The 72,089-nt window shown below is 34.3% G+C and overlaps 1 long non-coding RNA gene across 2 annotated transcripts; it reads right to left on the minus strand.

The window, feature by feature from the left end:
- Nucleotides 1-20,012: 20,012 nt before the first annotated feature.
- Nucleotides 20,013-49,083, minus strand: LOC121027608 (uncharacterized). 2 transcript variants are annotated; one of them, XR_005788843.1, is made up of 3 exons: nucleotides 49,023-49,083; nucleotides 45,521-45,607; nucleotides 20,013-20,074 (listed from the first exon to the last, which is right to left on the minus strand). It is a non-coding gene; the product is annotated as an uncharacterized LOC121027608 (long non-coding RNA). The 2 variants fall into 2 exon arrangements; XR_005788831.1 differs by lacking the exon at nucleotides 49,023-49,083 and adding an exon at nucleotides 48,770-48,986.
- Nucleotides 49,084-72,089: the final 23,006 nt, after the last annotated feature.

Below are 72,089 nucleotides of genomic sequence, written 5' to 3' on the forward strand. Positions count from 1 at the left end.
CTGTAAATCTCATCACAATCCCCCAATCTGATTCTATTTCCGTGTTTTGTGACCCCTATTCTTCCCAGGTTATACTGCTCTAGGCTATGCCTTATTGATTACTGACCATGTCAGACATTCTACTGTCCGAGGGACTTGGCTCTTCTTAGAATAATTTTCTTTCAGTTAGTTGAATTATTCACATTTTCTATTTTATTAAGTCTTTACTCACATGTCACCTCAAGAATGCTTTCCCTGACATCTTGTTTAAGTATTAGCTTATTCCTGGGGTGCCTGGGTGGCTCAGTTGGTTGAGCGCCCCACTTCAGCTCAGGTCACAATGTCACGATTCGTCGGTTCAAGCCCCGTGTTGGGCTCTGTGCTGATGGCTCGGAGCCTGGAGCCTGCCTCAGATTCTGTCTTCCTCTCTCTCTGCCTCTCCACCGTTTGTGCTCTGACTCTCTCTCTCAAAAATAAATAAACATTTAAAAACATTTTTAAAAACATTAGCTTATTCCTAAGCCCTTCTTTTCCTTTGTCACTGTTCTGTTTTATTTATAACGCTAATCGCTATCTCAATTATACATTATGCATTTTCCTGATTATTGATATCCTGTGCTAAAGTATAACCTCCATGAGGTCTAGAAATATGCTTTGTTCACTTTTATGCTTGACATATACATAGTGATCACTAAAATTTGTTGAATGGAAGAACATTTTACATGCTCAGAATGCATTTATTGGAAAATTATTTTCCCATTATTTTTTTGCTCTTGAATAAAAAGCAATCAGTTTATATAGAAAGAAATAGATGACTGGTTAACAATGACAACAAAAAAAAGTAGGAATGTAACCTTCACGTTAATGTATTTTTAATTAGAATTGAGAAATAAATGTAATAAATGTAAGTGAACTTACACCTTTCCAAAGATGATAACATTTTTTGCAAGTGAACAACATTGTTTTTAATTGTCAAGCATTTCATAATTATAAACAACTGAGATCCATCACGGACAATTAACAAACTTTATTATTTTCATGGCTATATATTTTTAACTGTTGCAAAATATATACAGTTTTGTTTCTATAATTTTTCAAAAAAAAAAAAAAAAAGCAATCCTATTCAGCCTGTCAGAGAACTCTAAAGAAAATGGGTTTAGAAAATTTTGATATGAACAATATGTAATTTCTATTGTCACAATATGGAATTTTAAAAAGTGAAATTAACTTATAAGGGAAAGAAAAGAATTAATGCATTAAAATTCAGATTAAAATGAAACAACATTGGAGGTAAATTAAACAACTCAGGCAAGTGTTCAAAGCTTCATTATTCACTGTATAAAGAATATCTACAAATAAAATGTTAATTTAATTTTGTTCTTCTTAGTCATCAGTGTTCAAAAAGTGTTTAAAGGCAATGCTATTTTAAGAAAATAAGCCAACTCACATATTTGTGACCTCTCGCTCTATGAACAAAATACGACGAAGTATAAAGTAGAAACTATGTCCAATTATCTTGATGTACACAGGGAACGTGTTCATTTGATGTGAAGTTGTTAATGCTTATTCCTCTTTACTGATGAGGAATACATTTGTTGTTGTTGGACATATTTTTTTGCCTAAATAGTCCAGATAATAGTCTCCAAAACTCTAATCTTACTCACGGCTTATTATTACTCATTTTCTTATTACTTATTACTGTAATCTCTTATTTCTTATTACTGTATTTTCTTATATCTTGAGATATCTTCCTTACCAAAATGTTTTTGCTTATGAGAAGATTTTGTATGAAACTTCAGTGTACATACATATAATTATGAGATGTAAAGATATTTTCCCTTCTAAGAGCCCAACGTGGGCTCCAACTCACAAACCGCGAGATCATGACCTGAGCTGAAGTGGGATGCCCAACCGACTGAGCACCCAGGTGACTCTAATTGTCCATTTTCTATTTGGCCTTGCTAAATTTCCTGAATTTGAATTTCTGAAATTATTTTGCATGTTTTACTATACATTCTTCTTTATTAGGGCACATTTGAGTGAATTTTTGTCCCTTGATTAAGAATCTGCCCATGAAAACTTGTGATTGTTGTTAGGTTGTAATTTACCTTAAACTTTGCTTTATTCCCATTGCCTAGCATAGTGCCAGGTAATTAGTACATGTTTTTAAAATTTTTTTTAATGTTTGTATTTATTTTTGAGACAGAGAGAGACAGAGCATGAGCAGGGGAGGGGCAGAGAGAGAGGGAGACACAGAATCCTAAGCAGGCTCCAGGCTCTGTCAGCACAGAGCCTGACGCTGGGCTTGAACTCACGGACTGTGAGATCATGACCTGAGCTGAAGTCGGACACTCAACTGACTGAGCCACCCAGGCGCCCCATAGTAGATGTTAATAAACACTTTTGAACCAATACATGAACAAATGGATTAATGGTGTAGCACACGTTGGTTACACATTTGTGCTAAAAGCAATTTACGCACCTCACAACATTCACTAGCTTTGGTTTTCTGCCTGATACTGAAGATCCTCCAGAAGCTGCTGAAACTAACCACATCCTTATGAATTCAGGGAAAGGTTTGAACCTTTATTGGAGGGAGTTTCCTTTGGCTCTGTTGCCATCTTGTAGTAAGGTTTAAAAGGCTTGCATCGGTTTAAGGCTTGCATTGGCTCTGTTGCCATCTTGTAGTAAGGTTTAAAAGGCTTGTATCTTGCATCGGTTTAAAAGGCTTACCTGCTCAACTCTCAAGAGTTTTTTACCCAGTTTTTCCCTATCCCTCATTCCTCTTGAGAACAAGTTTTAACACCTTGTGACCAGCCTTGTACATCAAGCTTTTTGGCTTCTACCCTGGAGTTGCCTTGTTGGTGCTGAAAGAAGAAAGGTAAAGGCAGACTCACGGCACGCATTCATTCACCTGGCCACCTTTGGTTTTCTGTAGAAGGCCTCCACTATCGTATTCAGCTGTCATTTGGAAGCAGTGGAGACAGCAACTCCTAGAAATGCAGAGGGTTTGATGACTGAGTGGAATATCTCTGAGCAGTGATGGATTGGAGGAATGGATAACTTCTTCTCTTTGTCCCAACAACTTAATACTATTTCAAGAAACAAGGATAATACCACCTCTCTGCAGACCTCCAGTGAAACCAAATACTCTTGTTAACAAAGCTATGCACTATGTTTACCCTTTCCCAGACTCAATTTTTTCATCCTTCCCTGCTTCCCCCAAGGTTATACCACCCAAGAAAGTGCTAACATATATGATTTTTGGCTCAGGCTTTGTTTTCTAAGGATACCGGAAAAACTATATTACAAATGATATCGCATTTGTGAACCCTAATGTATAGGCTTTGAGTGATGATGAGTGTAGGTTCATCAACTGTAACAAATGCATCACACTGATGGTGGATGTTGATTTGGGGGAGGCTCTGTGAGTGGGGGTAGGTACACATTGGAACTGTCGCCTTCACCTCAGTTTTGCTCTAACCAAAACCTACACAAAAAATAAATTCTATTTGAAAACTTCACATCACTAAGGTGGTAAATTGAATGGATAGTCACTCTCCATTATTTGCTGCCACTCCATGAGCATTAGATATCTTCTTCACCTTTTTGAATTTAGGAAAGTCCGTATGATTTGTTTTCATAACTGAAATATGAGTAAAAACAAAATACACAATTTCAGGGAGAAGCTGTGAGAGCTAGAGCATCCTCTAGCTTGTTCTCCTTCATTTCTGCATGAAAACAGGCAATGCTTCAGATGAACGTTGCTTTGTCAGTTTGGAACTGAAACCAAATACCCCAGAGATCAGAACCAGGGCCAAACTGCGATGAATCACTAAAATGAGAAGGAAATAGACCTTTGTTTTATCAGTCCGTGTGATTTTAGACGTATAACCTAGCTTCTATTGGTGGAAAATAACACCAGAAGTCTGATTTGTCTTCACATAAACCCTTACTAAGGCATGTGTAATTGGCTTTGGAGCTGGGTAGGAGGTAATGAGGCAGCAATTATGGAAGGTTAGAAGGAATACAATTTAAGTTATAACATGGTTAAACATGTGAAAAAAATGATGTCCTATATACTTTGGAAGGTAAACAGTATATCTAATAAGTGTGTAACTTAAAGTGAAGTATAGGAAACTAACAATATGAAAGCAATCAAAGTAGCGTGTGTTTGTTAGATGAGGCCTCCTCCCCCATAAAAATTGGCTATTTTGCGAGGAAGAACAAACACATCAGAAACAGTGAAAATGTGAAAAAAAATCTTGCAAGAGGAGAAGAGGTAACTAATTTTCTGTCCCAATCAGTAAAAAATAAAATTGAGACATTCACAGACCATCTGAGGCCTATTCAACTCAGTCTTATAGCAAAAATAAAATCAAAGCCTTGGCCATAGTACCCATGGTTAAAATGCCAAAAAAAAAAAAAAAAAAAATTAAGGTGGTACCTCTAAGTACTTACACTTAAAAAATGCTTTAGGAAAACTTGCCTCTCCTTGCTGCTTACTCTCAAATTACCTGAATGTAATTTAAGAGACAGAGGCAGGTCTTTAAAAGAATTGTGAATATGAATTCTGGCACATCAAGCTGATTGAAAGTTAAGTAATTTTAAAAGGTAGCACATGTTTAACATTGTAATGTGAAAACAGCTATCACCTTGGCCTTAAAGAGACTGATTTCTAAAAGATGTTTTGGGCCCCAAACTCTCTATGACAAGAACAGGGGAAATAGCTGTTTCACCACCAAGGGCAACAAATTATACAGTGCTTTCTTCAGATGTAACCAAGATAGAAAATGAGAAAAGGAAACAGCTTACAGAGGATAAAAATAAAAATCACAGAGAAGAAATAAGTAGAGGAAACTATTCTAGGTAGTGAAATCAGGGTCTAATCAAGAAGCATTTCCTAGTCCCAGGGTTGAGTTGCTTTTTCAAATCTGGACAGCAGAATTTCAGAATTTCTATGAGTAAAGGAATACTGCATACCTCCCCTTCTTCTCTTTTCTGAATGAATTGTTTACTGTGATTATCTCATCCCTGTCTTCCTTTTGTTTATTGAACACATGGGATGGGATAAATAGCTTTTCTTTTAATTCACAGAATTATAGATCAACATAGCACTTTCAAACCTGAAGAAACTACTGCGAACTATCCATGTATCTTTCTTTTAGACCAAAGCAGGGGCTGGAAGTAAGCCTGATTGCAGGGGATTAGGATGTGGAAGTGATAACCTGCCTGTAGGAGGGGGAAGGAACCAAATATATATATGGTGACCAAAAATGTGCACTTTCATAAACTGTGTATTCTTCACAAATATCTGATCCTCCTTCCTATTGGAATATCATATATCTATAACATGTTAAACTCAGATTATTGATGGAAGTAACATGTCACTTCCAATCAGAAGTTTTAAGCTTTAGCACATACTATTCCATATTCTCTGTCTGTCTGTCTCTCTCTCTCTCTCTTCTCCTGCCTCTGTGATTGTGGGAACATTCATTGTTTTCTTAGCATACAGTTTTCTTAGCCTCCATACATAAGTGCCCTAGATGAACAGAGGTCCATGTGTTGACATGTAGCATAAGTGAAAAATATACTTTACTATTTGAAATCTTTGAGATTTTTATGTTGTTTGTTTTTACAACACAATTTAGCCAATCCTAACTGTTATTCCATCCATCCCCTTCCCTTGTGTGCCTTATTAAAAATAATAAAAGCCAATTTAATTGAACAAACACCCCACAGAGGATGTCATTAAACTCTGGTCAGGGGTAGATCTTATTAAAAGCCAAACATAAGGATCTTACTACTCTCATCAATGATTGTTTTTTTCTTGGGCATTTGACAACATTCTGGTTAATGAGTTGTTAGGGAAATTGGCTCGTGTTTCTGAGAAAAGTTTCCTCTGAAAAATGAGATACATATAATCTAGACCTTTGTTTGGCTTTCTTCTAGGTACTTTCTTTACTAAACAGGATGCTCAAAACTGCAACAGTCATCTTGCAAACATGAGCAAAACTAGTGAAAATTCAAAGTCCACACTGATGAATATGTTAGAGCACAATATGGAAGGATATTGGGTCCTTTGTAATGTTATTGACTCATTGTATTTATTCACCAACTCAAGAACTGTTCCACCATAAGCCTTATTGTCGTGAATTAAATCTAGGAACCACCAAATTAATGGTAAGTAATAACAACATATTTTGAAACTACCAAGTACTTAAGATTTCTAATTATAAATTTCATGAATTCAGAGGTTCTTAGTTTAAAATAAATCTGATATTTTTAAAAACTACAGGAAAAAATTTTGATATTTAACAATTACAACAACCTGGATGGGCTCTAGTGTGTTAATTTAAACTTATGTATTTCAGTAGCTCTTTGACCATATAAATGTTAAAGAATATTAAATATTAAGAATCTTTAGTTAATTGCCCCATTGACCCATCTGCAAAGCCATAAAGTCCTACAGGTCCTTCCCATGTCATATCTTGCCACCCAGGTTTCTGCTTCCCTTTCTGACTCTAAGAATTCATGTGATTAGATTGGGTCCATTTAAGAAATCCAGGATAATCTCCTTATAGTTAAGGTTTTTAATTCAGCTGGTTATCAAACCTAACTCCATATGCAACCTTTATTTCCTTGTGGATATGTAAATGAGATAGGTAGGTGTAACATATTCACAGGTATTAAGATTAGAACATGGACTTCTTTGGAGAGTTATTATTTTGCCTAATAGAAAACACAAAACATTTAATTTGGGTAACTATAGAACACAGCATTTTGATTATTTCTACTTAGTGTAATATATTCTAAAAACACATACCTAGAAATAAACCTTAATTTTCATTCTTTCTTCATATTATTATTAGTGATGATGCTACTATTATACTCAAACTATTTTACACATATATTTTATGCATGTGAATGCATTATATATATATGACAAATAAGCAATTATTTTGTGTTGTAAACTACAAAGACTTTTGTAGGAAAGAAAACTATAAAAATCAAGAAGTTACATTACAAACACTGTAATGTTAGAATTAATTGAAATACTCATGATTTTATAATATTAATAATAAAAATTCATAAATATGAATACATATAAACTGCTGCTTGGTCTACTAAAAAGCAATTAAGCAATAACAAATCCAAGTAGCAATGATTACCCTAATTCTTTTATTGTAATTATTAAATATCATTGTCCATTAAAAAGCAAATATATAAGAATAAACCAGATCTCCTGAGAGGAATTGCAGATTCCAAGTCAGGTACAGGAGACATACAATAGGAGCCTAAGATATTTTCTTGTACCAGAAAATTTTAAAAGCCATTAGAAATAATTTGGTTTTCTCGGAAAGACAAAGGAAATGATACAAAGAGGATGCCATCGAATCTCAAAAAGGAAATTGTTTCTCTGATTGAACTAAAAATCATTTAATATATTTACAAAAATAAGTCCTTAATGTTATAATGGAGAAACAGATAATAAAAAGGTGATCATCTTTTGATGTAGTTAGTCGTCTGTGAAAATTAACTAGAAATGTACCCCATGTTTTCTGTGTAAAATGTATTCCAGGAAAGTTTCTGTTTCTTTCTTCTGCATGTCGCTGTCCAGTTTTCCCAGCACCATTTGCAGAAGAGACTGTCTTTTTTTTTTCATTGAACAGTCTTTTCTGCTTTGTCAAAAATTAGTTGACCATACTTTTGTGGGTCCGTTTGTGGGTTCTTTATTCTGTTCCATTGATACATGTCTGTTTTTATGCCAGTACCATACTGTCTTGATGATTCGGCTTTGTAATACAGCTTAAAAGTCTGGAATTGTGGTGTCGCCAGCTTTTTTTTTTTTTTTTTAAATAATTAATTAATTAATTTTTATTGTTAACATTACTTTGGCCATTCGGGGTCCTTTCTGGTTCCATACAGATTTTAGAATTGTTTATCTCTGTGAAGAATACTGGTGTTATTTTGATACAGATTGCATTGAATGTGTATATTGCTTTGCATAGTAGACATTTTAACAATATTTTTTCTTTCAGTCCATGAGCCTGGAATGTTTTGTCATTTATCTGTGTCTTCTTCAATTTCTTTCATAACTTTTCTATAGTTTTCAGTGAGGAGATCTTTTACCTCTTTGGTTAGTTTTTTTTTTTTTTTTTTTTTTTAAGTTATTTATTTTGAGAGAGAGAGAGAGAAAGAATCCCAAGCAGTTTCTGCACCATCAGTGCAGAGCCTGATGTGGGGCTTGAATCCACGTACTGTGAGATCATGGTCTAAGTCAAAGTCTAATGCTTAACTGACTGAACTACCTGCATGCTCCTGGTTAGGATGATTCCTAAGTATCTAATGGTTTTTAGTGTAATTATAAATGGGATATATTCCTTGATTTCTTTTCCTTCTGCTTCATTGTTGGTATATACAAATGCAACTGATTTCTGTACATTAATTTTATATCTTGCATCTTTGCTGAATTCATGTATTAGTTCTAGAAGTTTTTTGGTGGAGTCTTTCAGGTTTTCCACGCAGAGTATGAGGGCATCTACAAAGAGTGAGAGTCTGCCTTCTTCCTTGTCAATTTGTATGGCTTTTATTCCTCTTTGTTTTCTGATTGCTGATACTAGTACTTCCAGTACTGTATTGAACAATAGTGGTAAGAGTGGACATCCTTGTTGTGTTCCTGACCTTAGGGGGAAAGGTCTCAATTTTTTCCCATTGAGGATGATATTAGCTGTGGATCTTTCATATGTGGCCTTTATGATGTTGAGGTATGTTCCTTCTATCCCTAATTTCTTGAGGGTTACACCATATACAAAAATAAATTCAAAAGAGATGAAAGACCTAAATGTAAGACAGGAAACATTCAAAATCCTAGAAGAGAACATAGGCAGTAATTTCTTTGACATCATCAAGCTTCTTACTAGATACATATCCCAAGACAAGGGAAACAAAAGCAAAAATGAACTACTGGGATTTCATCAAGTTAAAAAGCATCTGCACAGTGAAGGAAACAATCAACAAAACTAAAAGGCAACCAATGGAATGGGAGAATATATTTGCAAATGACATATTGGATAAAGGGTTAGTATCCCAGATCTATAAAGAACTTATAAAATCAGCACCCCTAAACCAAATAATCTACTGAAGAAATAGGCAGAAGACATGAATAGACACTTTTCCCAAGAAGACTTCCAGATGGCCAACAGACACATGAAAATAACTCAACATCACTCATCATTAGAGAAAAAAAAAAATCAAACCATGATGAGAAACCACCTCACACCTGTCAGAATGGCTAAAATAAACAACACAAGAAACAACAGGTGTCGGTGAGGATGCGGAGAAAGAGGAACACTTTTGCACTGTTGGTGGGAATGCAAATTGGTGCAGCCACTCTGGAAAATGGTATGGAGGTTCCTCAAAAAATTAAAAATAGAACTACCTTATGAGCCAACAATTGCAGTACTAAGTACTTATCCAATACAAAAGTACTGACTTGAAGGGACACATGCACCCCAATGTTTATAGAAGCCTATCAACAATAGACAAATTATGGAAAGAGCCCAAATATCCATTGACTGATGGATTGATAAAGAATATGTGGTGCATATATATTTAGATCCAATGGAGTATTACTCAGCGATCAAAAGGAATGAAATCTTACGATGTGGAACAATATGGATGGAACTAGAGTGTATTATGCTAAACAAAATGAGTTAATCAGAGAAAGACAAATACCATATGATTTCACCCATGTGGAATTTAAGAACTACAAGAGATAAACACAGGGGAAAAGAAGGAAATTAAAATTAAAACAGAGAGGGAGGCAAAGGATTAGAGACTCTTAAATATGGAAAACAAACTGAGGGTTGCTTGAGGGAGGTGGTTGGGGGGGTGGGCTAAAGGGATGATGGGCATTAAGGAGGACAATTGTTGCAATGAACAGTGGGTATTATATGTAAGTGATGAATCACTAGGTTCTACTTAAATTGATATTACATAGTATGTTAACTAACTTGAATTTAAATAACTAAATTAAAAAAATAAAACATATTTCAAAGTAAATATAGAGTCATGTTGTTCATAAGAGAAAAAATCTTCATTACAGAATAATTTTAATTAGTAATTGTGCAAAGAAATACTGTATTAGAAAAATCATCAGTTTTAATCCTCTAAATAATTTGATTCAAGACAAGATTAAACCATTAAATATAAAATCGTTGAAAGAATGCAGGCATGAGACTGACATCCCCTGAACCACTCATTAGTAACAATAAATATTCCGATGTGCCCCTGGATGTGACTCAGTATGAAAATCACAGAACCATTATGAAAATTCTGGGCAAAAATAAAACACAATTAAATCTCATTAAGCTTGTGGAGTTACTATCTTGCTTACTGGCAATCAAAAGCAGGAAAGAACCAGTTAAGTGAAAGCACAAGTCAAGAAAGAAGGATCCAGAAAGAGAGATATTTAATAGGAAAAATGATCCAGTTTCTTCAGTTAATAGCATTGTACAGAATAGAGTAGTTTTGTTCGTAAGAGATTTAAGAGACATAAAAAGTAAAAAAAATACATAAATATGAACTAGATATAAGATATTAAGAAATTATTATTAATTTTGGTATGTCAGTGACATTGTGCTTAGGAGTAGCAAATATCCAAGTTGTTCAAAGATGCATACTGAAGTGCCTTGGAATGAAATGACATAATGTCTAGGTTTGATTTGAAATATGGGGCAAAGAGATGAAGTGAGTCTATGAGTAAGTATATGAAAATATATAAGCATGATATGAATTCATGATTCTAAAAGATTTGAGAATGTGTGTAATAATTTCCTAGAAGAATTCAACTTTCCAAATGAGATAGACAAATAAATACAAAACCCATATGTTCTACAACAATCAATGTTATTTCCCACAGAGAAAACAACAAGCTTAGTCCATTTTCCTGGATTGTTCTATAAAACATTCAATGAACATATAACTTTGCTTTTATAAAATCTTCTACAGAAAAGAATGAGATAGAATACTGAATACTGCCTACTTTTTTAAAATTATGCTAGCAAAACTTTGAAAGCAAACAAAGCAAGACAAATATGAGAAGTGAAACCTATGGTCAGCCTCACTTCAAATGTATATACAAAAATTATAAATATGTGCAAATATTTGTAAACAGAATCTGACAATGCATGAAAGAACGTTAAAATCATTAGCATGTAAATTTTCAGGCTCTTTATTTTAAAAAAATCTATGCTAAGTTGCTACCACACACTATGCATGAAACTTCAACTACATTGTGTTAGACTTTACTGTGAGTGGAAAAAGCTTAAATATGATAAAATCATTATAATGTAACTTTGTAATAGTTTGTGATAATTATAGGACTGATTAATATAACATCTCATATTAACTTAGCATAGAAAGTACTTGTTAATCAAGATAGAAAAGCAAAAAACATAGGGGAAAATATTAATATATCCTATCTACATTTAAATTACAGCCTTCTGGTCATCGAAGGATACCAGACAGATAATGAAAAGTTTAGCTCAAGGTTTGTGAGCTCAAGCGTTGCATTGGGTTCCGTGCTGACAGCAGTGGAGCGTGCTCGGGATTCTCTCCCTCCCTCTCTCTACCCCTCTCCTGCTATTTCTCGCTCTCTCTCTCTCAAAATAAATAAATAAACATTTAAAAAAATGCTTAAATTCACCAATGTTCATGGAAACATAAATTAAATCATCATTTGCTATTCATCAAGTTAATACAAATTAAAAGTTTTGATAATATCAAAAGAGCATATGCAACAACTAAAATGCTTATACAAAATTGGCAGGTATGTACATTTTGAGAACTGCTTTGGGAAACACCTAAAATTATCTAGATTAGCAAAATATATGCAGATCCTAAAAAATTTACACCAAAGTTTATGTCTATAGAAACTTTTCTACATGACACAAGGAGACATGTAAAAAAAAGATATGGTAAGAGCTCCAGTGTTTTTAATTCTAAAAACCTGGAAATAGCACATCTTCCCACAAGAAAATTAATTAAATAAATTGTGATAAATTTATAAAATTGATTAGTATATGGCAGTAGAAGTCAGGTGTTAATTGATGAGTTTCCCAAGACAGTGATCAAAATGGGAAGATTTAAGTTTGTGAAATCTGTGAATAATTGAAAGGGAGGGGCAAGTTTATAGTAATTTGACGGGTTAAACTATGTCATATAAGTTATTTTCATTTAGTTTGTTTACTTATTTTTAATTTTTAATTTATTTTTTGAGAGAGAGAGAAAGTGTAAGTGTGGGGGTGGGGGCAGAGCAGAGGGAGAGAGAGAATCTCAGGCAGGCTCCAAGCCCAACCCGGAGCCTGATGTAGGGCTCAATCCTGGTATCATGAGATCATGACCTCAGCAGAAATCAAGAGTCAGTTGCATAACCGGCTAAGCCACTCAGTTGCTCCTATTTAGCTTATTTTTATTCATATATCTACTTATTAAAATACATTCTGGAACATATAAGTTAAAGAAAATACAGTGAAAGCATTTCTAGAAAGTGAATACTGTATGAGGCAGAATGTCATCATCTCAAGAACTTGACTGTTCCTTGAGTATTTATTCAAGAGTTCAGTTGTTTTCATGTTCAAACACTTAAAAAAAAAGATTAATAACATGAAATAGTTTGAATGGAATCATCTTTTGTATCTATGTAAGTTTTCTCTTTCTGTTAAACACAACTGAACATTTTAAAGTATCTTCCTTATTGTATAGTGGGGTGTTGTATTGGCATAGTCCAGACCCCAATTCTAAACTGCTTACCTCACACATACTTGTCAGTTCCAATGTTTGTACTGTATTGGCGTATCAAATTGTTGGGGTTTGGGCTGGGTGGGAAGGAATTGGACTTTGGACAGGGATCTGCTCACTGTAGCATAAACCCATAGAACCTTCAGCAAGATTCTGTCTTGCTGATTAGTAAACTGGAAGGTACTCTGATGGGAGTGAGTTGTGTTCTTTCTCACTGCCTTTCTTTTTTTTTTTTTTAAGTGTATTTATTTATTTTTGAGAGAGAAAGAGTGGGTACGTTTGGGGGAAGGGCAGAGAGAGAGAGGGAGAAAAAGAGAATCTGTGTCAGCACAGTGTCATTCAGAGCTCAAACTCAGGAGAGTTGAGCCTAAATCAAGGGTCTGGCACTTAGCCAACTAAGCCACCCAGGTGCCCCCCCCCCCACTGCCTTTTTAATAGCAGAACAAGGTGCCTTTTTCAGCCAAAATTTTAAATAAAAGTTTATTTCTTTGATTTTCACAACACAGAATTTAATTGTATACGTCAGGGTTCAACTAGAGAAGAAGAACCGGTAGGAAAGATGTATTAAGAAATTTGTTGCATGGAAATGGCTTTCATTATTGGGGTGATGGCTAGGCAAGTCTGAAATCCAGAGAGTCGTAGTATGGAAGGAGTTGTAAACAATAGTAAATAAATGAACGAATATGACTATGTTCTAATACACTTTACTTATGAGCACTGAAAGTAGAATTTCATGTAATTTTTACATGCTATGAAGTATTGACCTTCTGACTTTTTTTTTTATTTAAAAACATAAGAAACCACTAAGCCCCTGGGTCATACCAAAACATGTGATGTGTCAGATTTGGCCTATGAGTTAGTTTGCTGTCCCAAGAGTTCTCAAACGTGATGGTCTCAGTTTTCACTTACACTTTTAAAAATTGTCAAAAACCTCAGAGGATGTTGTTTATGTGGCTTAGCATCTATTGATGCTTTAATATTAATATTAAAACAGAAAAGAATTAAAATATTTAATCATTAATTTAACTTGCAATAATAAACCCCTTACACGTTGATATATTTTTAAATAAAAACCTAACTTTATTTTCTGAAACAACAAAAAACAATGGGAATGGTGTAGTCTATATTTTTGCAAATTTCTTTGATCCTAGTTTAATAGAAGAGAGCTGGCTTATCTTACCTGCTTCTGCACTCTGTTGCACTATCACATTTCAGGTAACCTCCATAAAGCTCAACTGTACACTCATGAGAGAAAAGAGTCAAAAAGGTGAATAATGTCTTAACATTATTGTGAAAATAGCTTTGACCTTGTTGCTGCACACAGTATATGTTAGACTGCCTTGCTAAAACAAAGCAGCAAGTGTTAATATTGAAAACTGGTCTTGCCATGTTAACATTTGCCTTTCATTCTTCCTGCACGTTATGTTACTCAGGACCCATATTTTCTGACAAAACAACACTTTAACACTGACTGCCGGTCAAGGTAGCCCCTTTCCCATTTCTGGCCACATTCACCACCATGATTTTTCAGATAATGTTCTGTGCTCCACCTTTCATACCTTCTACTTTATTGAGAAATAGATTACATGTAATAGAATATTTCTAATTTTCTTCCCTTTGTGTTCCTACATCCTCAGAATTTCTGTGATTAACCATATTTTCACTTCTCCTCCTCATTTTGAGAAATATGAAGAGGTTTCCTCATTTCCAAGGACAATCTTTCAGGTTTCCATGAAGTTCATATTGTGTCATCTATTTCTCTTCAAATTTATCTTTTTTGCCCCCCCATCACTGGTTTTTAAACATTTGTAAGCTAATTTCCTAATATATATTTTTTACTACCAGACCTAAAAACAAAACAAAACAAATAACATGCATTTCTTTAATATAATATCTTCCCTAGTAGCTTCTTTTTTTAATATTCATTTATTTTTAAGACAGAGTGAGAGCATGCGAGCAAGAAAGGGGCAGAGAAAGGGAGACACAGTATCTGAAACTCTGAGCTGTCTGCACAGAACCCAACACGGGGCTGGAGCCCATGAACTGCAAGATCATGACCTGAGCTGAAGTCAGACACTCAACCGACTGAGCTACCCAGGTGTCCCTCCTGGTAGCTTATTTTCTAAATATTGATTAATATCTCTCAACCAGTGTATCAAAAATCACAAAAGATTGCCTACTGTATTCACTCATCTTTTAAGACAGTAGATATTTAGAGACTGTCAATTATGTAGTGGGCAATTTCTAGCTGAAGATAAAGTATCAATAAACTGTAATTCTGCTCTTCATACATCTGAGGCCTAGTTGAGACAAAGTAGGTAATATTAATTCATTCGGGGAGGTTCACCTATAGAGACATTGAAAATATGTATGAATTTGACTTCTAACTCCTTCCCCTTTGGCTTTCCCAAATGAGGTGTCCAGATTTTTCTTCTGTTGCTAGTGCAGTGTTTTCTCTGTTTTCTGTTGCCTCTAAACAGATATCCCTTCAGGCTTCCCCAGAATTTGCTTTTCTTTCTCTTTTTCACTTCTGCTGCAAATTGACCTAAATGGATTTGGATTTGTAACAGTGTCCAGTTTTTCAATAAATAACAATAGACCCCAATAAACAGAATTAGGTGGAAATTGAAAGAACCTTCATTTACTTTACTTACAAATAGTGAGGATGGTGTAACAGAAGTGAATTTCAGATTAAAATCTTCCAAATGTATAAAATGCAAACACTCCTTACAACAAGTAAGGGTTGCAAGGAAGAAAAATGCAAGTATACATCTGTTTTCCCAGTTGGGAAAGATACCCACTCTCAGGCATGCAAATGTACTATATAAATTCTTAAGTGCATATAAAGATAAACCCGGGCTTTTGGTTGGGTCAAAAAATGAGTCCTTGATGAGTGGAAGAGATAGGAGAGCAGAGCTCTAGACTCAAGAGAATAGTACTGCTTTGAGGATGGCAGGATGCTGGGCAGGCCAAAATCTTTATAATATAGCCATACATACTTACATGAATTGAATGCCGTTCATTTCACCAACTGCAAATTTGATCTATAATCCTTTATGTTAATTAATGACTCCGGTAGAGTTTTGTAATCTTTAAATTATTTATGTAGCTATTTCTGTAATATGGATTGTTATTTAGATTATTTAATACAGTAACTAGGAACTCAGAGGGCTCAGAATGTGAGCAGCGGATTAGGCTATTTCAAATGTTAACTCTCTTTTAAATTTCAAGATCCCAATGTCTCTTAAATCTGGTTTTACATTTCATGTAAATTATATCATTTAATGCTTTACTCATGAGATAGTGGCTAAGAGTGCAGGCCTTGGAATCCAGCATATTGAGTTGAATCCAAACTCATTTAGATCTTTTTGTGTTAAAAATATCTTAAAGTTCATTTATTATTAAGATAGTTATTTATATGATTATAGAAGATAGCCACTAAACAGTATCTCTTATGAGCTATATATTTTAACTGGATGGATATAAACATTAAAATTCCACATTAATATTGTAACATTATTTTAAATTAATACAAATATTAATTATAGAAGTAATACTATACTGACATTACTTCTGTGTAAACAAACAAAATGTTTTAATTCTGACTAATGAAAATTACTTTTTAATTGTTTTGGTTTGAGAATAGTAAACCCTGAGCCACATTTTAATAAAGCACAAATAATTTTGACATTGAATTTGTGTATTTTTCACAAAAACAGTGTATTTATAGTTAACCAATTGCAAGTTCACAACAATTTTAGGGGATGATTATCTTTTATGTAACTATAGGGAACAGCTTCTATTTAGAAAGGAGAAAATATAATTTAATGAAAGGGATTTTGCTCTGGTATATATAAAACTTACCTGACCTTCTATCTCATTTATAACCTTATGTTAACTTTCATGAGGCAGTTAAGCTTTTGATCTGTGAAGAAAATACATCATGTTATAAACAGAAATATTACGTGGTGATCCAAAAAAGCAACTGACCTATGAAAGCTATATTTCCTTTTCATATGAAAATCTAGGGCTTATGGGAAGAATTAGAACGCAATATGTCTTGCTCTCCCAAAAGTACTGTATGCTATTCATTTTGATATGAATAATAAACCTTTTCGTAGTTTCAAACAATGCCTTTTGGGATATATTCTATGATGCTTATGTAAAATATCTTGCAGATGCTTTATTCCTTTAACATTTGCAAAATTTGTGTTTCATCCCCTTGAGTCCTCTGTTTTGTTTAAGGCCGGATAGGGTAAATGTTGGTGCAAACTCATTAGCATCAAAAAATACCAAGTTAATCAGAGAGTAATTCAAAAGCAAATACACATGGTCGTGTTATAGAGTTACTTAGGTTTTACTTTAATACTCAATAGATGAAAAACATATTCTGCAAGTTATGTGTTCAAATTGGTTTTCCCAACTCTGTTTAGAAATGTATAATTCTTTTATTTTTTTAAATAATTATCATATTTAATTTTTTGACATATTTCCAGCAACTTTCACTTAATTTGAAAGCGTTCTCTAGTTTCTGTTTTATAGGAAAAGAATGTATTTTACTGAAGTGCTTGAAATACAAGGAACTATTAACACATATGTATTTTCATTATGTCAATTTGATTAATATCAGCTTGATACAATGAGAAGAATAAAGCAATATTTTCACATAAATATGAATGTTAGAAAAGCATCCCCATTGATTTTTTGCATGCTGTAAGTGTGTTTTATTTGGCACTAAAAACGAACACAAATTTCTAATTTTACATTTCACCAAGAAACATTGCCATTAAAAAACAAGCTAAAATATGTGACTGTATTCAGTGTCTTTAAAACCGGTTCTTCTCACTTGATCTGCAGATATATCGTTATGAGAATTAGACACTTGAGCTTTTTGAGTAACACTATTGTTGTGTGGAATGAATGGCGAGGAATCATGGAGTCCTGAATTCTGAATTTGAATACTGGTTCTGTCATTGTAAGCTGCATAAAGTTCAGATATCATCAATATCCTTAAGCCTCAGGGACCTCATCTAAGAAAAAGCAGGTCAGGTCTACTTGAATGAATTGTTTTCATGTTTAATTATAAAAGTTTAGATAATGTAGTTAATATATTACTCAGTAAATAAGTACTTAGTATTGTTAGACAGTAGCAATAATATAAATTACTTGTTTACACTCTTTAGCTTTTATAGAAAAATCAGCAAATAATATCCAGAAAGTTTGAAAGAAAATAAAAAGTGATTATTCTGGTAGGGCTGGTAACATATATTTCTATTTTTTTTTATCTGCATATACTAAGTTGTAAATATGGCATATATACCATTTGTAGACTGTTTCAATTTTTAATTTATATATAGTCATTTCTCCATTCTTGTACATAGCTGTATTCTTCATAGTCCCATACTATCTACTCAGATGAGATCATATTCAAGTTGTATGATTCGAAAGGAGTGTTTGGTATGTAGGTGTTGAATACCATTCATCTTGAAAACACACACACATATATATACACACAAATAAAGTAAGCAAAGATATATAAAAAACAGGACTGAGAAAATCCATCAAAAGAAACCTGAGTATAGTCTCACACAATATGAAAACTTCCTGTTAGATATACTGAAATTATACTTATTGAGAAGAAAGTTATGACATATTACAAATGCAGGCATACAATAAAAACTTACAACTCCCTAACTCAGAGGGGCAAGAGTTAAAGAAAAAGCTAGAACATTGGAGAAACACAACTACCTCATTTGGAAGTCCTTGTAATGTGATGGAGTCATAGATTTCAAAACTGACCTGTCACTTGGCATCTTATGCCCAAGTAGAGACACAATGGGTGGAAAAAGCCTGTTGCCAGAAAGCCACATTGACCTGAACTGTCCCTAATACTTTGGACTTACTTTCAGTTGATAGAGCACCTTGCTGAGTTGGAAGAAGTTTCCAATGACCTGGCTGGATCTTCACATATTGTTGCATATCTCTGTAAAGTAACAGAAAGAACACCAGCATTGAGGCTAGACAAAGTCACATTATGGACTATGCCTAAATGAATTTAGAGATACAGTCCTTAACACAGTAGATTCAACAAATACAGAAAAGTAATCAAACAGAAAGGAAGTTCCATCAAGTCAACTCCCCATATCAATTTCTATCCTGAATCATAGAAATGTTAATATTTGCATCATTTAGCATTTCAGCTGAAAATGTGAGTTTATTTCTTACAGATTGATAATAGGAAGAAGCAATAAGACACATGCATAATTTATGTAAATTATGCAACCAAGAAAAATTTCTCCATTCAATGACAAACACAAGGAAACAATATGGTTGCTATGAAAATGGAATATATATACATATATATATATATGTATGTATACAAATATATACAAAATATATTAAGTGGAATATATAAATTTAAAGTTTGTTAATTTTGAGAGAGAGAGAATGTGCATATGCATGTTCACATAGTGGGAGAAGAACAGAGAGAGAGAGGGAAAGAGAGAATCCCAAGTAGGCTCCACACTGTGAGCCCACAGCCTGAAGTGGGCTCAATCTCACCAACCATGAGATCCTGACCTGAGCAGAAATCAAGAGTTGGAAGCTCAACTGACTGAGCCCCCAGGTGCCCCTACACTATATTTTGAAGGAAGACTTTTTTACATTGATTCAAAGAATATCATCACGTGTGTCTTCAGTTAGAAAATTTGAGATTATTAAATTTTAGAATTATCAAATACATTTTATAATTTTTGACATAATTTCTTAATAATTTAGAAGATTTGAACTAAATATATGTATGTAAATACACAAGTGTTTGTCACATATTTATATTTGATCCAGGTTCCCAGAAGGCCTTCTGAAACCAAGAGTAAGTAATCTCAGCTAACTTTTCATATGCATGATATGATTAACTGTATTCATACGCAGTGTTTGATTTAACAAACATTTTTTGTGCAGTTAATGTACAGTTCAAGATGGCTCCTGAGTTTTCCAGAGTATAAGTTCAGAAGTGAGAAGGATAAATCTTTGCACAAAGAAAAGAATTTGACTCTAATATATATGGAGATATTCTTGCAAAGATGATGTATTCCACACCTCCTCTTAATCCACCCACATGAAACATTCAAAATTAGCATCTTTAGTAAGTGTATTAGTTTCCTAGGTCTGTCATAACAAAGTATCATTAACCGGGTGGCTTAAAAGACAAAGGAAATTTATTCTCTCACCATTTGGGAGATTTAGAAGTCCAAAATCAAGATGTTGGCATGGTTTGTTTGTTCTGAGGTCTCTGAGGGAACAAAAACAATATCATATTTAACTGTGCCTAATGAATATGGATACATTCAACTATTAGAAAAATGGTATCAATCTGGGCAGTGTAAAACAAAAACCTAAAGTTTAAAAATGAATATTATTTACATGTGCTTCAATTAGAAAGAAGATTATTAATTTGCCATCATAGGCAAAATTACCAAGACATAACAGTACCATTTTGCAGATTCTACATGTTGCTTACTTAAAATCCTATGAAAGAAACATAATTTTCATTATAATAATGTAGACTGAGTTTGACATTGAACATTTTTGTTTCAGAAATCAAAAAATATTTATTTCATGGTGTTTCTAGAATTTTCTGTATATTGGCAAACATTATCTCGCAAGAAATTGCTTTCAACAGCTTTGTAAATTCTCTCTGTAAATATTCTTAAGATCACATGCTATGGAAATTTTTTATTTTAGAGTAATTGTTCATATCAATTGAAATTTAAACATTTAACTATATTTTAACTAGAGAAATTTAGAGATATTCAAATGAAACATTATAAAAATTTATATTTATAAAGGAAAGGCATACCAAATATCTACTTGACTTTACTGATTACATTTTATTGTTGAGTGTACTTGATAACTTTATTGACAAAACTTAAAACTTTAATAGGTACTACAAGTAATGATTGAGCTACTAAAACCTCTGTTAGAGTAAGTTGGTCTGAAAAACATTATGCCGGAGTTCAAAATTATTGATACTTGCCAGTTACCAAAATGGAGTAATCATAAAGTTGGTAAAAATGCATATGGACTTCAACCTCATGGCATCTAGTGGACACCAACCAATACAAAATGAAGCAAACAAATCAAACAGTATTTCCACTCAAGATTTAACCTTTTCCTGTTAACTTAAATTCATAATCACATTGGCTGTCAGGACTAGGTAGCTTATTGATTACATGTGATTCACAGCTCTCTTTCAACACAAAGTATACAAAAGATCACATTTTAATGTAGTTATGAGTAACTTTTAAAAAAGATAGTGCCCTAAGTTCATCATTTATAGGTACTAATTTATGTTGAAAGTATTTTACCTTTTCTCATGGCTATTGGACAATTTCAGTTTTCTTCCTCTTTTTGGAACAATTGGGATAAATTGGGCACTGTTTAAAAAACCAACCAGGGGCGCCTGGGTGGCGCAGTCGGTTAAGCATCCGACTTCAGCCAGGTCACGATCTCGCGGTCCGTGAGTTCGAGCCCCGCGTCGGGCTCTGGGCTGATGGCTCAGAGCCTGGAGCCTGTTTCCGATTCTGTGTCTCCCTCTCTCTCTGCCCCTCCCCCATTCATGCTCTGTCTCTCTCTGTCCCAAAAATAAATAAACGTAAAAAACCAACCATTTTATTATTACATGTGAATACTTTATTATCATGGAGTTGTACACAGCTTTGTTTAATTATTATCACTCTCCTATGTGTTTTCAACTCCTTTACCATCTCTATTTTTGTACATTATTCCTATCTCCAACTTACCTTTTATAATTAACGTTGAGTATTCTACTATTTTACCCCTTTTTTGAAAAGGCAGCTCCTAGATTTATGTCTTTATTTTTGTGTATGGTGTGAGAAAATGGTCCAGTTTCATTCTTCTGCATGTTGCTGTCCAGTTTTTTCAACACCATTTGTTGATGAAACTGTTCCCACCCCACGAATATTCTTTCCTGCTTTGTCAAAGATTAGTTGACCATATAGTCATGGGTCCATTTCTGTGTTTTTTTATTCTGTTCCATTGATCTCTGTGTTTGTTTTTGGGCCAGTACCATTCTGTCTTGATGACTACAGCTTTCTAATATAGCTTGAAGCCTGGTCTTAATTATCTTCAAACTCATTAATTTCTTCCTTTGTCATTATTTTTTATTCCTTCTAGTTACCTTTCTTCTGTATTGCTATAATTTTTCGTATTTCATGAGTTAAATGGTGATTCCCATTTTTTCTCCATTAAGAGTGAAAGTATGTAAATACTACATTATTTCTGATTACCCCTCTTGCCCATAGCCAGTTTCAGTTCATGTACAATTCATACTATATGGGACAATATTGTAATTCGGGAAACATGATTTGTTTAAGTTGTATTATATAACAGTAAAAGTTGAATAATAGAGAGCATTGACTGTTTACACTGGCCTAAATATATAAGTATCTTGCACATATAGACAATTATAATATTAAGGTATCCCCATGAGGAAGTTACTGTTCTAAACTTATTTTATTGGTGACATAACTAAGGCATAGACATATCACATCTTGCTCAAAGTCACCAGTTATGCAAGAGCAAACCAAAATTTATATCCAGTGAGATAGTAAGTCTTATGTGTCAACGTGGCTAGGCTAGGGTGCCCAGTTGTTTGGTCCAACACTAATCTAGATGTCCCTGTGAAGCTACTCTGTAGATGTTATTAATGTTTGTAGTCAGTTTGACATAATTAAAGGTGATTATCCTCAATAAAGTAGATGGGTGTCATTCAGTCAGTTGAAGTCCTTAAGAACAAAAACAGGTTACAAAATGAAGAAGCAATTCTGCATCAAGACTCTTAGCAATCCTGCCTGAGGGGCGCCTGGGTGGCGCAGTCGGTTAAGCGTCCGACTTCAGCCAGGTCACGATCTCGCGGTCCGTGAGTTCGAGCCCCGCGTCGGGCTCTGGGCTGATGGCTCAGAGCCTAGAGCCTGTTTCCGATTCTGTGTCTCCCTCTCTCTCTGCCCCTCGCCCGTTCATGCTCTGTCTCTCTCTGTCCCAAAAATAAATAAACGTTGGGAAAAAAAAATTAAAAAAAAAAAAAAAAGAAATCCTGCCTGAGTTTTTGCTCTGCTGGCCTGTCCTACAAACTGACCAGCTTCCACAGCTGCATGAGCAAATTGGGCAAAATAAATATTTCTGTCTCTCTCTGCCCCTCTTTCTCTCTCAATCTCTCTCTCTCCCCCCCTCTTCCTTTGTCTCCCTGTCTCCCTCCCTCCTTCCCTCTATGCTATCATCTATCACAATCTATCTATCATCTATCTATCTATCTATCTATCTATCATCTATCTATCTATCATCTATAATCCATCATATGTTATTTTACTCTGGACATAACTCACTGATAACTAACATTTTCCTTCAGGTTCCTCAATTGCCTTTTTAAGAAAGTTTTGTCATTTATATTACTTAACTAGCAAAATAGCTAATGCCTTGATGCTAGGTAGCAAGATATCACATGTTGCACTCCACAGTCACTCCCAAATGTACACACTTCTTATCTTTTCACTCAACATGAAGACAGAAATCAATTTGGGATTTCATTTAAAAACTGATATGTTTCCGGGGCGCCTGGGTGGCGCAGTCGGTAAAGCGTCCAACTTCAGCCAGGTCACGATCTCGCGGTCCGGGAGTTCGAGCCCCGCGTCAGGCTCTGGGCTGATGGCTCGGAGCCTGGAGCCTGTTTCCGATTCTGTGTCTCCCTCTCTCTCTCTGCCCCTCCCCCGTTCATGCTCTGTCTCTCTCTGTCCCAAAAATAAATAAAAAATGTTGAAAAAAAATTTAAAAAAAATTCTAAAAAAAAAAAAACTGATGTTTCCTGTGTTACCCCATGATTTTGAAAGAGAGGCTCTGCTGCTTTTTATACATATTACTTTTTGATTTGTCAGGTTTGTTGAAAAATCTTAGTCAAGTTCTGTATGTATCCCTGATTCATATACTAAGATAAGAAGCAATAGATAACCCACCCTTCCTCACAGTCCATAGAATACCACCTGTCTAGGCCAGATATCTCTATAAACTCTACTTGGGGGAAAAACATGACAGAAGTCTCACTGTTTAAATCATATACATTTTTAGTTTGTCTCTTAATTGACCTCTGTGGGAAATTTGACATATATGACCATTGTTTCCTTATTGAAATTTTCTTCTCTTGATATCCATGAGCCAATCAGGCCAGACTGTATTATTAGTTTTTTAAGACCTTCCTCTGTCCATCTCTAAAATGATTATGTGCTTTCTTCTCTATCAGGAGAATTTTATGTATAAACACAGCTTCATATATTTCTTATATCCTAATATTATATCCTAATATCTCCAAGCAAAATTGAAATACTTGCCTCAACATATATGACTTGTCGGCTTATACAATGTCCAACTCTATATAATCTGCAGAACTGAACAGCTCAGTCATGAATATAACTTATTACTCATTTTTCAAAGGATTCAGAGCCACTTTAAGCTATGTAAAAAAAGTAATTCATCATGTTCCCCCCGATCTTTAGTCCATTTCAATCTTTCTCTCTCTCTCTCTCTCTTTCTCTCTCTCTCATTTCCATATCTCAGCAACTATCTATTGTCTACACAATTTGTTAAGCCAGAAGTCTGGGAGAGAGAAAAATCCAAGAGGAAAACTCATCTTCCTTCTCTTTTTTTTCTTTTACCCACTGAATCACAATATCTTATCCATTTTACATCCTAAATATTTGTCACTGATTTGATTTCTCTGTATCCATTGTTTTTATTATAGACTAAACATTTATCATGTTATGATTGGGACCTTGCAAATCTTTTGTCCAAATCTTTTGTCAGTTTCACACTCTTTAATCATTCCTGTCTATTATGTCTTCTCTTCCACTGCCCCAAGTGATTATTCTAACTTAATTACGTTAACCCTCAACTTAAAATCATCTACTACTAGCTCCTCAGTAACTAAAAATTGACATTTAAACTCAAGATAAAATCTAAACTCAAAAAGTTACAAAATACCATCTAAACTTTTCTTATGATCTGATTCCTCACTCCCATCTTTGGTCTTAAACCCAAATGATACTATAAATCATGGTTTACATTAGTTTCTTATTGTTGCCCTTACAACTCACCACAGATTTGGTTTCTTAAAACAATATAAACAATTATGTCACAGTTCTTATAGGTCGGAAAACCAGATTGGCACAGCTATCTCCTCTGCTCTAGGTTTCAGAGATTTCAATCAAGGGGTCAGCCAGCTGGCTTCTTATCAGAAGACTCTAGAAAGAATCTCCTTCTGAGGTCATTCAAGTCATTGGCGGAATAAAGTCCCCTGTGTTTGTGGGATGGAGGTCTCCATTTCCTTGCTGACTGTCAGAGTCTGTCCTTTGATCCTGGAGGCTGTCACTGGTTCTTGCATGTTGATACCTACATTTCAGAGCCTGCAACAGTGTATTAAATCCTTCTCACCCATGGAACCTCTTTGACTTCACTTTCTACTACTTCGGTCTGACTTCTTGCATCTTTTTCTTTTAATTTTAGCTGGATAAAGTTATCCAATTTTAATGACTCATGTGATTCCATTGGACTCTTAAGGTCTTTAGCCTTAATTACATCTTCAAAATCCCTTTTCTGTTGGCATAACATGTTCACAGCGATTAGGTCATGGGTCATCCAGCGATTAGGTCATAGACATTTATGGGTATCATTATTCTGCTTGCAACGTTACTGTTCCTTCACGTTTGTGTTCCTACTCTTGCATCTTTCTGGACTATACCTACCTGTTGATATGTCTGGAAGATGATTATATACCCCTCACATCTCAGCCTAAAGGCTGCCACTTCTGACAAAATAGGCCTGTTGAGATGAACCTTCTACAATGCTACTGTTGTGCATTATCTTCTGTCATAATTATGGTAATTAACTTATTTTACTGCATTTGTGCATATCTCTATGCTTACTAGACTATAAAACTTGTGAAGATAGGGCGAATCACCATAGGAAGTTTACTATCAAAATGTGGGGAAAAAATGAGAGAATGAAGTGTTAGTTTGATACATATATGAGCAAATCTGTTTTTATAGTTTTCATGATTCTTGTTGAAAGCTATTATACATTTTAAGTGAGATGTGTTAGAATTTTGTGCCTAAATTTTTGATAGTCGAATAAGGCAAAACATATGTATCTAGTGCCATGTGCTGCAGAGAAGCTTATTGAGGGAACACTTACAAACAGGGAAGAAGCAGTGGCAAATCTTGCTCCAAATCTCACTATTACACAGCTTAAATGGCCAATGCTTTGATAGACATACCCCTCCCGCATCCAGGAATGCTCTACATATTTATAAGGTCAGGGGACAAGAATATCTGTGTGAGCAGGTAATGATAGAAACCCCTAGAGGTGGAATGCTTGTTAGAAAAGAAGAAACCTCTGGAGCTTTGTGCCTGCTGAAACGCTGGTCTTCCCTTTAGCTAACTTGAATCCTCTGAATCAACATTCAGCTCAGCTATCAGAGGAAGAAAACCAGCCTCAAGGGCTATCCAAACTGATCACCTTTTGTTTCTAAAAGGCAATAATGTATACTGGAATTACATTACTATGACTTTAGGGTTTTTTAAATCAGACAGACATTTGTTGGAATGCCAGATACGCCATTTATAAGTTATATATATAGACAAAGGTTGCATATAGCAAGTACGATATACATATATATTTATACATACTATATATAATTATATGAAATATATATTTATATTTGTGTATATATTTGTATATTAATATAAATATTTATATTTATATTTATATATTTATATTTATTTATATATTATCATTATATTAGATACATATATATATACATACATATAAGACAATGATTGCATCTAGCAAGTTTGAATAACATACATTGTAAACCTTTGTATTCATTAATGAGTAACTTTTCAAGCCTCTCCATTTTTTAAAAATTTACTTTAAAAATAGAGTCCTCATGATTTCTTCAAATCACAAAAAACAGATAGAATTCTGTTTATTATTTTATATCATGATGAATGAAAGTTAACCAGGAACCACATTTTGCCTGATGGGAATTAAATTGTAATTAAAAAACAAAGGGTTTGTGATCATTTACTTCACTTGCTCACCATTTGAAAACTTGATTTACATAGAATTCTTGACATTCTTATCTTTTTAATGTGCTAGGAAATTATTACTATTTAGCCTCTTTCCTATAATGGAACACTTTGGAGTGTAAAACCAATTTAGCTGCCAGTGGAAATAAGTGGACAAGAAATTAGTTGATAGGTCTAGGAGAGAAAGCTCCCCTAATTTAGAAACTAAAAGGATAAGTAATTGTAATTTTGGAAGCTCTTATTTTAGTTATGATGAAAATTGACAAGAGAGTGGTATTTCTGATCACTTTATTATAGTAATATAGAGGTCTAAAACCTAGGACAGTTTAGTAGTTTAATTCATCCACTTAAAGGAAAAAAAAAAAAAAACTTACAGAGAGTGAACAAAATTATATTTGGATGTGAACAGGTTTAATGTAATGGTCTTGGGTTTTCAAGAGAATAAAAAATATTAGAGAAATGTCTACTACCCTTATCAAGGTCCAGAATATATGCATTTCATGTTTTTTAAAATATTTATAAAAATGGTTGGGTAAACATTGCTGAAGGCTAATGTGTTATCAAGGCCAAGATTATCTGATGATCAATATGAGATAAAAGCTGTCATCATGATGGGCTGTGAGTGCTAAAAAATTCAGTAACCCAAAGCCATTCAGGAAGCAATTAAAAAAAAAAAATAGGAAAAAAACACATTATAATGGTAATTTGGGGAAAAAAATATACAGAAATGTTTTCTCCCGTTTATGTTGTTCTAATTTGTTGTCTGACTTATAAACATTAACTAATAAAATATGCTATAATGTAAATAACTTTTATATTAAACATTGTATTTAAAAATGAGTAATTTCAAAACTATTATGAAATAGAAGTCAGATGATATGCTGTAAATGTGTTTACAATATATCAAATATATTTTTATAAAATATAAGGAATAAATCCATGTGTGCCCAGATGTTTAACCTTTTTAATTCACTGAAACTTGAATTTAAGATATCAATTGCCTTGTATAAAAAAATGTGTCATTATTTAGACAGAATTATGTACTCTAAATATGGAGAAGATATACATTTAAAAAATGTCAGCCTCTATTAAAAGCTATATTAACTGATAAAGGAACTTGTGCCTGTAGGAAAATTTACAAACTTGCTCTAGGATTTAGCTATGAATTTAAAAATTGTAAGATATATATAGAGATAGACAATAAAATTTTACATATACCTTTTTATTCAATCAACAAAACAACTTAAAGCTTAAATGTTAGTGGTAATTTTAAATTCTTGTGATAAAGAAGAGAAACTCTGTATTAAAAAAAATTCTAGGGGCACCTGGGTGTCTCAGTCGGTTGAGCGTCCGACTTCGGCTCAGGGCTCAGGTCATAATCTATCATTTTGTGGGTTCGAGCCCCGCATCAGTCTCTGTGCTGACCGCTTGCTCAGAGCCTGGAGGCTGCTGCAGATTTTGTGTCTCCTTCTCTCTCTGCCCCTCCCCCGCTCACGCTTTGTCTCACCCTGTTTCTCAAAAATAAATAAATGTAAAAAGAAATTTAAAAAAAATTCTGAAGAATTCCACTTCTTTGTAAGAAAATTTGTGAAGAATTTTCTTAAGTGGGCATGGCACAACAATTGACTTATATATTTATTCTAACAGCTGTGAGGAATTTTTTGTTTAATAGTTTAGAATCTGTAATGTCATCAGACGAGGTGAGGCTTTGCTTTTTTTTTTTTTCCCCCCCTAATCTATTTTTTTAAATTGCATCTGAATGGCTTTGGATTCTTGAAGATCTTTAGCAAAAATATGTAACTCTTCTTACATGTTTGGTAACTACCATCTGTGGTTACCAACTGTAAATTATGGTTTCCAAGAATGTTTCCCTTCTCTATTTGTTAAACTATATTCTCTTAAAGATACCATGCAAGATATTATTTGTTTGATAAGTAATTACTTATTCCTCAGAAATAAATTAGTCTTACTCCTCTCTTTTATATTTTGTATACTACTTTTATTGTATTTATATGTCCCACCCAGGCTTGTCCTACACTTAGATATTCAGTAGTTATTTAATTGAATGAAATTTCAGGGCTCCCAAAATAGATATTTCTTCTTGAAACTGGGGGTAAAAATCAGCACATAATTCTTGTTCTTACCATAAATGTTATTTAGAAATTATTTTTACAAACTATTTATCTATACATTGGTCTTATATTATTTGATCATAGGTTTACCTGGTGAATTAGGTTATTTGGTTATAAATTGATTTCATCATATGCTATAAATCAAGAATTACATATATCCGTGACCAGGTACAAATTATACCTTGAGTGTATAGCTTTGAACGTTGTTAAGTGCTAAATGAATAAATTAATTACAACCATTTCCACTATCTAATATAAATCATGGTATAATCTAGCTTTGGGCTTTCTTCTTGTGCTTGCTAAACTCTTACTCTAACCTCCTGAGCCTGCCTATCTTTTCACAGAAATTTACTCCTGGTAGGAACTCTAATATCCCCTGTATCTCTTTGTACTCATTTTTTTTGGTTTTTGATGGCAAGGCTTTCTCATTCTGGTATAAGGTTTTACTAATGAATTACCTAATCTTATAAAAGAAATAATAGCACAATAGCAGTATAACAATACTAAACCTCATTAAGATAATACTGATTTATCAACTATATATTATTCAATGTAACTTCTTGTGTCCTGTGATATAAAAATGACAAATTAATATTTTATGTCAATTTGGAAAAGGAAAAATAAATATAGTGCATACAGAAAACAACTGTATAACAACAGAGCATAAACTAAAAGGTAAGTAAAATAGTGTACAAGCCTTGAATTTCAAACAAGATGATCAAACTTTTTAGATTCTGTTAACTGCTCTAAATGTACATTTTTTACTAACCTTGCCTTTGATTTCAGCTTTACAGTCTAAAAAAAAAAAAAAAAAAAAAAAAGGGCACAATTGCCAAGATGTATTTGCTGGTTTTACAGTAAGAGCTTTAAAACTAAAGCTTGTTCATTTTATCAAATTACATTTATTCAGTACAAGAAACTTAAACAAAAAAGTGATGACAGAAACTTCTAAATCAGGTTTAGTTTCAAAATTCTGGTTTATGAATCAATACAATTTTGTAGAATTTAAATATTTCTATAACTTAATACTGGCACCACCTGCCACTATCTTATGTTAGAGTTTTATCATTTTGAAAAAAATATGGTAAATAACAAATGCTCCCTGAAACCTTCTTTCTCTTTTAGGTATAAGCTTCAGTTCATAACAATTTACCTTTCTTTGTAAGCATTAGAAACAGAAAAAAAAAAAAAAATGATAAATCCTAGATGCATATCTTTCTCACAAACTTTATAAAATGTCCATTCAATTTTAATTTAATGCTCTTCAATTAGTAAAATTAAGTAAAGTCTGTCCTCACTGATGAATGATTTCATAATGCCAATATTGAAATATAAAAGTAGGCATAAATTTCTGATATCCATTGGGTCTTCTGCAACCTTAGTCTATTTTGCTTTATCATTTATAATTTTAATTTTAGATTTTGAACCAATATTTTTTTAGTAAAATGACTATTTCCCCCCAAGATAATATTGTATATTCTGATATAGTGCTATTATCAAAATGATCCAATTTTCTATAAATAAAACAACATTGTTCTAAGGGTGTGTGTTGTGTACTGTTATTCATCATTACATCTGTATTTGTTCTTCAAAACTTGCCTTTTCTGTTTCTTACTTAGGGAAGAATTTTAAGGGTTTATTTTTCATGCTCATACCATGTGTTTTTGAAGACAAAATAATGCAAATTTGTTCTCCATTTGGCTTATGTAATTTAATTCTTCTTCTACCTTTCCAAATTAATTGTGTTCTGTTAATCTGAGCTTTGCTTATGTCTGCATTCTGATATGACCTTTTAATTTGTCTTAATAAGACTGATATTACTGTCTTCGTCATAAAAAGATAGTGGCCTTTGCCACAGATGACTTAAAAATGTATTCACAAATCACTTTAAGTGTATTCATCGTTCAGAATTCTAACATAAGCAATTTTTATCATCTTCTTAAAAATAGTGAATAGGACATTTTAATCCTCTGAAAATGATTCTCTTATTTGCCCCTATTATCTACTTTAAAGACAATTTTGAGTGTCCACCTGAAAATTCACTTTTTAGAAGATTTCTGAATTGAACCCTAAAGGAATCTTTTCTCTGCAATTACCCTTGTTTATCATTCATTTGATTTTATTTAACACATTATCTGACAACAAGAGAAGATCCATGACCTTAATCTTACTGATCCTCCTTTATCCATTAGGCAAATGCCTAATTTAACAAATGAGTCTTCTGCTTGCCCTAAAACCAGAAAACTCATTTTTCCTCAAACTAATCAATGAAACTGGTTTAGAGAATAAGATTTTTTTTTTTGAGGGGAAGGACCATTAAAAACAAAAAACAAAACAACAACAACAACAACAACAACATTACTTCAGGGCCATGTTTAAACATGAAAAACACATTTTAAAACTATGAATCTAGAGCATATAAATATTTTAAATGATATTAGAGTATCAGTAAATCAGCACCTGCCATTGGAATTTCTATACTTATTTGCTCAAATTTTATTTTTGTTATTTGAAGATTGAAAAAGCAGTAGATACTATAGATACCTACAACCATGTCTGAGATATACATTTTCCATAGAGACATCTTAAATTAATGTTACATAAAATCACCTTGATGTTACATGTATGATGTATGCTTGACAAATCTTCTTTGTGCCTACTTTTTCAAATTTAAAGCCCAAAGAAATTTTACCCTGATTATATCCTGAATCAGAAGCACATATAAATTTTTCTGAATATGATCTAACTAAGCACTGACTTCAGTGGCTTACAAAAAAACACACAGCCTTTTTTACAGAGATTTAAATTCAAAAGGCCACAACAACAAATCATTGAAACACCATGCAAAAGATTTTACCTTGGATGTCATTCACACAGGAAGATGATTAAGTCATGATCCCACTTCTTATGAAATTTATCGTTTTGTTAGAGATTGTAAGAATATATATTAATTAACATTAAATAACTACAATTAGAGTTCCAGTTGAGAATGAAAGACAAGTTTCCTAGAACTTCTAGAAGTTCATAGACTAAAATAACACCTTCTAATAATTTATGTATATCTTCTCTACTCTTTCAATAACCATTTCTAATTCTCATTCTTTCCAACAAGGTCTTATGTTCATTAGGTATTTTGGTTGCTCAACTAATACAGGTGGGAGGGGCATTTATCTTACTGATACATATTGAATAATGGAAAACAAGAATTTCTCTCCCACGACTAAACTTCACTGAGTACTGAACACAGACCTTCTGGGAAGAGGAAAAATAGGAATACACTGATTCTTATGAAGATTGGAACTGGAAACTTATTCATGATCCAAAACACCTCCATTAAGTAGGTTATTATTTTAACTATATACCTTCCTGTTAAACATAATAACATTAAGAAGAATCTTACAATATACTATAACAGCAACAAATAGTCATTCATGTATTTCTACTACAGAACTTCATTTTTATGAAGATTTCTCTCTCCATTTCCACTCCCTCACCCTGCCCCACAAATCAAAGCAAAATAAGTACAACAAAAAGCTGCTCACCTTCCCTTGAGTTTTGTGTTGACAGGGTAAGAAACCTGGATTGATCTCTTTCTTCCCACTGAAGTTTTCATGTCCTTGGTAGGCAAGGATCTTGTGACACAGCACTAAATCAGTCATTTACCAACCTATGGATTGGCTGGTCAAGTCACTTCTGATAACCCACTGAGTATGATGAAGGGCCTATGTGGTAGAGACAATCTTAGGGCTATGGACAGAATGAATTTACAAGAGGGTTTGAATCAATGTCTGCCACCCACCAGCGCCCAGGCTTTGCAATATTATGGTACAGTCTGTCTCTGTGAATGGCAATGTCGTTCACCTTCAAGATTCCATCTAATAATTGGCAGAAATGGTTCCTAAAACTAGCATCTTGATCTCCTTGAGGTAGTACTCTTTATGTATATCCAAAAGCTGGGTTTCAGTGCTCCCATAATACACTATTTATAAGTGTTTTGAAAGTTGATTTTTTTCTAATCATTCCCTCACACTTATATCTTCCAACAGACTGCTTCCTTGAAGGAGTTAATTTTATAATATATGTACACCTCTATGTATATTTTGCATATTTAAATCTCCAATACTTAGCCCAGGTCTGCAGTTGCTTTTTAAATGTTCGGTAAATGACTTAAAATTTAATTTTTAAGGGGGAAATTTTTTTTAAATAACTTGTTCAAATAAGTATTTTATAGACTTATTTTATAATTATAGAGGTTTATTCCTACATAAACAACTTCCCCACTACTTGAAACATAACATATATTCCATGTGTACTTTTAAGCCAATGTACTGAGAATGGCAACATCTGTAGACAAGATAATTTATCAAGTAACTTGGAAATGGCATGGTAAAAATGACTTAAATATTTTCTTTTATGGCTTCTTATATTGAGAGGCCTGTGCACTGACACTGTGTAAGTTTAACAGAGAGAATATTTCTCCCAGTTTAAATGTCAGACATACTGACTTTCCATAAGGAATAAAATTATATTTTATTCTTATGCATTATTTCTAATATTTGTGCAAATATTTATAAAATGTACTGTCTCTTAATTTGGATGAAAAATATTAAAGATTTATGTACACATTGTTTATCCATTTGTTGTGCTGCAATTTTACTTTAATAAATTGAAAAAAATTAATCTCCTGATGAGAACTGATATTGATACATAGGGCCTTAGTTGTTTTGTAACTAAAGACTATAACCTCGAACTTGATATATTAAATTTTCCTTTGGAAAACAGTTATTTTTCTAAGACACGTGATGCTATTTCTATTTTCTCACCAAGAGGTTTCAATTTTAGTGATTTTGTGTATTCATGTAACTTTTCCAAACAGATCACAAGTTCTTTGAACTCAGAGTCTATATATTTATTATAATCCCTTTCATGCCAACTCTTCTCTCTATTCTGTATTCAATACACAATAAGCATACAATAAATGATTGTTATTCACAAAACTTTTCATCTGGACACCACTAAGATGGGGAGAAATATATTCTTATAAGATTTTCAGAAAAAAAAAAACTGAATCCTCAAATAGTTGGTGACACTCTGTTTTATATACCTTTAAAAAGGTCAACAAAAATAATATTTTAAGAAATGTTTTTAGGTAGTGTATAAGTTTATAAACTAAATATTTTTCTAATGTATGTTATTTAAAGATTAATCATGAAGGGAAATGTGTAGTTAAAACACTTGCGATAGTAGCATCAAATAAATCATTTTGAACAGAGCCGGAGAATATTGATCGAGAGAAACTTAAGCCAAGTGCTTCTGTTTTCCTGTGTATTTTCACCAAGTAGCGAGTGGAAATAAGACTGGTTTAGGCATGTGTCAATGGGTATGTTGCTGGGAAGTTAGTTGTTGACTATGTAAGTTTAGTATTACTTATGTATTAACAAGAATGCAGAGTTTTGTGTTTTTTTTTTCAATACCTCTTTTCCATTGTTCAGTCTTCTCTACTCTGTGACTAGGGCTTCTTTATTGCTAACTCTCTCTTTTGTTCTTACCTTACACTTTCTCACACTGTCTCATTTTGATGGTATTATTGTCTTACTTTATTTAAAACAAACAAGAGTATTACGCTGACTTTACATCATGTCCTCCATAAAACTGCATGTGGCAGACCCTAGAAAGATGAATGTGAAGGCCCTTTGCTTGTGAATGGGGCATAAAGGTAAAATTTGAACAGAGCCCCAGGGACTAGCATGATGATTTGAGTGGAACAGGTGGCCATGATCTTCTTCCTGTATGTAATTGGTAAAAACAAACAAACAAACAAACAAACACACCTTAAAGTGACAAAATCCAGCAGCATCGGAAGTATTATGAAAAGAAGGAGGAAGTGTGTTGTCATAAGGATTATTTCCTCATTAAAAAATAAATAAATAAATAACAAAGATATTCAGTTGAACACCGAACTATAACCTAAGAATGTATTGGTTCACTAGCCACTGGCCCAATAAAATCCTTAAGAACACAGACACTTAAGAATATTGACTGCACATCTTCAGAAGTCTCTGTATATTTATTTGATAAAGACTATAGAAATTATGAGACCCTGGTGGGCTTGAAAATGACTCCTAATTGAAATGGACCAGTGTGGGCCAATCCAGCCCTATGCTTAGTATGCTTATTATGGTTAATATTTTACTGATTATCACTATGCTTCATGCAAAGCAAGACAAATTATATGTTGGGCTGCATTTGATGGCAGCCTTGAGGCATAGATCACTCTTCAGGTGAGAAAATACTAATGGTGAGACTAGAGAATTAGCAATAATACTTATTTAGAACAAGAAATAATTAATTCATGACAATATTATATATTATTTTTCTTAGCATTTTAATCAATTATTGTAAGAGAATTCATTAACTTAAAAAAGATTACTCATTAATAATAATTAACATTAAACATATACACCTTGAATTTGGGCACTAAAATTAGGCTTCTCATTATTTATGTTGAGAACTCAGTGAGATCTGAAGTGTAGTTCATGACTAATAAACTAAGAGAAACTCCTCTGTTGGCTCAGAGCTAAACCTAAGTCTTAGAGTTGTTTTATTACTTATGCTTTTCTATATTGAAATACTTGAAGATAAAAATTTGAAATACATTATTTTGAACTGATGCACACATGCTATTTATGCATATGTATATATTTCTATCCACTTTATATCTGCACATAAATGTAAAAAATAAAATATATCAGTACTCTACCAATTTCCACTCAGCAAATTACTGGAGAAAAATACTGGCAAGTTTTCTTCTCTCGTCCACCTAAGAATGAAAAAACATAAAACTATTTCATTCTGTTGTCAATGTGATAAACATTTAATGTATCAACCAAGGGAGGAACTTCTTTTTTCCCCCTGAATTGGGAGTGGGGAGGCCAGGCCAACGAGGCGGTGTGGGAAGAACGATAGTATAGACAACTTTAAGTATTAATGTGCTCCAAAAAGTACTTCTTTGAAAACTGGAAGTCACTACCGTTTAATCTTCACCAACTCTAAGCTGTGTGATTCTATGAAGATATTTTTGAGAAAAATAAAACTACCTCTGCATATATCCTGTTAAAACTTCATTACTTTTCAATAATTTTCCCTTCCGTTTTCAGTAAAAAAGCTCAGTAGCATTTCTAATACATTCACACTACTGGACAGCAATAGACTGGCAAGGATATGTTTGTTAGTTTTTTAATTTTGCAATAGATAGCCATAGTGACTTTTCTTCCACCTATGAACAGTATAGTAGCTATTAGTCATAAACGGCTATTAGCTATGATCATAAGCTGCTACTCATGTGGCGAGAAGTAATTGCTTTACCTATGATTGAACATAATGATTCAGGAAGCTTAGCTATTTTATTTTTTTACAGTCCCAAAATATCACTCCTCTTACATCTTACAAAATTATACTAATTTTTTCACATGAGAAGAGCGACTACTCTTAATGGAAATCTTACAATTAAAGCTTTTTTTTTTAGAAGACACATTTGAGAAAGTTTAATCTTAAATAAATGTAAAGAAAAATCATTGATACTGAATAATCAAGTATGAGTATTTTAAAATTTGAAAGAGCATCAATAGAAAAACATGAGACTAATTAACTAATGAATTAAACTATTGAGTATGTATATTTCAGTTATTAGTCTACTAGTCATTATCTGTTTAATCACAAGGGCAACCTGTGCACACACAATCTGATAATCTCAAATGTACAAGATAAAATTCATCTTTTAATTTTTGCATTCCTGAAAGGCAAACAACACTATGTTGGGTTATAGCCCCACAATAGCTGGTACACATAATATGACTGCTAAATATTTGTTAAATATTTGAGTTAACATTTTAAATTTTATGCCTGTGGCAAAGTATGTCATAATTAATTATCTGAATCAAAGAAACCACCAACAGTTAGCAAATATCCAGCTTTGTTCTGGGTATACAAATATTCATAAACCCTTATGAAACAGAAATAAAACAGTTTGAGGATAGAAAACAATGATTAAGAGAATAAATAGGGAATATGTGTTGTGGGAACAAAGTCTAAAAAATAGTAAAACTGTAGGAAAATGAGATCAATGAATAGATACATGATATCTATTAGTTTAACTATGCTGTCAGTTATGAGCTGTTTATCATAGTAAACATTAAGACTGTTAATAAACTTGAAAATGACATGTGACTTCACAAAGGCCACTGGGAAAAACTCTCTAGAGCCAAAACATTTCAGGGAAAGAATAAAATGAAGAACTCCTAAACCCACTGACCTAATGGTCTGTGTCTAGTAAGCACAAGTGACCAAACTCTAAAGACCTTAAGCATAACTCGAATAACAATAGCACTGTATAAACACTGGCGGAATAAGGTTTACAAGAATGTGGCATTAATAGCAATGCTAAGCCATTTGCACAAGGCTTTTATATAATTGTAAGAACTGCTATGATAATAATTAGTTTCTCAGGAATTGTCGGTTTCAATTTTGAGTCATATCAATATTTCATATTAAATGTTAAAATTAGTTTGTCAACCAGACAACTATAACATAAGCCTTACTTTTGCATAGTAGAATATCCTTAGTAAAATCATTGGTTAAGTCTGTATTACTCATTTTGTTTGTTTGTATTCTTACCCCACTAGTTTTTTGTGTGTAATTTTATGCCTGAAGAAAATAAGATGGGATAATGTTCAATATAAGTTCAATATAAGTTCAATATAACTTCAATATAAGTGATAACATTTTTTATGCATTTTCCAATCATTATGTTGGACCCACAGTTTAAATGCATGTTTGAATTAGACTTTAGTGACTCAATTAACATAGAAAGAGTTGACTGGTTAGATACACCTGTCATGAGATTCCAAATGTGAAAATCAATTTGCAAAATATAAATCCCTTTTTTCAACAAGTACAGACTAGGTTCGTATTTCTGTTGAGTTCTCATTTCACTCTCTGAAAACTTATCTTTATCTGGGTGTCTGGGTGGCTCAGTCTGTTGAGCATCCGACTTGACTTTTGCACAGGTCATGATCACAGGGTAGTGGGATCGAGTCCCATGTTGGGTTTTGCACTGAGAGAAGAGTGTACTGGGAACTCTCTTTCTCTCTCTCTGCCCATCTCCCCCACTCGTGGGCTCTTTCTCTCTCTCTCTCTCTCTCCCTCTCAAATAAATAAATAAATGAATAAAGAGAAAAAGAAATTTTATCTTTCATCATAAAGGATAGTAAATATGCATCTTGTCAAGAGAAAAATACTAACTTTGATTAGATTTAGATTTTTTTTATTTCATTAATTTATAAAATATTTAAATATATATATTTATTTTCTTTGGATATTAATAAAAGTAATCATAAAGATAAAATGTTTATATATACACATACAAATAAGTGTTTATATATGATCATATATATTAAAAGTGTGATAGAATATAAAATATGGGTGCCTGGGTGACTCAGTTGCTTAAGCATCTGACTGTTGGTTTCATCTCCTGTCATGATCTCACAGCTTGGGGGGGTGGGCATTGAATTCAGCACTGACAGTGTGGAGCCTGCTTGTGATTCTTTCTCTCCCTCTCTCTGACTCTCCCCTGTTCACTCTGTCTCTCAAAATAAACAGATAAACTTAAAAAAAAAATTTTTTAAAGGATACAAATTTAACAAGTTTATATAAACTGTTTACTTCTTTAAATTAATTGATGTTCTAGGGGCGCCTGGTGGCTCAGTCGGTTAAGCGTCCAACTTCGGCTCAGGTCATGATCTCGCCATCCGTGAGTTCGAACCCCATGTCGGGCTCTGTGCTGACCGCTCAGAGCCTGGATCCTGTTTCAGATTCTGTGTCTCCCTCTCTCTCTGACCCTCCCCCGTTCATGCTCTGTCTCTCTCTGTCTCAAAAATAAATAAATGTTAAAAAATAAAAAAATGAAAAAATTAATTGAGATTCTAATAAATTATTAATATAGTCATGCCCATAGTTCCTTAATTGCTCAAATATTTTATTTTCTACATTTTATTTTATTTAAAAAAATGTTTCATGTTCATTTATTTTTGACAGAGAGAGAGAGACAGAGCATGAGCGGGGAGGGGCATAGGCAAAGGGAGACACAGAAACCAAAGGAGGCTCTAGGCTCCGAGCTCAGCACAGAGCCCGATGAGGGGCTTCAAGTCATGAACCTCCAGATCATGACCTGAGCTGAAGTCAGATGCTTAACCAACTGAGCCACCCAGGCACCCCTATTTTTTAAATTTTTAATGTTTATTTATTTTTGAGAGAGAGAGAGAGGGAGAGTGTCAGTGGGGGAGGGGCAGAGAGAGAAGGAGATACAGAATATGAACCAGGTCCAGACTCTGAGCTGTCAGCACAGAGCCCGATGCGAGGTTTGAACCCACAAACCATGAGATCATGACCTGTGCCGAGGCCAGATGCTTAACCAACTGAGCCACCCAGGTGCTGCAATATTTTAATGCTAATTAAAAATAAGTAAGTGAAATTACAGAGTAATATTAATTTCAGTTTCTGGTTTTTACATTTGAGCAATAGAAAAAATTAAAACAAATTTACATATTGAATTTTTTGATTAATTTTAATTATATCCCCAAGTTCATCATAGAGTCCAGTTCCTACAAACAAATATTTTGAGAGTGTGTTTTCATACTATTATTGCCACAATATCACTTCCTTATATTCAGTGTAAATTATAATACTATAAAAATTATGAAGCCACATAATAAACTAACACTATCATGGCTAATATTTTTGATACTCATTTTCTTAAATTGTTACATTTGTTAATTAGAATAGTTTTTACAAACCCTGCAGCAATCACTTTCCCCCAATAGGGTATTGAAGGAAGGAAATGTTTTAATTTTTTTTTTTTACATTTATTATTTTTGAGAGAGAGAGAATAAGCAGAGGAGGGGCAGAGAAAGAATGAGACACAGAATCCAAAGCAGGCTTAAAGCTCCGAGCTATCATCACAGAGCCTGATGTGGGCTTGAACTCACAAACTGTGAGACCAGGACCTGAGCTGAAGTCAGACGCTCAACCAACTGAGCCACCCAGGTGCCCCCTTTTTTTTTTATTTATTATTTTTTTAACATTTACTTGCTGTTGAGAGACAGAGACAAAGCATGAGCAGGAAAGGGGCAGAGAGAGAGGGAGATACAGAATCTGAAGCAGGCTCCAGGCTCTGAGCTGTCAGCACATAATCCGATGCAGGGCTTGAACCCACAGGCTATGAGATCATGACCTAAGTCTAAGTTGGACACTTAACCGACTGAGCCACTTAGGCATCCCTTAAAGAAGAAATATTTTAAAAATCAGCTAATCTAATGTTACCTGACAGTTTATCTAAACAGTTAGATCTCTTTATTAGTTTAAAATTCATTTTGAAACACTTAAAAACAGGAAGCTGTTTAGATTGTATGATTAGATGCCATATAGACCATTGTGTTTGTATTAAATGCCAACATAAGAAATTTTAAATGATTAAGGGGTGCCTGGGTGGCTCAGTCAGTTAAGCGACTGACTTTGGCTCAGGTCATGACCTCATGGTTCATGATTTTGAGCCCTGCACAGGGCTCTGCACTGACAGTTCGGAACCTGCGAGGGATTCTCTCTCTCCCTCTCTTTCTCTCCCCTCTCTTGCCGGCACTCTCTTTCTCTCTCAGAATAAATAAATAAACTTAAAAAAATAAATTTTATTTATTTTATTTTTTTGTTGTTTACTTATTTTTGAGAGAGACCCAGAGTGAGTGGGGGAGGGGCAGAGAGAGAGAGAGAGGGAGACCCAGAATCCAAAGCAGGCTCTAGGCTCTGAGCTGACAGCACAGAGCCCAACGCAGGGCTCGAACGCATGAACCTCGAGATCATGATCTGAGCCAAAGTCGACAACTGACTGAGCCACTCAGGCGCCCACCCCCGCCCCCCGCCTTTAAAAAAAAAAAAAATTAAATAATTAATTATTTCAGCTTGACTATAGGTCACAAATACAAAAAAAAATAAATTAAAGGTGCTTCATGTTAGGGAAAGTAAATGGAAAATATACATTTTGTAAGACATGCTTATTAAATATAGTTTTTTGTACACGTAGTACAGTCGATTCATTTTAGTGATTCCTTTTAATTGATGATGTCACCAATTATTTGTGAAAAAAATATGTATCTCGAACTTCGCAACAGGATTTTACCCGTGTGTCGTCGGTTTACTGTAGACAATTTTGCCAATAATTCCAAGTCTGAGAACAGTTAAATAGAGCTAAGTCCCTGATACCCTATTTTGAGAGTTAGGATACCTATGCAGAATAGGCGACAAAATTATAAAAGAAATTCTGCCTGATTTAGTGAACACCAGCCATTAGCTTTTCAAACGACCTTGGTTGAAAAAATAAGGAGAAGGAGATCCTTTGGAATCCTTCTGTGTCGTGCACGTGTTAGGGAGAAGGCCAGGGAGGCGCTTCCTTCGTACGAGGGTCTGCTGGCAGGACACCCAGGGCTACTGAAGGCTGGGTAGCATCAGCAATAATGTGGGGAGCTGAAGCAGAGTCAGCCTGAGGTGACAGAAGAGCAGGGCACAGGGCTCAACTGGGGGCAAACTCCAAATCCAAACAAAAGCTCGGGTTGAGGAGGAGGGAGCAAGTTTGTCTTCTGTAGGCCAGATGTAGGCAATGCAAGAGAGAGCTTTCCTGGAGCTGCCTTGACAGACTGGACTGGGAACTGGCTGAGAGCAAAGCTGGGGAGAAGGCCGGGTGCTGCCCAGAGCTGAGACCGGCGGCTGCAGAGGGAAACAAGTCCACTGCCTGGGAAATTCATTCGTGAAATTATTGTGTAATCATTATGTGATATGGAATAATGAAAATTAAAAAAATAACAGCACAATAAGCGATATTTATTATTATAGTTTGTTTAGATAAAGCAATAGGTTATGTTTTCTCATTTCTAAAATTTCTGCATATAAAATCCAAAAGTAAAACACAAATCTGGACGTTAACTAACGTCTGAGCATTTATACACTCATTTTATTAATGGGTAGTAAAACAACAAGAAGATTTTCAACAAAACACGTATCTTTGTCCTAATTTTATATGTGTTGGGAACTTATAGCCACAGATACATGATGAAATGCAATTGTATGAATGTTTGCTTCATGAATTTAACTAACCTAGCACTTAGTTAATACTTTTAAAAATACATTCCAACGAACTAATAACTCTAGAGAACATAGATATTACTATGTATTTGACTCATTCACCCTTGAATGAACTAACCAATTTAACAGCCTAGAGACAGTTGACCTTCAGCAACTATAAGAAAAAAAAAATTAAAAAACCCTATGTAACTGCTAATGATTTTATTGTCACTAAATTTAATCCACTTATGGCAATGCCCTTTCCACTGTCACAGGCTTCATAGTTTCTTTCATCAAGCTGAATAAATTTTTGTTAACATTATGCTTAATGTACAGCTCTTTAGTTTTGTTTGTTTTGTTTTGGTTTTGGTTTTGGTTTTTAACGATGGGCTGAAGCATGGTTTCATGCATTGGGGATTTAAAATTTGAGCATTTTCTAATTTAGTTTGTATTGCAAAATTATTTCCTGAATTTCATCTTTCGTAGGCCAAACTGCACTGAAGCTTTTATAGATAATTTTCTTTGATCAATACATTAGAGCTTAAAAAATGTTATTCTTGTACATGTCATAAGCATTCTATCACAACTTTTGCATGGACAAATTGAGTTACCTATAATTGTATAATTTATTTCGTTTTATTATATCATAACAATATATTTCAAGGATATTTTTTTCAAAGTGAGATATCTTCAGAATATAAAAGAGAGTTAAGGGGAAAATATTACCACTGAGATAATAAAAACCATTTTATAATTCAGAGTTGAAATATACTGTAAAAGTGTATGATTATTTTGCCTTCAAAATCTTCACTAAACTTTTCTTACCGAGTAGATCGTCACTTTACATATGAGACTTCTTGTATTGTTTCCAAACTTTAGTCCATTTTCTTGGAGGAAAAAAAAACAAACAAACAAAAGATGTTTTGAAAAACCTGTCAGAGTGCGGCTAATTAATTTAATTATAACAAAAATGGCATTAGCTTGATAAAAAATTATTTAAAACTTACTCTTTATTTTATATCGGAAATACGAGAAATTTCTTTAAATGTTTATCTATTTTTGAGAGAGAGAGAGAGAGAGAGAGAAAGTGAGACCGTGAGAGGAGGTAGGGGCAGAGAGAGAGGGAGACACAGAATCCAAAGCAGGTTCCAGGCTCTGAGCTGTCAGCAAAGAGCCTGACATGTCGCTCGAACCCATGAACTGCGCGTTCATGATCATGACCTGAGCCTAATTCAGATGCTTAACCGACTGAGCCACCTAGGTACCCCAGATATATGACAAATTTTGATATGGTTATTGCATTGCTTTATATCCATTCCACATTGTTTAATAAACATACAGAGTCAAAATATTTGCTTAGAAAATTAAAATAAATCTTTACTGGTATAAAATACTGTTCTATTAATGATAATAATCATCATGAATTACTACTATATGTAGGCTAGTAACTTAGGCTTAGGGTATATGGTTTTAATGTTGATTCTACTTTTTTTTTTTCTTTTTTCATCTTATTATTCTTTTAATGTTTATTTATTCTTGAGAGAGAGAGAGAGAGAGAGAGAGAGAGAGAGAGAGAGTTGGGGAGGGGCAGAGAGAGAGGGAGACACAGAATCCAAAGCAGGCTCCAGGCTCTGAGTTGCCAGCACATAATCCGATGCAGGGCTCAAACCCACAAGCTGTGACATCATGACCCGAGATGAAGTCAGAAGCTTAACTGAATGAGCCACCCAGACGTCCCTGTTCTTTTTCTTGTTTTAAGGTTGGGTTTTTTTAAAGTTTTTCTTATTTATTTATTTTGAGAGAGACAGAGAGAGTATGAGAACATGAGTGGGGGTGGAGCAGAGGGACAACGAGAGAGTAAAACCCCTGCAGGTTCCACACTGTCAGCACAGAGCCCAAAGCCCCACCGTGGGGTTTGATCTCATTATGGTGAGGTCATGACCTGAGCTGAAATCAAGAGTCAGATGCTTAACCAACTGAGCCATCCAGGAGGCTCTCGATTCCCATAATTCCCATAACTAGTATAATTATTTATCTGAACCCATGGAATGTATAACACTAAGAGTGAATCTTAATGGGTGATACTGATGAATCAATATAGATTCATTAACAATGAACCACTCTGTACCACTCTGGTGGGGAATGTTACTAGTCAGGGGAGGCTTGGCATGTGTGAGACAAGTCTCCGTATGGGGACTTATCCAGGGAAGTCTCTGTGCCTTTTGCTGAATTTTGCTGTGAATCTGAAACTCTTCCAAATATGAAAGTCTACTTTTAAAAATCTGGCATAAATATAGTTTAATGCAGTATAAGTATGAAATGAAGTTAGGCATATGACATAATTATTTTAAGTTGTACATAAAAAGTATAATATCCTGATGTAAACATATACAGGAAGTGGACACCTTCAGATTCCAGTAGATTCATTGTTTTTATATAAGCCATAGATTTACTTTCAGTATTGGTATATTACCGAAAAGTAGAAGCAAAATGAGGTCTGCATTTTGACTTAAAAACAAAATCTTCTTAATGCACTCAACATAGTGTTTTCCAAAGAATGTTGTCGCATATGCTCAACACTCATTATATATTCAAGTACAGCCGAGGTTATTCAGTCAGCATAACAACATCTTGTCGGCAACCTTGCTGATCTGTATAAAAGCCAATAAATACTGAATGTAGTGGTATTATCTGAGAAGAGCAATCTTGCCAGGACACAGAGGGATCGTTCCTATCTTCCTTCAAGTGCTTTCATGAAATATTTATGGTTCAGATATACCAGAAGTGGATTTCAGTTTAATATCTACTCTCAACTGTAGCTGTGTTGAAGCATGCATTAGTCTTTCCGTGTGGATTTTGAAAATATGTCAGCTGGTAATAATAAATCAAGACATACAACTATTAATTATTCGTAGTAAATGGGAAAAACAAACACTGACACAAATAGTTCTAATTAAATAATTAATAATATATATGTCAAGTGCATTTTTATATTACTTTACATTACTTAAAACGAGAACCCCCTGATCGCCATACCACAGTGGACTCAGTAACAGAGTGATCACAGATCTTGGTTAAGTAATGCAACCAAAATGTAGACACAGATAGAAAAACAGATAAAACCTTCATGAAATGTGAAGTTTATCTTTACAAAAAAAAAGTACTTACAAGATAAACTGAACCAGACAACTCTGAAACCTCTTATATGAAACTAAGGGGAAAAAAATCTGTTCATGAATTATCATTTTAATAAACCAATTAGTTCTAAACTAAAATAAATAAAAATACCTTATAATTTGGTGCTCCATATTTATAGAGTCGAATACACTTTTTAATCTCCCATAGAAACTCTTGAGACGTGTTCTAATAACAAATCTAAAACAAAAGATCATAGTTTATATTTATGAATAGGTCATTTTCTCTCCATTACATCCATGATTAAATTTTGATATTCCATTACCTTCTAAGGCATTTTTTTCTACTTTGAGGAAAAGTGACAGATGTTATTCTACTTTTTTTCACTGGATCTTGGTTTCTGTAAACTTTTTCTGCTAACATTTGTGTGTGTGTGGTGGGGGAGGGGGAAATTCCAAAGCATATAACACTTTGATTCTAAAATGGGACTATACGGCACACAAGGCAACATATATTTTGGAGTTACACGCCTTTACTTGACTTTTTTTTAACTAAAGCATATCTGCATTCTTAACCCTATTGACTGTTTTACTACCACCACCCCCATTCTGTCATGCCTTTTGATATCTATGTATTATGACCTCTTTCAGAAAGATTATATTAAAAAGCCATACAGGAAAACGAGCAGTGGCTTGAGAGTCAAGATAGCGGCACTTTTGTCTGAAATGACCAAGTAACTGGCAGTGTGGCTTGGGGCAAGACAAGTTACTGTGACTATGCTTTATCATGTGTCAAAAGAGGAGAGTGGAACTAGATAATAAGTCAGACATTCTAGCTATTGGTTTCTGTGAAATATGTATATTCCATTCTTATTCTATCAAGGACGTGTTAAAAAAAAACTCCCCTATCACTTATTTATTCACACACGCAGACACACTCACACACAGACACTCTCATATGCCATGGCCCCCAAAACAACTTTTAAAGTACTAACATTGCAGCCTTTGGATCAGTAGTCTACTACTGATATACTTCATTTCTGACTTGTTAGAACTCTGATGTAATATAAAGATAATTTGTAATATTGTTATGGCTATAGAGAGGGAAAGAACTGGACATATTTTCTTTTAAATTATAATAATATTTTCTGTACCAGTAATTCAAAGGATACAGGCAAGAGCACTAACAAACCAAGCATTTTTCTTTTGGAGAAGATAAAAACAAATATTGATTATGTTTTATGTATTTTCTCTCTTGCTTAGGACATATTTTAGTTTGAAATCATACGTAAGGTTTCAGCAGTGCATGTGGAACATAGCTTAAAGAGGAAGAGCATTTATGCTGAGGTATAATTTCAATTTTTATCTCCTTATTACAAATCTTACCTGATATTCTTCAGCGAGTAATGTTCCCCCAAATCTATAAAATTTAGGTTTATTTATGAATAATTTCCCACACAGACTAGGCACAGTCTCCCAAATGAATTGAACACATAAGGACTCCCTGTTATCCTTCTACTAGGAAATACTCTGAATATGTTTACCAGAATACTGTTTTTTGTTTTTTGTTTTTTGTGTTGTTTTTTTTTTTTTTTTTTTTTTTAATTTTCTGATAAAGACAAGGAAGAGGTTAAAGTTTTCCTGGAACATTTTTTGGTTTTTTGGTTTTTTTTTTCAGTCATCAATTTATTAGGGAACAGGAGTGATTCTGGGAGAAAAATACAAGGATGGACTCTCAGAGTGGGATGGGAATGTGAGATAGTTTGTGTCCCCTCTCCTGTTCATTGGGGACGCCCACTCCTGGTAAGGAACTCCATCATCAAGCAAACAATATGAGATCGTTAGTGGATACCAATAAGTCATCCAAGTGCTTGCTGAACGTCTCTGACACATGTGGCCATAATGGCATAGATGAAGTTTATCACAAATTCAAAAGCATGCATGTCTTTTTATTAATGGACCCAAATAATCTGATACAGAAAAGTACCCGATCTGCCAGCAGTAGAAACCAGAACTGACTCCTAATGTGGTACCCAACCGTAAAAGAATCAGTCATCCAGGAGAAAGGTGAAATTTACTGAACTGTGTTTATCCCAGGGAAGGACAGAAATTTGCCTTAATTGGGCTGACAAGGATTTTGAATGTTGGTTTCCTTTCCTTAGACAACATATTTGGAGACCAGAAAAACAAAAAAAAAAGTTCTTACCAAAATTTATATCAACACTAAAGGTATACTATTTAATTTTGTTTTTATACAAAGAACTTATTTAAAAGTAAAAGATTTTTAAAAATGTGGCATTTGAGATGTTATCCATGGGCTTCAATTACATTCACACATGTGCCTGGTACATAAATAAATGATACATCTTCCAACTATCTTCTAAGCAGCTAACCCAGTAGAATAATGGAATGGCTTATTGAAAACATTTCTTTTGTTGACTGAAACCACCACTGGCGTTTTGCAGTTAGGGCCTTTATGATGTATATTCTAAATGAGTTGCATTTATAAGATATAATTTCTTCACTGGTCAGAATATAAGGATCCAAGGACAATGTGTAAAAGTTGCTTTGTTGCAAAATAGCCTGTTTTTCATCCCTGTTACTCTGAGATCTGCTTCCTGAGAAATCTTACTATTTATTTGAAGGAATGTTTCCAAAAGGTGGTGCAATGAATTGCTCATTTAGACCTGTTCTTTTTGCCAGTAGGCAAAAAAAGAGTTAAAATGTTGCCCAGGGTGATCAATTCCCAGGTGAGCTAGTAGAACAAGTATAAGAATATGAACCCTGGAACCAAACTGCCTAAATTCAAATTTCAGGTAAGTAAATTGGCAAACTTGCTTAAGATCTATGTCACAATTTCCTTGATAAAGTGAGGCTCTCAATAGTTAAATTTGCAAACTCTTTGAAAAGTGGCAGGCAGAAAATAAATTACCTATGCATATTTACTTATGACATTAGCATAAATATTAAAGTGAAATAATATTGTCTCAGTTGCGGAGGTAAGGAGTATGTGTGAAACCAAAGTAGTCCTCTGGGATGCAGCAAACAGTGGTAAAATTATTGCAATCCTATACAGGCAGGAACACCAAGGTTCAGACTATTCAGGAATAAAGGGATTATTTCACAGGGGAGACAAATAATACCTTAGCATCAGAGATTTAGAGGGAATTTGAATGGGTAGAGTGAAAATGGGGAAGAAAACTGTAAATTTTCATTATGAACTCGTGATCAATGGGACAAAAATCTCAAATAGCTTCCAATACTTTCATTCTTGCTTCTCTCTCTCTCTAATCTCTCTAGTGCTCTCTCTCTTTATGTTTTTCTTTCATAATATCAACATTATCATCATCATCATCCCTTCTTTTTCATCAACTCTACCCCTCATTTTCCCCTCTTACTTTACCTCACAATTTTATATAGAGTGTGTTGTTTATGGCTTCATTTACAATGCAATATGTTTGTTAAATCATATCAGGAGAGGCATCTGATTGCAACAGGAGGAATGGTAGTGTTGCTCTTGTTGAGAACTTCAAGCATAGGAAGAGGAATGTGGATGCAACATAGCACCCTAGCTGCGTTTTGAACAGTGAGCTGTGGGGAAAAAAAAAATGTTGTGTATTTCTGAACAGTAATGTTGAGGCATGAAAACAACTAACCTTATGAGTATCTTCTTTGGCAGGATGTCCAGAGTATGATCTCTTTTAACTCTCAAAATCATTCCTACCAAGAACAGAAAAATATATTTCTTTTGTTATCAATACCAATATTTCTTTGTTATCATGTCAAATATTAAGCCACGTGTTAATTACCTTACTTAGGAACTCTTTGTAATGTGTTTCCATGCTCATTTATAATGGATGGAAAGAAATGGTTCCTAGAGTATGTAACATAAGTTGACTAAAGCCATATAGCTACAGACTGGAAGGATTTTGTGTTACAAGGAAATTCAAATTACATTTGAGGCCCACCTGTCATTTTCCTATTATTCTATGTCTCCTTGAATGATGTGAAATTAGTGTAAACATCGTATTAAAGGAATAGTATAACTATTTCGTAAGTTTTCTTGTTGAAAACTGGAGAAAAGCATCTTAGGGAGGAATGAATATTATGGAGAAGGACAAACAATTTTGAGACGTTCCAAAGAGGTGAAAAGCTATTTATGACTGGAGTTTAGAAACATGAAAGGGAGATAAATCTGGAGATAGGGTTTGGTAATTGTCATGGTGCGTTGGGTTTAGAGTTTATGAATTTATTCTGATATTGGTATTCCGGTTGGTATTGGGGAATCAGCAGTTGTTAAGCTTAACCCCAACTGTGTAAACATAGTCTTTACACTGTAGGAAAGAGCATGAGTAAGAATATAGTTTGGTAGTTAGAAATCTAGATTGCATATGATGGAAAAGCAGATGGTGTGTCCTACTACACAAGAGGAAGAAAAGAATAATCTTATCTTCAAACTGGGGAAGTAATAAAAAGGTATAAAAAGGAGTTCATAAGTACATCGCATTACTTCCTACAGATAAATCAGTCCATAGAAGAAAGCAACTGGCTCACATCTCTTTTTTTTTTTTTTTTTTTTTAGTCAAATGAGAGTAATTTCCCTTCTAAATATGTTACCAAACATTTCCTTCTAGTATTAAACAGGAAGAATACCCTGGGCAGATGTCAAATAATTATAAATATCAAAGAGATTTACTACTATTACTTATATTTGATTTAATTCCATTTGCTTTATATATCGTCAACTCTTTTTCTTCTTTTTATTGTATCGGTAGAAAGAATAATGAGGAGGAAATAATTCTTTGAATTTTAGTGTCAAGTGTAGAAGCATTTGTGCATTTAAGATCTTGGTTTTTTGTACATTTTTAAAATAATATACATAAGGATAATACTAAGAACTTTTACAACAACAACAACAAAAGGCAAGTCAAATAGATATAATTCTGGCTTGCTTTTTCAGATTAAATTATAAAAGAACTAAAAAGCAAATTATCTTTTGATGGGGGAGCTGACCCCTTCACTCAAGTTTGTACTGGATGAGTAGAATGTGGGATTTCCCTGGAAAGCAAATGGGGTGCAGTTGGAGCCTTCAGGGTGCACCATGTGGCTGTGAGCATGTGGGAGGAGTAAATGCGGGTGCTGATGGAGGGGCTGGGAGAGAATGGAATGGACTGAGCTTCAGGGGCACCTTGAGAATGGCAGAATCAAGCCCACGGTGCTGTTGCAACCACCGCTCTTCCCAGAGAAAGCCTGAACTCACAGGATCTCTGAAGTTCTATGGGGCGACAGAGGTGTCTTGGGATGAAAAATACCTGGATGAGCAGATACCAGAGGCCCCTCATCACAGACTTGTCCTTAAGGAGTCTGATTCATGCCACTTATCAAACAAATCCCAATCTTCCTCGATACCTAACCTCCCCCAACTCACCCAAATCAGTGTGGAGGCACCTATTCCCAGACAGAGGCTAGAATAGAAGAGTGTATATTACATGCACAGGCCTCAAATCTATAGCCTTCCAGAGGCTTTCATCCAGGGAGACTCATACTGGACTGCTGACAGAGCCATGGATGATAAATTTTATTCTTTTAAGACAATAAATGTGTAGCGGTTTGTTATAACAGTAATAGAACGTCAAATTAACAGTCCAGACTTTATTATTTTAGGCAACAAGTAGACTTGGAAGTCTTTAGGACAATAGAACAATATAATCCAAGCTCTGTTTTAGGAAACGTGAGACATTTTTATTTCTCTAACTAGCATGCATTCTGCCTAATGGTCTTCCAAAACAAACCTAACTTTTGTTCACGTGTCCTTTTCCTTCTTCTTACTAGTCCATAAACCTCCACTTCAGGGTCATCTGAATAATATAAGAGTAATCTTACTAACTTTACTCATAATTGATTTATACGAGTGAGCTGATAACCCAGTTCATTTAGTGAGATAGTAAGAGGTATGTGGTAGGTTTCTAAGGAGATTCACCTTGATCTTTGGGGAGAGAAGCCTCTCCTCTACTGAAAGGGAAAGGGGCAGGAACAACTTAATTTGATGTTATTTATACCTTTGAATTTTTTTTCCTATATAAGTTAAAAAATAAAATATTTTCTTTGTAATTTAGTTTTGTTTTTAGTTAGACTTCTGTTTTCCAGCGTTAAGTGTCTTAAGGAAGGAATATGCATGAAAGCCACACTGAGAAAACTAAGTAATGAACAAATTAGACCAGTTTTCTTAGTGAAACACATTACAATGACTTTAATCACATATTTAAAATACAGTCTGCTATGAATATTTGTAATTTTTTATATTTACATACTATTCCCACCAATTTCTCCTCTTTACTAAGTACAGTGGTGTTAGTTTAAGTAGTTGTATCCATTGTTACGGATTTCTGCTTTTATCTTCCTGTGTCCTACAGAGTTAAAGCTGTTCTAAAAACATTTTTTGATAGCTTCCACAATCTTTTCTGACAAGGAAAGGATAATCACTATTTTTTGGTATCCCTAAATACTATTTTAAATTTTGCTAACATGATAATTTTGAGAAGTATACATATTGAAAACAGTTTATACATAATTTTTTCTAGTTGTCCTCTATCTCAATATTCGGTAACATAAGTGTTGTATCTGTCCTTGAACTGCAAGTGTATTAGCTTTATTAGATCAATCAATTCTGGAAGACTTGTAAACTCACCATCCTTCAGTCTAATATCCATATATAACTACACTAAAATACAATCGTAAGCAAATGCAAATTTAAATATTTCCCTATGAAATACTAATAGAGGTGTTACATTTTTTTCTTTTTTTCTTTTATTTTATTTAAAAAAAAATTTTTTTTCAACGTTTATTTATTTTTGGGACAGAGAAAGACAGAGCATGAACGGGGGAGGGGCAGAGAGAGAGGGAGACACAGAATCGGAAACAGGCTCCAGGCTCTGAGCCATCAGCGCAGAGCCTGACGCGGGGCTCGAACTCCCGGACCGCGAGATCGTGACCTGGCTAAAGTCGGACACTTAACCGACTGCGCCACCCAGGCGCCCCACATTTTTTTCTTTAACATATTTTATTCCTTAAAACATTGTACAAATAGTATAAAACATCACTGAGCTTTTTACGTTTAATACATTAATATTTAAATAAGATAGTTCTCAAATTATTTTTTAGTGTATTTAGAATATGGCAGATGTAACAAGGAAGGAAAATTTACAACACATATAGAAGATATCTTAAAAGAATTACAGGGTCAGGAGGATTCTCAGAAGTTTTGAACTTCAGTTGATGCTGAACTTTAAAAGTTTATAAATTTTTTTTCCTAAATGACTTTGCATCCATAACCCAATTTGAGTAAGAGAAGGAAGAAACTTTATAGAGCTATAGAAAGAAAGTGAGTGAAAAATGTATAGATATGAAGAGATAAAAAAGGAAGGAAAGGAAAAAAGGAAAGAAAGAAAAAGAAAAATGCACTTCTTTATCTGATTTCTTGGCTGATGATTTTAAGTAAAAGAGCATTTTTTTCTTTTCCTATTCATCCTTACTTTAACCACCTCTCATTCACTTAACATTATATAATTCATTTTATTGCAGCCTTTATTGTCTATTCTGATATTTGTAAATTTAGCTTCCAAATTTGTGAAATCATTTTTTATTTTTTATGGCCTCATTGTATTTCTGTGCTCACAAATTTAATAAATTCTTCAGCTGTGGTGTTATTAAAAAATTATAGCATATAATTTTTTGAAAGCACTTGAATATCTGTGATGTTTGTTTATCTCTTTGGAAATTAATGAGAGATTCATTTCCTCCTCAAATGATAGCCATGTAACCCAGAGCTTGAGAAAATTATCAATATCTTATCTAAATTAAAATCTAAATTAAATCTTTTTTTTTCTCTATGGTCCAACCTCTTCTTAGTGAGTTTTCAATTATTGTAGTGAATTTATTGTTATGCCGAAGATTGTGGGGAAACATTAAAAATATTTAAAGTGTTACTCAAAACAAAGTCATTTAACATCCTATCAAAGAACAAAATTTGTAGGGATTGGCATGAGAACCGACAAAAGTGAGAATGAGAATTAGAAACTCGTGGTTGTTGTACAGCAAAGACAATTAATAAAGTGAAAAGGTAACCAACAGAATGGGAGAAAATATTTGTGAATCATTTATCTGACAAGGGCTTAATATCCAAAAATATGGAGAAAAATCATATAACTCAATGGAATGAAAATGATGTTGAAAGACAATCTGATTTTTTTTTTAATTTTGTTTTTCAACGTTTATTTATTTTTGTGACAGAGAGAGACAGAGCATGAACGGGGGAGGGGCAGAGAGAGAGGGAGACACAGAATCGGAAACAGGCTCCAGGCTCTGAGCCATCAGCCCAGAGCCTGACGCGGGGCTCGAACTCCCGGACCGCGAGATCGTGACCTGGCTGAAGTCGGACGCTTAACCGACTGCGCCACCCAGGCGCCCCTGATTTTAAAAACTAGGTAGAAGAACAGAATAGACATTTTTTCCAAAGAAGAGGTACAAATAGCCAATAGATATATGAAAAGGTGTCCAATGTCACTAGTCATCAGGGAAATGTAAACCAAAACTACAATGAAGAGATCACCTTCAAGATATCACCTTTTAGAGTGGCAATCATCGAAAAGACAGAGATAACTGGTATTAGCAAGGATATAGAAAAAAAAAAAGAAAAGAAAACCCTTATTCATTGTTGTTGGGGATATAAATTGATGCAGCCATTATGGAAATTCCTCAAAAAATTAAAAATAGAACTATAATATGACCCAGAAATGCTATTTCTGGGTATATACCCAAAGGAAATGAAAACAGGATATTGAAAGGTTATCTACATCCCCATGCTCTTTGTAGCATTATTCACAGTATTGAAGATATGGAAACAAATTGTCTGTTCATCAGTGTGTGAATGGATAAAAAATAAGTTGTTCGTATACACACACACAACAGAAAATCTGTCATGAGAAATTACCGACATTCTGCCCTTTGCGACAACATGAATGGAACTTGAAATCATCGTGCTAAGTAAAATAAGTCAGAGAGCCAAATATGGTATGGTATCACTTACATGTGGAAACTTCAAAAGCCAAACTTGTAGAATCAGAGACTAGAATATGTCCAGGAGTTTAGGCGTGAAGGATACAGGGATATTTGGTCAAAAAGTAAAAACGTGCATTAGTCAGATAAGTAAGTCCTAGTGATATGATGTACAGTTTGATGACTGTAACTGAATTGCATTGTATATTTAAAAGTTGCTAAGACAGTAGATCTTAAAAGTTCTCATCACACACAGAAAACTGTAACACGTGAGGTGATGGGTGATAACTAAGCTTATGATAGCAATCATTTCACAGTATATACACATCAATTCATTAAGCTGTACACTTTAAACTAACCCATATATGTCCATCGCATCTCATTTTAAAAGGCATAATAAACAAGACATAATTCATGGATAAGTTAAGAGGCCTAATGTGTTTTTTTAGTGAGTATTTGGAGATTGAATTTTATGGCACAGCTAGTTTGAAATGGATAGCTACATTTCCAACAGCTGTACCAGTATGGAGAATGGCTGGTAACAAAAGGACTTCTTGGCAAACCACTTCTCTTATTAAATAGAGAATGCAGTGTGCTTGGCATCTGTACTTTAAGTAATTTGCAAGAAAATACATTACTTAGCCAGCTGCGGATTCTCCTATTTCACGATCAAGATTATAAGTCATTAATCAATTTATAGACATAAATACACTATTGTTCAAATATAAATAAGTATTTAAACACCCTGGAATCCATAAATGTAATTAAAACAATAGTTTACTACATTCATTCATTTGTCTCCCAGCTGTTTGGGGAAATTACTGAAGCGTGGATCCAAACAGCTAATACCATATTTAGTTTTGTTTATTGAAATAATGAAAGTGTGTTAATGACAAAGTGCAAAAATACATAATAGAAATTAATGTGCTGTGAAATAAAATTTTGTTTGAAAATCAAAATGGGTAAGTAAAAGCTTGTCTTTAAATGAACATTGCATAATGTACATTTAAAAATTATTAAATCATTTTTATTGAAGTGTGTCTGTAAATTACACCCCATGAAAAATGACAGCAATATGCTCAAGACAGACAAAGTCTAGTCTATGGAACTAAATTAATTTTACACAATATTCAAAAGTTATTTTTGTTGTTTTTTTTTGTTTTTTTTTTTCAACGTTTATTTATTTTTGGGACAGAGAGAGACAGAGCATGAACGGGGGAGGGGCAGGGAGAGAGGGAGACACAGAATCGGAAACAGGCTCCAGGCTCTGAGCCATCAGCCCAGAGCCCGACGCGGGGCTCGAACCCACGGACCGCGAGATCGTGACCTGGCTGAAGTCGGACGCTTAACCGACTGTGCCACCCAGGCGCCCCTCAAAAGTTATTTTGTATAACATTAGAAAATAGCATTTAAAAACATCTTCATAAACTATATTCCATTCAGTGCTTATATCCATGAAGTATTTAGTCTCATTCTAGTATAGTTACTTCTTATGCATAATTCCTTCATAAAAGTTTTATTCTGATTTGTATTAAAATGAACCATGACTATCTCATATGTAGTACATACATTGTAAGCATTATATAGTATGTAAACATACAGAGAAATGTGGGGGGTACATAATATTACTAGATTTTATATGTGCTATTATTAATACAGAATATCAGATATGACTAATTTTAACATTTTCAAAATATTTTCTCAGGTGTAAACAAGTTTATAAATCTTCAAAAATACAATATTGTATACATATACACTACCATTTAAAAATATGCTGGGGGACATGGGTGGCTCAGTCAGTTAAGTGTCCAACTCTTTTTTTTTTTTAATTAAAACAATTTTTTTAATGTTTACTTATTTTTGAGAGAGAGACAGAACAGGAATGGAGGAGGGACAGAGAGAGAGACACACACACAGAACCTGAAGCAGTCTCCAGACTCTGAGCTGTCAGCATAGCATCCGATGAGGGACTGGAACTTACAAACCATGAGATCCTGACCTGAGCAGGAGTCAGACACTTAACTGACTAAGTCATCTAGGCGTCCCTTTTTAATGTTTTTTAATGTTTATTTTTGAGAGGGAGAGAGAAACAGTGTGACAGAAGGAGGGGCAGAGAAAGAGGGAAACACAGAATCCAAAGGAGGCTCCAGTCTCCGAGCTGTCAGCACAGAGCCCAATGCTGGGCTCAAACTCATGACCCATGAGATCATGACATGTGCTGAAGTTGGACGATTAAACGACTGAGTCACTCAGTCATCCCAATTCTTTTTTTTTTTTTTTAATTTAATGTTTATTTATTATTTATTTATTTTTAACTTGTTTTATTGTGTATCTTTTTTAAAATTTACATCCAAATTGGTTAGCATATAGTACAACAATGATTTTAGGAGTAGATTCCTCAGTGCCCCTTACCCATTTAGCCCATCCCCCCTCCCACAACCCCTCCAGTAACCCTCAGTTTGTTCTCTATATTTATGAGTCTCTTCTCTTTTGTCCCCTTCCCTGTTTTTATATTATTTTTGTTTCCCTTCTCTTATGTTCATCTGTTTCGGTCAGAGAAAGACAAAAATCATAAAACAGATGAACATAATATTTATTTTTGAGACAGAGAGAGAGAGACACAGAATCTGAAGCAGGTTCCAGGCTCTGAGCTGCCAGTGCAGACACCCACACACATGGCTCAAACTCACGAACCATGAGATCATGATCTGAGCGAAAGTCAGATGCTTAACCAACTGAGCCATCCAGGTGCCCGAAGTGTCCAACTCTTGATTTCACCTCAGGTCTTGACCTCATGGTTCATGAGATTGAGCCCTGCTCCTGGCTCTGAGGTGACAGCAAGGAGCCTACTTGGGATTCTCTCTCCCTCTCTCTGCCTCACCCCATTTGCACTCTCTCCTTCTCTCTCTCTCTCTCTCTCTCTCTCTCTCTCTCTCTCTCTCTCTCAAAATAAATAAATAAACATTAAAAACATAAAAATTCGGGGCACCTGGGTGGCTCAGTTGCTTAAGTGTCTGACTCTTGTTTGCATGATCTCAGGGCTTCTTAGTCCTGCATCAGTCTCTCTGCTAACAGCACAGAGCCTCCTTGGGACTCTGTCTCCCTCTCTCTCTCTCTGCCCCTCCCTTCTTGCTCTCTCTCTCTCTCAAAAATAAATAATAAACATTTAAAAAATAAATAAAAATATTTTAACTTACCACCAGATAAATCTTAAAGTATACAATTTTATCAATATTGATTAAATAATATTATTTAATAAAGACTTTCAAATGAAGTACTTTATAACTGTAAACATCCAAGTTATGCTTTTTAATGTCAACATTTTTTCTAGGGATCTAAAGAACTAATAAACATCATCATTATAAAGTGTTTGTTGGTATCAAATTATGGAATATATACATAATCACTTTGCTTCTATTAAATGTCCAAATAGAACAAATAGAAATAAATGTTCATTATCCCAAAATGCATATGGAACCACAAAAGACCCCAAATAACTAAAACAACCTTGAAAAGGAAAGCTAAGCTGAAGACATCATAATTATCGACTTCAAGTTATATTACAAAGTTGTAGTAATCAAAACAGTATGGTAGTGGCACACAAATAGACATAGAGATCAATGGAACTGGATAGAAGAGCCAGAAATTAACCCACAACTATACAGTCAATTAATTTTTGTCAAAGCAGGAAAAAATATTTGTCTCTTCAGCAAATGGTGTTGGGAAAACTGGACAGCTACATGCAAAAGAATGAACCTGGACCACTTTCTTATACCACACACAAAAATAAATTCGAAATGAATTGAAGACCTAAACGAGAGACCTGAAACCATCAATCCTGATGGTTACTGCCTGAACCCAGGCAGTAACCTCTTTGACATTAATCATAGCAACTTCTCACTAGATATGTTTCCTGAGGCCAGGAAAAGAAATGCTTCTGCACAATGAAGGAAACAGATAAAACTAAAAAGCTTCGTATGGAATGAGAGAAGGTATTTGCAATGACATATTGGATAGAGGATTAGTATCCAAGATATATTAAAGCTTATAAAACTCAATACCAAAAAAACAAACAAACAAAAAAAAAAACCCAAAACAAATATTCTGATTAAATAATGAGCAGAAGACACAAATAGATATTTTTCCAAAGAAGCCATAGAGGTGGCCAACAGACATATGAAAAGATGCTCAACATCACTCATTATCAGGGAAATACAAATCAAAACTACAATAAGATATCACCTCACACCTGCCAAAATGCTAAAATTAACGACACAAGAAACATCAGGTTTGTTGACAATGTGGGTACACTATTGGTGGAAATGGAAACAGGCACAGACACTCTGGAAAACACTATGGAGGTTCCCCAAAAAGTTAAAAATAGAACCACCCTACATCCAACAATTGCACTGCTAGGTTATTTACCCAAAGAATACAAAGATACTAATTCAAAGTGATACATGTGCCTCATTGTTTATAGCAGCATGATATACAATAGCTAAACCATAGAAACAGTCCAAATGTCCATTGACTGATGAATGGAAAAGAAGAGGTTGTGTGCGTGTGTGTGTGTGTGTGTGTGTGTGTAAAGGAATATTACTCAGCCATCAAAATAATGAAATCTTGCCATTTGCAATGACATGGATGGGTCTAAAGAGTATTACACTAAGTGAAATAAATAACTCAGAGAAAGGCAAATACCATATGATTTTACTTGTATGTGGAATTTAAGAATCAAAACAAACAAGCAAAGGGAAAAAGAGTGAGAGAGAGAGAACGGTAAACCAAGAAAAAAACTGTTAACTATAGAGGACAAATTGATGATTACCAAAGGGGAGGTTGATTGATGATGGGTTAAATAGCTGATGGTGTTTAAGAAGTGCACTTGTTGTTATGAGCACTGTGTGTTGTATGGAGGAATTCAATCACTATATTGTATACCTGAAACTAATATTACACTGTATGTTAACTAACTAGATTTTGAATAAAAACCAAAAAAAAGCAAAGCAAAAATGAACAAGTGGGACTACATCAAATTAAAAAGTTTTTGCACAACAAAGGAAATCATCAACAGAATGAAAAGACATCCTACTGAAAGGGAGAAGATATTTCCAAATTGTATATCTGATAAGGGAATAATATCCGAAACATAAAAAGAAATTATATGGCTCAATAGCAAAAAGCAAACTATTGGATTTTTAAAAACGGGCAGAAGACATGAATAGACTTTTTCCAAAGAAGACATACTGATGGCCAACATATACATGAAAAGATGCTCAATATCATTGTCAGGGAAATACTGATTAAAACTATACTGAGATACCTCACACCTGCTAGAATGGCTATTAAAAAGAGAAATAATAAGTGTTGGTAACAATGTGGTGAAAAGGAAACCCTTGTGTACTGTTGATAGAAATATAATTTTGTGTAGCCACCATGGAAAACAGTAAGGATGTTCCTCAAAAAATTGAAAATAGACTACCATATGATCCAGCAGTTCTAAATCTGGGCATTTATCTGGTGAAACTGAAAATACTAACTTGAAGAGACATGTGTATCCCCATGTTCACAGCAGTATTATTTACAATACTCAAGATATAGAAAATACCTAGCTGTTCATTAATGGATAAATGGATAAAGAAATTCTGGTATATATATTTAATGGAATATCCAGCCATAAAAAGAATGAAATATTGCTATTTGTGACAATATGGATGGACTTCAAAGACATTATGCTAGGTAAAACAAGTCAGACCAAGAAAGACCATATGATCTCCCTTACAATGTGGAATCTACACACACACACACACACACACACACACACACACACACAAACTCACACACACAAACTTACAGGTACAGAGAACACACTGTGTTTGCCAGAGGTGGAAGGTAAAGAGTGGGAGAAATAGGTGAAGGGGAAAAAAGAAAGAAAAGAAAAAAAAGAAAACACAATACCATCTAGACATATTACTCAAAAAAGAATGAGAGATCTTTGTAGTTATGGAAATGTATCTGGACTGTATCACTGTGAACAACCTGGTTGTTTTATTGCACTAAATTTTGCAAGATTTCACCATTGGGGAAACTGAGTAAGGATTTTAATAGTATCTCTCAGTATTATTTCTTACAGTTGCATGTGGTTCTACAATTATCTCAGTAAAAATTTTAAGTAAAAAAAGACACTAATAAGAAAATACGTAAGTGATCTACAGACTATGACAAACATTTACAGAATGCGTATCTGGGAAAGGACTCATTAAAACAGTAACAACAACAAAACACAGGTTTAACATCTGGCTCATACTTTAAATGGAAAACTAATCTACGATCTTTGTCACCAACTTTAATTTTTTTTTAACGTTTATATTTTTGATGTTCCTCATCAAAAGGAACATCACAGAGCGATAAGAGAAGGAGCAGAGAGAGGAGCCACACAATCCAAAGCAGGCTCCAGGCTCTGAGTTGACAGCACAGAGCCCGAGGCAGGGCTCAAACTCAGGAGCAGTGAGATCATGACCTGGGCCCAAGTCAGACGATTAACCAATTAACCAACTGAATCACCCAGGTGCCCCACAAACTTTAAAATAAGTAATGAACTCACATTGTACGTTCAAAGATAGACTATAATAAAAGCTTGAATCTTTGAGTAAATATCACAGGTAATACTCTTTTTTGAAAAATATATTTTAAAATATTATCTTTAAAAGAAGAATAGCCAACCTCTACCATTCCATAAGTCTATATTTGAGCTTTCAACACATTTCCATATTAATGCAGTTGAATATATGTTCTGAGGCTGGAAGGTGTTCAGAGTTAACATATTAATGGCCTAGTTGAAAAGTATTAGGAGAATGAAGTTATTTTACTGACTGTAAAATATATATATATATATATATATATATATATATATATATATATATATATTGTTTTACAGGACCCATTAAATAACATGTAAAAATTATGAGAATAAAAAAAAGTAGAAAAAAGCTGCCAATTAAATGAAAATTTATGAATGAGCAGGAAATGTATTTTTCATTTTGCAAAATGCAACATTGACAAGATACCTGTGTTCCTTTATTATTATAACTTAATTGCTATTTTTATTGTCTAAATGCTTTCTAACATTCCAAACTTATTTTTATCATTTTGCAATATAATGCTATCAATACACTTTTCAATGCAGTTTATAAAATGAGTACTGTTAAAATATTAATGTCACGTGAGCCTTTCAGAATATGAAGACGAGTTAGAGAAGAAATATGAGTGTTAGTCAATCACCTTTGTATCTCTTCTTCTCTACTGTTATTTATTACCATCATGTAAAAGCCCTATTATTACTTTTGCTTATAATGTTCTAAAATAAATGATTGGTGGGAGGTCTTTCAGTATATCACCACCTCTAGGGTGAGTCTAGGCAGCTGTTAGAAGACATGACTAAGCCAGGGTGCTCCTTAGTTGGATTTTTCCTTGTTAACAGGGATTTCTCTGTCCCCCTTCTTCCAACATGGGTGCAACTATTGGAGATGGGGCTGGGGTGGAAGGCTGTGATGTCAAGATTCAGAGGAGAGAATAGAATATGTCATTACTTGGTCTTCTAGAGCTGCAGAACAAACAGTGCAGATGCAGATGGTATGCCTTTCTCTTGCTTTTTGAAATCTTTTTTCAAGCCTGACTAGAGAGACAAAGAGGGAAAAGGAGGCAAGAAGGTCCTCCTTCTTACACATACAAGGTACCTGTTGGTAACTATACCCAGGTTTTCTTTGCCCAATTTTCCTGTTCCCATACCTCTTCCAAGGTCAATTTGGATTTGTGTGTTTCCCAGCAGCTTCCTATTATGCTGACCCAAAGGTGGCAGCCCGAACAGTGACCCTTCTACAACTTGTTCGTGGTTGTATTATTAGACCTACCTTCCTGATTACAAGTACTAGTTTATCCCCAAGTAGGCTTCCGTGCAGAGACATCTCATTTGAGTCCCCAGGGACTAGAACTGGATAGAAATTACCGTAAGAACTCAATAAATATCTACTCCTTAAATTGATGAACCAATGAATTTCTTTTGACCTTGAAGAATAGATAGATCAAGGAGTTCTAAGAGAGGCTCTCTGGTCCAAAGGAAGACACAGAATAAAAATCTAATTGAATTAAGTATTTCGCGTAGGCTAGAACCATTAAAAGTTTAAAACACTTTTGAAAATTGTTTCTTAGTGCACATTGTATCTAAAAACTATTCACTGTGTTGGTAATTTTCAACATCATCTCAGTCAGGTTAGTTTAATGAAATCATGAAATTTTCAACATTTCAAATTTGATCGTGATAAAAACGTATCTACAATAAGAATTTTAAGAGCCGTTAAGATTTCATAGTCTATCACCCCACAGAAACAACACAACTTGTGGAAAGCTGCTCTAAATTTTTAGAAAGGGTATTTTTCCAAACTTAGGAAGAACCAGCACTTATGAGACATGGCTTTAAATATGGTCGACGAGGCTGGTATAAATTTTATTTCTATAGCACCCGTAACTGTTATGTTTCACTTGTTGAAAGTAACAGTAAGAAGTTAATGTACGTTTGCAGGTGGAAGTACTTGCTGCAAGGTATAAGACACCTTCTGAGGACACTGAGAATCTTAGCATTCAAGATGAATATGTCTTTGACTCAGCATTTAGTTACAGAAAGAAAAAGAGAAAGGGGGAAAATAAAAAGTGTTATTATGACAATAAGAAAAAAAGGAAGGTTTATCATTCATCAGCAAAACGAGTGTGGTTAGAGGAGGTCAGTGACCTACATTCAGTTAGACTGGAAGAAACAAGATTATCTTCACAATAGGACACATTAGATCCAGATAAAAAATGAGGCTTTAAAAACCAAACTGACATTATTCCATAAAAAAAACATATTGAACCTATATTTTTTTCTTATAAGGGCAAATATAGTTTTAAATATGATTTAACAAATAAAATTATATAATGAGATTACACACAGACAAATTTGTATATTTGTTAAACATTTTGAGCTTTACATAAAAACGTACACATGCTCATATATTATAAGTCATTTGTCTTGGCTCTGAATTCTCCGTAACACATATATTGTAATTGCCTTTTGGTACAAGTCAATCTGTTTATATTGATTTTTTCCAGGGGAGGTACACATTAGATAACCCCTACCCTATGTTTTGAGATTAACCTATATTTTGAATACAGTATAGGTGGATATTGTGGACAACCTTCTCTCATACTATAAATAAACCATATTATAATTTTATATTTATATGAATAAACCACTACATGGTAAAGATGTGATTGAAAAAGTTGAAATACTTAAAATTTGTAACTTATTCATAAGTTATCTTTGCAAGAAATTCATTAAGCAGAAAATCTATCATTATTTTACTTGACTTGGTAAGATTATATACACTATAAACATTACAATGATAGGGAATCGATAAGGAAACATATATCAAAAATGTCTTTTTCTCTCTTCTATCACTTTATCCTGTCCTTTACTCACTCCTTCTCAGAATTTATACATGTTTATTATCTTACAATTAAACCAGAAGAAAGAGAAGCAGAAAATTCATTCTCTCAATCCTGTGTCTACTTCATATACTCTCTGATCTTTCTCTTTCCTTTAGAGTCAAACTTATTCCTTTAAGTCAAACTTATTCTTGAGATGTTTTGAGTAAAGAAGCTCCATGATCTGATTGCATTTATGAATGATGATGCTGAGCATTGTATTGCATGATAAAATAGGAGAAGCCAAAAGAAGGCTTTGGGCAAATACATCTACAGATATGGTTGCCAGTAGCCTGGTAGTAGCAGTGAGGAGATAGGAAGTGGTCAGATTCTGGAATTATTTTGAAGATCGAACAAATAGAATTGGTGGATTGATTGGGTGTTATAAATGAAAGAAAAGGGAGAATCAAGAACGTCTCCCAGACTTTTTCTCTAAGCAAAGATTAGGATAAACTTTCCATCAGTCAAGTGGAGGGAAACTGATTTGGGGTGAAAGATGATGAGCTCACTATTGAACATGTTCATCTGGAGACGTAAAACAAAGTTGGAACTAAGTGCATAGAATTCTGGAGTAGTAGTAGTAGTGACAGATTGTTAGAAAAATGGGAATAGAAATATAAATATTATTTAACAATTGGATTTCGATAACATGAATTATTTCTAATTTCTTCCCTCCAAGTCGTTCTCAGCGTGCTAAGATGACTCTGTCCTCATCGATCCCACATTTCATATAAGCCATTAATATTCTCTTGGCCTCTATTTTCAAAAATCAGTATTTCTTCATAAACTTTTTTCAAATTTTTCCACAATTGCTAGTGCAATTGTATATATATATATATACATATATATATGTATATATATATATACACACACACACACATTTCAGTTTATTTATTTTTGAAAGAGACAGCATGAGTGAGGGAAGGGCAGATAGAGAGGGAGACAGAAAGAATCCTAAGCAGGCTCCACACTGTCAGCACAGAGCCTGACACGGTGTTCGAACTCATGAACCGAGAGATCATGACCTGAACTGAAACCAAGAGTTGGACCCTTAACTGACTGAGCCACCCAGGCGCCCCTTTTCCTAATCTTATTTAACCTCCAGGCAGCATTCCCACGCTAAACGCATTGTCCTTTTTCATATCTTCTCCTTCCTTGATGTCTGAGTCAACAAACTCCCAGTGTCCTACCTCCCAGGTAGCTCATTCCCATTCTCTTGTGCAGTATCTTAATGCTTCATCATCACCTACCTATGGAGTTTTCCCACAGAACTGTCCAGGGAATTTTTCTTCTCATTTGATATACTCTAATGGGGTAATTTTATTAGTCTGGATTCTTGATTTCAAGCAACAAAAACATACTTTGATTATCATAAGCGAACAGTGACTATATTGGACTTGAAGATTAAATAGGAGACTAAAAGAAGATGGAAGCCTAGCATAGTGAAACACCTCTCATACGCAGTTCTGATTCTCTGTACTCTCTTCCCTTCCATTTTATTCTATCAACGTCCCACCTTCTATCAATATTCCCTCTTGGACCTGTCATTCAATATTCAAAAATCTGTGAGCATCTGACTCACCAAAACTATATGTTTTCCCTTAGCTTGTGTGGTTGTGTATGTGAGTGTGGTTGTGTGTGTGTGTGTGTGTGTGTATATATATGTATGTGCGTGGCAGGTTCTTACAGGTAGTGAATGGATCTAAATAAAAACTTCAAAGGCATATCATTACTTTTAAGAATATCTTCAAAGTCTCAAATGATTAAACAGGCTTCTCATTTGCTGTCTTTTGTCTAATCACTCGTTATGTCTCACCTCAGTTTCTTCATTCTTTACTCCAGTCATTTTGAACCCCTTTCAGCAATTCTGAAATAACACACATTGAAATCAGAAATATGTTTGTTACACATCACATGGCTAAATTGTAATTAACCTCTTCAATTTTAATTGTGTGTTTGTGTGAGGGCACTTGGGTGGCTCAGTTGGTTAAGTGGCCAACTCTTGATTTCAGCTCAGGTCATGATCTCACAGTCACGAGCTCAAACCCCGCTTTGGGCTTTGCACTGGGCATGAAGCCTGCTTGAGATTCTCTCCCTCCCTCTATCTCTGCCCCTTCCCTGCTTGTGTTCTCTCTCTTTCTCTCTCTCAAGATTAAAAAAAAAAATGTTGTTTTTCTGTGTGTGGAAAGCAATCCTGGACACTGCCCACCACCCAGTCTGTAGATGTCCCTACACTGGGCTTTCATGAAAACCTTAATTTTTCCACATGAGAACACTTGATAAGGCATACTTACATTGTAATTCCTTACTTTTCTCTCTAAATTATTGAAGGCTGGACCTTGCTTATTGTACTTACCAATATACCCCCATAAGAATATTATAGAAGATGTTAAATACTTAGCAGATAAACATATACTTGGAAAGACTATCCTACTCAGTAAAATTATGAACTATTACTTTTAGAATAGATATATCCATGTTTTTAATTACATGTCTAACGCATCAGTTTATGAACCTTTTGTTTTGCAAAACTAATCACCATGTTATAATGTGGTGACCCAATAAGGTTGCCTATTTGAGCCAAAGCATGCATTAATATATTGACGAGCATTCTGTTCTATTTGACATTTCCATTTTTAAATTCTAAACTGGAGGTTTTTTGTTTTTTGTTTTTTTTTTTTTTTACTGAGGTTTATGAAAAGTCAGTTCATTGCACAATTTTCTCAATACTACTACTATTACTACTAATAATAATAGCAACAGCAAAATCTTGCTGAGTACTCTGTGCCAAGAAACATTTTAATCACTTTAGAGTAATTAAATCATGCGTCCCTCATATATGAAATAAAGATTAAATTATTCCCATTTGACAGCTGAAGAACCTGAGGTACAAGGGAGAAAAATATTGTGACTCACCAAGGTCACATAGCTAGTAGGTGTCAGGGTTGGTATTTGAATAGGAATAGTCTGGGTCCACAGTTCATGGTCATAATCCACTGCAGGTTATCAAACAGGTGAGTAATAGAGAAAACTGAGATCAAAAGCAAAGGATCAGCTTTATAAAACTGAATCAGAATAATAGCGTGGCCTGAGGCAAGAGGGGTGATCTGCTACAGAATGGTGACTTACTCACCATCAAGAGCCAGAAGGAGGGGCGCCTGGGTGGCGCAGTCGGTTAAGCGTCCGACTTCGGCCAGGTCACGATCTCGCGGTCCGTGAGTTCGAGCCCCGCGTCGGGCTCTGGGCTGATGGCTCGGAGCCTGGACCCTGTTTCCGATTCTGTGTCTCCCTCTCTCTCTCTCTGCCCCACCCCCATTCATGCTCTGTCTCTCTCTGTCCCAAAAATAAATAAACGTTGAAAAAAAAAATTAAAAAAAAAAAAAAAAAAAGAACCAGAAGGAGCATCAGTAGGCTCTCTCTGTTTCCCACATTCTTTATGAAAAAGTGCAAACTACCCTACTAGGCCAGAAGTAAAAGGAGTATATATTTATATATAAGTAAATCTAAAAATATATATAAGTATAAATATAAAAATAGATATAAAGTAAAAGAAGTATATATTTATACATATAAACTGCCTTAAGTTAAACAAAAATACTCCAGTGATGGTTTGTATTGTCTATTTCACTATTTCACTGTTAGATTCCTGGACTAAATTGGCCAATGATTAAACCTAGTACAGTATTTCAAACCTCTAGGAGGTTAATTAACTCCACGTTGGTATAGCATTCTTATCTCCTGTGAAAGCAACAAAGTAATGAACCCTTTATTTTTCTTTCAAGTTTTTATTTAGTTTCCAGTGAGTTAAATACAGTGTTATATTAGTTTCAGGTGTAGAACTTAGTGATTCATCACATACATACAACACCCAGTGTGCATTACAAGTGCCCTCCTTAATACCCATCACCCATTTCACCCATCCCCCTAGCCACCTCCCCTCTAGCAACCCTCAGTTTGTTCTCTGTAGTTAAGAGTCTGTTTTGGGGCACTTGGGTGGCTCGGTTGAGCATCCGACTTCCACCCGAGCCATGATCTCGGGGTTTGTGAGTTCGAGTCCTACGTCAAGCTCTGTGCTGACGGCTCGGAACCTGGAGCCTGGTTCGGATTCTGTGCCTCCCTCTCTCTCTGCCCCTCCACTGCTCACACTCTGTCTCTATCAATAAATAAATAAACATTAAAAATAATAATAAAAAAAGAGTCTGCTTCTCAGTTTGCCTCTCCATTTCCGCCCCATATATTCATCTGTTTTGTTTCTTAAATTCCACATGTGAGTGGAATCATGTGGTGTTTGTCTTTCTCTGACTGACTTATTTCGCTTAGCATAATACCCTCTAGCTCCACCCACGTCGTTGCAAATGGTAAGATTTCATTCTTTTTGATGGTTTAGTAATATTCCATTGTGTGTGTGTATAAATATACATCATATATATTATATATAATTTATATATTATTTATAATTTATGTATAAATATACACCACATATATGTGTATATATTTATATATTTATATGTAATATAAATATATATTAATATATAATATAAATATATATTTATATTTCTCATATATATACACACACACATAAACTTCTTTATCCATTCATCAGTTGATGGACATTTGGGCTCTTTCTATAAAATTTGGCTAGTTTGATAATGTTGCTATAAACATCACGGTACATGTATCTCTTCCAATCGTTCTATTTGCATCACTTAGGTAAATACCTAATGGTGTAATTGCTGGATCTTAGGGAAGTTCTATTTGTAACTTTTTGAGGAAACTCCGACTGCTTTTCAGAGTAGCTATGCAAGTTTTCATTCCCACCAACAGTGTGGTAGGGTTCTCCTTTCTCAGCATCCTCACCAATGTCTGTTTCCTGTGTCATTAATTTTAGCCATTCTGACAGGTGTCTCATGTAGTTTTGATTCATATTTCTCTGCTGATGAGTGATGTTGAGCATCTTCCATGTGTCTGTTAGCCATCTGGTTGTCTTCTTTGGAAAAGTGTCTGTGTCTTCTGCCCATTGCTTAACTGGATTATTTGTTTCTTGGGTGTTGAGTTTGATAAGGTTTTTATAGATTTTGGATACTATCTCTTTATCAGATATGTCATTTGCAAATATCTTCTCCCATTCCATAGGCTGCCTTTTAGTTTTGTTGATTGTTTCCTTCACAGTGCAGAAGCTTTGTATTTTGAAGATGTCCCAATAGTTTATTTTTGCTTTTCTGTTTCTCTTGTCTCCAGAGACATGTGTAGTAAGGAGTTGCTATGGTCAATGTCAAAGAGGTTGTTGCCTATGTTCTCCTCTAGGATTTTGATGGTTTCCTGTCGCACATTTAATTCTCTCATGCATTTTGAATTTATTTTTGTGTATGGGTATAAGAAGTGGTCCAGTTTCATTCCTTTCCATGTCTCTGTCCAGTTTTCCCAACATGGTTTGTTGAAAAGACTGTCTTTTTCCCATTGGATACTCTGTCCCGCTTTGTTAAAGATTAGTTGACCATATATCTGTGGGTCCATTTCTGGGTTTTCTATTCTGTTCCATAGTAATGAATCCTTTATATTGCACAGAATTGCACATGGATATTGCTACTTTCTGCCAAGTTGATGTTTGCGGAATATCAATAACTACATACCAGTGCTTCTCTAATCTAACTGTTCACTGGAATCACAATAAAGATTTAAAAAGAAACGCAAATGTCCAAACACCTCTACAGGGCTCCTGGTGCAGAATCTCCAGTTAGAGTTTTGTCTGCACCTGATCCCCAAGCGTAGCCGGAGTTGATAATGACTGTCTTAAACAGCTAAGACTGTTAGCATGTACGGATAAATAATCTTAGAACAAAGATGATAATTGGTAAAAGTGTTTCTTGTCACTAAGAGAAGTAACAGATTAAATAAAAGCAAAAATAAGATGTGTAATCTCTATAGCAGAAAAAAGTTTTCGTTAATTAGATATGAGAAGGCTTGGCACCTGTGTGAAAAATGAGCTTAGCTAAACTAAAAGTGGATGAAGAAAAAGGAATGAGTCAACGAAGTTAGCATAATTATATAGTGTACCTAAATTGAAATTGAAATCTCAAATGTTGCTTTGATTAAGTCAGACTTGAGTGCAGATTCAACATCATACTCTCATGCAAGACATGCGATTTTGATGTGTGTACTTGGATTCAAAATATGAAGAACAAAGCATATATTTTAGTTGATCTTTGCTGTTCTTTCTCCCCTGAATTTCCCTCATCAGCTATTGTGGCCCCTAGCAACCCTGAATAGGTTACCATAATAGTTTCTCTCTCAAATATAAAATGAAAATAAATTATAAATATAATGTAAATACATAAATCTTGTTTTTGACCTACTTTCCTTTAATACTCTGAGTTTTTATTTAGCTTAAATGTTGGGATTTTTCAACCTCTTGGAGCAAAATCCCTTTATTCAATTAAAAAGACATTCCCACCACTATCTTCCTTTCCTTTACATTTCTTTGGCCTGAAGTCCAATGCAATTTTGAGAGTATGTAACAAGTTTTTATGCTAGCATCAAGACTTTTAAATCATATTCGTAGTATTTCTGACTTGAAACTCGGGTCTTAATCTTTATTACATTTATAGGATTCAGTCAGTGTTTTATTGCTCTTGTGTTTCTGTTAATACATGTACTTTCCATAGCTGATGAAGGAAAGTTACATGTAATTACAGATCTAAAAAATCTAAGGTAATGAAATACAAATTTCAGTTATGAAGGTATATACAAGGAGGATAACACAATACGTTCATTAATCTTGTTTCCGCAATGCTTCGCTTGGATCATATAAAAGTGTTCAGTGTTTAACATGTAGGTATATAACAGTACATAAGAGATACAAGACACAGATGTCATTACTAAAAAAAAAAATAAATAAATAAATAAATAAATAAATAAATAAACCATACACACAAACAAAAAAAACCTCTTTCATTTTTTTCCCTTTCAGTACAAAGGATCAGTGAGGTTCTGCCGCTTTTTCACACCATGAAATCAGAGAAGAGTGGAGATAACTTTGTGTGGTCTCATGTCACTAGGTATCAGTTACTTGTAAACGGATGAATCTAGGACATATCCTTCCTTCGTCAAAAATTATTTCGGGGATATTGAAGAAGATAAAATACACTATATAGCTTTTTTATTTTAAAATTGCTTTAAACATTTGTATCAGTAATGAATATCATTCCAAAAAAAAAAAAAAGAGAGAGAGAGAGAGAGAAGCAGTGCTATGTTAGTTGATCTTGTAAAAAATGAGAATAAATAGGACTCCAATCTTCTATACCATTTACCTAATAGAAAATTAAGCTGTTAGTTTAAGTCTCCTTGGATTTCCCTACACCACTGGTTAGTATAAAGGTCTTGGCAGAACAATGGAGAAAGCCCCTGTGGTCGTCCATTCATAATGCCTACTGCAGTTCCGCTGCTTCTATGGTAAGAATAATCAGATGGCCAGGTATCCTTTTGAACATAGTAGTCTTAATGTAAAGCCCATGTACCTAAAATATACCATGCAATTATTTCTTACCTCTGCTGAATGATTCAGGAAGGCAAGGTATATGCCCCACACAGAATCAACTATCTTCCTTTCACACTCGAGGGAAATTTTCGCTTTTTTCTCTCCCTAAAATATCTGTATTGAAAAGTCAGCTTCCACCTTCCTACCCCATACCCCCCAAACACCCCTTTCTTCACAACTCTTAGGACAATCTTTTAAGATGTTGAAGATTTCTGAAACAGGGGCACCTGGGTGGCTCAATCAGTTAAGCATATGACTTTGGCTCAGGTCATGATCTTGCAGTCTGTGGATTCAAGACCCTCATCAGGCTCTGTGCTGACAGCTCAGAGCCTGGAGCCTCCTTCAGACTTTGTGTCTCCGTCTCTCTCTGCCCCTTCCCTGCTCACTCACACACTCTCCCTCTCAAAAATTAATAAACATTAAAAAAATTTAAGAAAGAAAGGATTTCTGAAACAAAAGACAGGAAGGTACAGGCTTAGAATACAAAAAGGACCCAATAAATAAAAGCTCTTTGAAATTGTTGTTACTGTTACTGTCATTGTTATATCAAATGTCCAGTATGTGTTCTAAGATGTAAAATGTATAAGGAAGCTAATTTCTTGCTCATATTAATGTG

Source organism: Herpailurus yagouaroundi, unplaced genomic scaffold (assembly GCF_014898765.1).
Source record: "Herpailurus yagouaroundi ecotype Mexico unplaced genomic scaffold, PumYag 28, whole genome shotgun sequence".
Lineage (NCBI taxonomy): Eukaryota > Metazoa > Chordata > Mammalia > Carnivora > Felidae > Herpailurus > Herpailurus yagouaroundi.